This window comes from Lactuca serriola, chromosome 4, assembly GCF_051521515.1.
Source record: "Lactuca serriola cultivar US96UC23 chromosome 4, Lser_US96UC23_V15, whole genome shotgun sequence".
Taxonomy (NCBI): domain Eukaryota; kingdom Viridiplantae; phylum Streptophyta; class Magnoliopsida; order Asterales; family Asteraceae; genus Lactuca; species Lactuca serriola.
The window spans coordinates 905,754-977,842 of NC_136411.1; the positions used below are offsets into that span (position 1 = coordinate 905,754).

General features: G+C 38.0%; 1 protein-coding gene, 1 long non-coding RNA gene and 1 other non-coding gene across 5 annotated transcripts; 2 read left to right on the forward strand and 1 right to left on the reverse strand.

Moving 5' to 3' along the window:
- The first annotated feature begins 20,016 nt into the window (after nt 1-20,016).
- On the forward strand, nt 20,017-21,274 carry LOC145100867 (protein CURLY FLAG LEAF 1-like). 2 transcript variants are annotated; one of them, XM_079037992.1, is made up of 3 exons: nt 20,017-20,183; nt 20,356-20,628; nt 20,808-21,274. In XM_079037992.1, the coding sequence occupies exons 2-3, from the start codon at nt 20,407-20,409 to the stop codon at nt 21,135-21,137; spliced, it is 552 nt and encodes a 183-aa protein (XP_078894118.1). In that variant the 5' UTR covers nt 20,017-20,183; nt 20,356-20,406; the 3' UTR covers nt 21,138-21,274. The 2 variants fall into 2 exon arrangements, with proteins under 2 accessions (XP_078894118.1, XP_078894117.1); XM_079037991.1 differs by lacking the exon at nt 20,017-20,183 and having other exon boundaries at nt 20,261-20,628.
- A 3,553-nt stretch (nt 21,275-24,827) lies between these two features.
- On the forward strand, nt 24,828-45,315 carry LOC145100868 (uncharacterized). Of its 2 annotated transcripts, none has more exons than XR_013705338.1 (3): nt 24,828-24,916; nt 25,003-25,399; nt 44,770-45,315. It is a non-coding gene; the product is annotated as an uncharacterized LOC145100868 (long non-coding RNA). The 2 variants fall into 2 exon arrangements; XR_013705337.1 differs by lacking the exon at nt 44,770-45,315 and adding an exon at nt 42,063-42,320.
- Nucleotides 45,316-46,952: 1,637 nt separating this feature from the next.
- Nucleotides 46,953-47,059, reverse strand: LOC145103383 (small nucleolar RNA R71). Its single transcript, XR_013706477.1, has one exon. It is a non-coding gene; the product is annotated as a small nucleolar RNA R71 (small nucleolar RNA).
- Between the last annotated feature and the right edge of the window lie 25,030 nt (nt 47,060-72,089).

The following is a 72,089-nucleotide window of genomic DNA, read 5'->3' on the forward strand; positions in this document are numbered from 1 at the left end:
TCACTCAGCGTATATAAGTTATATATAAATTGAGTTAAATGAACTGTTGTAGTCTAACAATTCTAGACGAGATGTAGTGTTAATAGAATCTGTTCCAAAGAAAATCCAATATTTTCCTTATAAAAGTTATGTGGTCCTAAATCCCAAGACCGAAAATGAACAAGTATTTTTCCATACTTAAAGATATAAAAGTGATTTTAAATCGGCATAAAACCCTTTTTGATATGAAAGTGTACAAGTATTTTACCATACTTAAAATAATTCATGTAAGTTTAAATCGACATAAACTCGTTTGATTTAGAAGTAAACCCCTTTTTAAGGTAAAAGTTTCCTTGTAAACTTGAAAGATTGTTAACTACCTATGTGAGTCGCTATAACCATACTATGACTAGAAATAACCTGCACAACGTTTTTCAGACGTTAGGATACTATGACTCTTGTCACCCGTAGACCTTCCGGTCCCACTGTAGCTAGCAGCAAGGTGTGGGGTGTCAAACCCAATATAGATCTATACACAATTATCACGCTCTCCCTACAAGAGACTCTGGTTATAACTTACAGGAATTTGGATCCCGCACTCGAACGTACGGGTAGAGAATTGCCTCACAACCTAAGTTAACTAGTTTACACATAGTTTGATATTAAAACGTCTTCCGTGGAGGAAGTAAAATCACATTTTCTGAATAAATTAGTGATACGAATTCCTTCAAATATTACTTATTATAGTTTATCACGTAGGATATGAAAAACCCATTTGTTTTGAGGGTAAAACCTTTTTCATGTAGTAAAATCCATAAACTATGCTTATTGAAGTTTATTATATGTTTTAGAAATGAATGAGTAAACCTTATCATGAATGACTAAATTTCAGTTTATGATGTTAAACTAACAAGATAATACATTCAATATTCAGAACTTATTGTTATACACTTTGCTCAACATAATACAAAGTGTTATGAAAGTTATAAATTGTTAACTAGTTTTTAGCCTTTCAGCTCTGTTTTAGAAAAATCATACAAAGTCGAAAACTGAATCCGTAATTCTGAGAGTTCATAAAATATGTATAGTTTATCCATAATTTTTATTATGATTTTTGGAAGTCTTTAACTTGGGTTAAAATATCCATATTCACAGACTGGTCCGGATTTGTTCTTGAAATGATAGACTGTTTTGTAAAAATCACCATCAATCATAGAAAAATAGTATGGATATGTGCAAGTAGTCATTTTAAAGATATAAACCTGAACTATTTTCATCTAATACAGTTTAAAAAAATAAAATGTTTAAGTTGACCAAAACAGTCTGTGAATGGAGTTAAACTTTCTTGATGAAAGCTGTTGGAAAAGTTTAGTTGTGTTCTTGGTGTTTTAACTTGTATTCCCCCCCCCCCCCCCCCTTAAAACTTAAGAAAACATGAACATATAGGGGTATGAACTCAACTTGTGTGATTTCAGTTGATGAATGTTGAAGAAGAGAAGTGTTCAACTCAAGAACGCTTGGAGGATTGCTTGAAGATTCGAGAATCTAACACTAATGTGATGGAATTTGTGTAAGCAATCTATGATTTTGAGTAGGAAGATGTGTAATAATAATAAGGGAGATAATGATACTTACCAAATGAAGGAGAAAAGCCTTGGATAATGCCTTGGAAATATCGAAATTGAGAGAGAAGAGTTGAGAGAAAAGTGGTTGATCTTTTGGTGGAAATGAGAGAAAATAAGTGAAGTGAGGAGAGAGGGCGAGTTTTCCCAGCTCTTAGAACGTAAGAATGGATGGAAATGATGATAAAGTACATTGACATGACCTAGGTATGGTGGAAGGAGTGTGGTTGGTCATGGAGTGGGTGTGGGTGGTTGCTTGTGTCATAAACTAAAGAAAAGTCAACACTCCACCTCTTGTACTTCACCCACTCTTCTTGGATAAGATTTATCCAAAAAAGATGATTAATTAATAAATATGGGGCCTTATATGTTAAAATAAAGTTTTGGGTGAAAATCCCGCGTTAAAATAATTAAAAACGGGCCTAAAACGCAAAACTAGTCGAAAACCGGGAAGGAAAGCGAAGTCTGCGAAGCTTCTCGCATGGGGGACCGAAGGTGCGAGGGTTCGCTCCTTTAGAGGGTGGGACCGAAGCTCGGTTGAGAGGATAGGACCGAAGGTGAAGTGTCAGAAGCGAACCTGGGCGAGGAGCAAAATAGACCGAGAGGAGGTTCGGTCCGAAAGGACCTTCGGGTTCGGTTCTAAGAGGCTAGTTTCGGTTCTGAGCAGGTTCGATCCCTATAGGGGACTTCGGTTCTTAAGAGGGTTCGCCCCTTCAGAGAGGGTTTCAGGTCCTTAAGCCTATTTTACTCATTTTTACCCCGTTTCAAGCCGTTTTTTACCCGGTTTAGGGTCGGGATGGCCCGAAAGACTATAAAAAGTTTAAGGAACTTTTGAGAGAGATTTGAGAGAGATTTCACATACTTGGAGAGATTTGGGAGAGATTTTATATACTTGGAGAGATTTCTCAGACTTAGAGAGATTTTTAAATAGAGAGAGATAGAGTGAAAGAGGTTGGGAGAGGTTTCGTTTGTGACATTTTTGAGTGTCCGGCTTCGCAACACAAGGTCCGCAAACTCCGTTAAGCCATGTTTAAGGTTCCTACACACTCCCGATGAGTATGCAACATTGTTTTATCGGTTTGGTTCGTTACTTACCACAATTTTAGGTTAATGAAATCTAGATATACGAGCTTTTCAATTGATGATTTCTCCTTAGCATAGCGAGTTGTATAGTAATTACCTAACGTAAGCCCTAGTACACAATGGTTAATTGAGTCGACCGGTTTGACTTGTTGACTTTAGTTGACTTTGACTTGACTGAAAATTGACGGTTGTCACAAAAACATGATAAAAATTAAACTTAATTAATAAAATTAGTCTTAGCTAAATCGACTGGGTCCGATTTACCAAGGAACCCAACGGGTCAAACCTGGTCATCGCCATCAGGTCCAAGTATGGTTTAGGTTCACTATTGAATGCAAATTTTCATATTAGGTAGAAACATGTGTTGTTTATAAGATACAATCCAGAATTCAAGATATGAAATTACATATGGCCTGTCAATGTTATAATATTTTGAGTTGACATATCTCTTTAGAGTGTACTAGTTTGTGTTAGAAACACAATCCATTAGACTATATTAGGGCTTCTAGAATCCAACATCAACCTTATTCTTATAATTTTTATATTAAAATGGTGTAAAGTTTTTTTGTAACTCCCTTTCATTTTTTACACTATTTTGATGTAAAGAAATAATATAACATCATATTTGGTGGTATGCTATTTGTTTACATCAAAACAATGTCAAAAATTTAAGTTTTATTTTTAGACACTGAAGTTTAATTTTTATTAATTTATAGTTTATTAAATATTATTTGGTTACTAATTTGTAATAATATATTTTCTAAAGTTTTTACAACCAAAAGATGTAATAAATATATGAAAACCAAATAAGTTAGAGGGTGTTTTTGACAAACTATACAAGCCTAAAAAAGAAATATCTTCATGATATACTTAAGGAAAATAACATACTTTAGAATATACAAAATCAATTTCAAAGCTTATAAGATTATGAAGAATCATTCATATTTCCCATACAAGTGAAGTGGAAAACGACCAACACAAATAATTCCATATCTTATAAGATTATGAAGAATCATTCATATTACCCATACAAGTGAAGTTGAAAAGGACCAACACAAATCTTGGTATGAAACTCTTTAAATAAACGAAAAGGAAGACTCTTCATAAAGATGCCAGCCAATTGAAGACTGGAAGTGACAAATTTGTTGTGGAGTTTTCCAGAAAAAATAAACTCATGAAAAGTGGTAAGTAATGTCAATGTGTTTAGATCATTTATGGAAAATATAATTTTGAATGAGAGGTAATGTAATTGTGTTATCATCTAGGATACTTGGACAAATAAAAGTCAATACATGTAATTCTTGAAGCATGTGAGTAACGAGAGATCATAAGAAAAAGTCTATTTGACTTACTGAATAATAAGTTTAACAACCTAAAAATGATATTATATTGGCGTGTGAAGAAACTAACTAATTGGGTTGACTGTATAAGAGAGATCAGGTTGCGTTATAGTAAGACACTGAAGTGCCCCAACTAAAGAGAGATACAACATGGGATCTAAAAATAAAATAAAAATAAATACCCTATGTGGTAAAGTAATGCGATGTAGAGAGAGGTGTCTCAACATGCTTGGAATTAAGTAAATGTGCACGAGTAAGTTGAAAGATTTTGCATGCTCAAGAATCATATTAAAGTGATATTGCTAATTAACATATGATACTAATGGGTCATACTAACAACAACTTGATACAATTGATTATTTATTAGAAAAATGGTTTTAATAAATATTCAATAAACTCTTATATTTCATTGGAAATTATTTATTTCTAGGAAATAATAATTTTCATTAGCAAGTAACATTACATAATTCATATGGTATCAACTAATAAGTTTTGCAACATTTTGGATAAGATAATTTCTTTTTTCTTTTACCAAAAAGTTAAAGTTTATATTTTATAAACTTGGTTTATAAAATATAAAAGCTTTTGTCTTCTTTTGCCTTCTTATTTTCGAAATTAAGAGAGACAGAAGATGTGATGGTCTTTTGACTAGTTTATTCAAAAGAAAGACATGACTTGAAGCATCGGGAACACATAGGCTTTATGAGTATGAGTTCTTAAAGTGTTAAGGACTACTTATGGACCAAAGATTGGTTTTATGAAGTGAGGCTTTCATTCCTTTTGGGTTAACCATGCAAAAACCTTAACTTGTGCATATGTATGTTTCTCTCTAGTTTTTGTTGAAGATTTGAAGATCACACTCTTGCTTATGCTCTCTTTATGTTCTTATTTTCGTAAGAACATAAAACATAAGAGTCTTAAGAGTTTTGTATAAAAGAACTAGCATTCTACATCAAGTTGAGTCATTGTTGGTGTTTCTAAAGTTCATCATTTCTCATCAACTTTAAAGCCTCCCAAGAGGGCCCAAAGAACTACAAAGGCTGTTATTTCTTCACCCTTTCTTTTTCTCTGGTTTGTGTTTTAATCTTTCTACAACTTGATAGATGATCCTTTGTGGGTTTAACTTGTTTATATTATTCAAAATTTATAAGTCTTCCGTTGCCTAAATCTTGTATTTTTGAAATAATTTTGAATAAAAACCCAACAATTGGTATCAGATCCACCATGCAAGTTTGGTTAGATTTTTTTTGATTTTTGGAAATCTTAGTTTTTGGAGAATATGGATAACTTGGTTTTGTATTAAAACAAGTTCATACATATTTTCTATGACAACTTTATAATTGTTATTTTTTTTATGTGACAAAAGTTTCATGCATCTTTTGTCGTTTAAAATTGTCTTATAAAAGCAAATGTTGTTTAATGTGTATGTTGACATGCCTGATGTGCATAAACTAGGAAGTGACCTTTATGTTTGTTGTGTTGTTGTGTATGGTGTTTTTATTATAAAAATGGTTGTAATAATTTATTTATTTATATGGTATGTAATAAATTAAATATATTAGTTTTCTTGGTTTATTTTTTGTAAGTAATAGATTAGTTGTTAGAAATATTTATTTTTACAAAAATGTAACAAGAAATGAAGTTAGAGCCATTTTTTGAAGACCAAAGAGCAATTTTCGAGATTAGAAGCATGCTGAAAGTTAGTGACAGTTTTTGAAAAAGTGTCAATAATGCTGTTTCTTAAGGGCTGTTGGACTTTTAGCGATAGTTGTTGAAATATTGCTTGAGGAAGCTTTTCCAATCTTTTTGCAAGCAGTGAGTGTTTTCTCAAGGAGTGAGTGTTTCTTAAGGGCTGTTGGACTTTGAGGAAGCTTCTACAACAACATTCCAAGAAGATTTTTGGTCCCTTAAAATGTCACTTTAGGAATGGACTTGAAATTTTTGTGGTGGCTTACAAAAATGCATTAGTTAGTTATATTTATGCATATTTATTTTTATGCATGTTTGAATTGTTTATTTTATGCAATTATTATCTGTGGTTGATTATGTTTATGCATATTATTTTTATGCATGTTTGTGTTGTCTATTTTATGCAATTACTATGTGTGGTTGATAAATTAGTTTTTCACATGTTAAAATAATTTTGAACAAAATAAACATCACATGGAGTTTAGTTTTTAGAATTTATAATGTGGACATAAGATGTAAAAAGTTATTGTTTTAAAATAAAACCTGGTTTTATAAAAACGTTAATAGCGTCAAATTTTGAAATACTCAATTATAAGTTTTAAAATGGTGATTTTTGTAACTTATACAAACTCCAAATATATAAGTAATAAACGGAAGTTTTATTAACGATATAAAAGGTTCAAATGCACTCAAAATTAATACCGGTGATTAAAATTGAATCGCGTCAAATTATATAAAGACTAGCTTTTTATACAGAACATTTAACAATGATTTTTTTTTTTGAAAATTGGTACCATGGTTTATTATATACATGTAATAACTATGATATCATATGTTTTTAAAACTAGAATTATAAAGCATATAAAATACCATTTTACAAACCTCAAATCTATGGAATCCATTTTGAAGAACACTTGCACATCTATTGTATGCACTAGTAGGATAAATGATACATAACCGCTTAGTGTTATCTTTTGATGGCCGAGATGTATTCACGATTTCTATAACCAAGTTATACGCCGATTACACAAGTTTTTTAAATTGGATGATATGATTGGAAATCTTTTGTTATAAATGATACCTAAGCAAGAGAAATACGAGACATAGATGAGATCAAACACGTCTAATTAAAATTTTTATTAACGATCCCATAAATCTAGGAATTATATTGTAAGAGATAATTGATAATCGATATCTACCAGGTTGAATTCAGATGAATGGGATAAAAGATACCTAACCATTTTTTATTTTTGCAACTTGGATCCTAGACTTTAATAATTAATGTTTTTGGAAATTAAAAGGGTAATAATTATTAAAGAGTTTAAATATTGAAAATACTAATTGAATTTTGTTAAAGTTTTGTAGTTAAATAATCCATTATCATTACCATGAATTGTCATTTTTCTTTAATGACTTAATGAAACAATAACATATACTAGATACAGCTTCAAGAAATGAGTTCATGTATTAAGAGACAATCTCATGAGAGATATGAAATTTTATACACTTACAGGTCCTAGTCCTAAACTATTTGCATTGAGCAATAAACTTGAACATGATACCTAGTAAAGGCATGAATGTGATGCTAAAGATGCTTCTAAAATCAAACTAGGAATAGTTATTCTTGACTTCTAGAAAGTCTTGAATAATTTAAATATATATATCTGATGTTATAAAAGGTTAAGCAATATTCCAATAAATACAATGATATTTTGTTCTAAACTAGTTCAAACATTTAGAATAGTGCAAGGCTAAAAGAGTCACCTTGTGTGATCTAAGAGACTCATGTTTTATATACTGAACACCTTTAAGCCCAAGAAATCCGATAAGTCCCACATATATGGATCTTGTTTCTTTTATGGAGAAACTGGATACTAGAAGACGATCTGCTCCTCTTATTTGGAAATAAAGTATGGAAGAGACTAGTACTTCAGGTATCTACTAGATAAAACTCATACTTCTGATATAACACTTAGGTGGTTGGTACTTAAATGTTAATCTAATATTTGTAAATGGTTGCAGATATTTACAGAAGAGTAACCAACTGAGCACAATCAAGTTGGAACTACACTCTCAGAGTTTAGTTTATTAATTATGCTAGGAACATAATGTACTTGTAATATGAAACAATTTTTGTTTTGGAATAATGTATGTTTTAATTTAACTTGTCTAAATATACGTCTCAGTTTAATTTATGAATGATTGGCTATTTACTTAAATCGTTTTTCATAACGATCACCTTCATATTCAGAAATGATTAAAATTCTGATTATGAGACTAGATCTCTTAATAAGAATTAAAAAGTAAATATCAATGTTTTATAAATAACAAGTTCTATATGTAAAGTACCTTTTACCTTAAACTTGTTTTAAAATCAAACTCATCTTTGACATTGTTATCTTTATTATATAAATGACATTCACATATTCCAACTTCAAGAAATGAATCCTTGAAGGCAAATAATGTAGTTTATTAACATATGTGTTGGGTCAATATTTTGGTTTATACTTTGCTTTTCTAGGAAATTGTGTTTTTATGTAATATCTTATGTGTTTACGGTCAAGTTTACGGCCAAGGGGGTGTTTACGGCCGTAAACCCTGTTTACGGCCCATGTTTACCCGGCCCATATTCTCATGTATATATAGGGGTGAGGGGTGTGAGGAAAAAGATTGATGAACAAAATAGAGAGAAACGGGAGCTTATGTGTGTGTGTGTGTGAATCTCATGTAAAGGAGCATTATTTCAATCAATTCAATACATTGAAGATTCATATTATTCTTCTTCTCCTTCTCTTCTATTTGATCTGACATCATTCGTTTGATTGAGATTCCGCACCATCAAACAGATTTGATTGATACACAGACAATTTTGGGGACTTACAATTGGTATCAGAGCTTGGTTGTATTAATCAATTTTTTCAGATCTGGAGCTTATTTGATCTTATTTTGAAGAGATTTTTGCGTTTTTGGATAGATCTCGCAAAAATAAGGGGGGTTTCTTCTTCGCGTTTTTCCAAAAAACGAGTTTTATGATCGAGTTTTGGAGCAAAAAAGGTAAAAAACGCTGTTTTCGTCAAAAACAACGATTTCTGAAGAGTTTACGGTCTTTGAAGGAGAGTTTATGGCCTTTGAAGGGTTTACTGGCCGGAGTTTACGGCCGGAAACGTGTTACGGCGGTGGCTCGGCAGAACAGCTCGGCTCGGATTGATTGTGTGCGGCTCGGCTCGGCTTAGAAGGCATCTTGATCGTCAGCGCCCTTCTATAAAAAAGGGAATTGCCAATTGAGGGTATCCGGAATCGAACCAAAGACCTCAAAGTATTCAACACCAAGCGTCTTACCAGTTGAACTAACTTGAATCTTGTTTTATTACTCCAAAATTTAATTCTTAAACACTCCTAGTCGCATCCAAACTTTCGCAATTTTGTCAAATTCAGCCCAAAAATCAATTTCTTTATTTTTAGATTTCTTTTTCAACCAAAAATTTTAATTTTTAATTTTTGAATTTTATTTTTGACTTTTTACTTAAAATTTTGACTTTGACTTTAAAGCTTGACCCTTGACTTTGAACTTTGACTTTTTCGTTTAACTTTTAAATTTTCAAATTTAGCTTTTCGGTTTGACTTTTAAGTTTGACTTTTTAAATTTGACTTTTAAGGTTGACTTTTGAAGTTTTTAGTCAAAGGGCATTTTTAAATTTGACTTTTAGTTGTGCTTTTTAATTGATTTGGAAGTTTACGAGGGAATTGAAAACATGAAAGAGAGTCATCAGGAGATGTTTAGACGAAACTTCAACATGTTCGATTATATCCCTGGAGAAACTCTCGAAACTCAGTTGCAGCGATTTACCACACTCTCTACTGAGATGAATATAGCTGGGATCGTCTTGACCAAATCTGAGATAAACAAAAAGCTACTGAATGCACTTCCGAAATCATGGAATATGGACGTGGCTGACATCAAAAAGACAAAAGATCTCAATCGTCTTAGTCTGGCTGATATAATTGAAGAACTTAACACTTTGAATTGTCGAAAAACAATGAGTTCCACAAACCTCCCGGTCAATGAAGTTTCATGTTCTCAATCATGTGAAGTTTCATGTACGCTATCTAGTGAAGATACGATTAAATTTCTTCGGGAACAAATTGATTTATTAAAAAGGGAAGTTGAGGACCTAAGATATAAAGGATATCAACTCAGGAAAGGACAGAAACCCCTGAAGGCTGAATTAGAAGCAAAAACCAAGGACTTTAGGAAGCTTCAGGAAGAGTATAGCAACAAGTGTGAAAATTATAACTATATTAAGAGACAACTTGCTGCTGTAACTGAAGAACTTGACGCTTTAAAAATTAAGTGTGGAAAAACAGATGTTAGTTTTAAAAATTATACCGCGTCAAGTCAAACAGTCGAGTCCTTATATGAAACCCAATTAAAATTCAAAGAAAATCAAAACAAGGGTCCGGGGTATGATAGTGTACCTCCTCCTTATAATCATAACTACACATCTATCCCTATGACACATGACGAAACTGACAGGGAGCCACATCTTCGATATGGAAAACGAGCTGGATTTATGTCAGGAGGAGTTATTAATATTGAGGATACTAATGTTGCTACTTCATGTGCAGGTAAAGTAGCAGAAGATGAGAACAAGGAGAAAACCATTGAACAAACCAACATCTCCTTGAACTCTGAATCTGTTGCTTCGAACTCAACTGCTTCTGATCAACCTGCCGTTGAGAAATACAGGCCACCAATTCCAACGCAACAGAGTTCTTGTGGCAAGTGTGCATGTGGGAACAACAAGAGACAAGACAAGGATACGCCACCAGGGGCAGGAAGAAACAACTTCCCAGTGAAGAAAAAGACATGTTTTCACTATGGAACACCTGGACACATTGCCAAAAACTGTCCAAATCGCGCATACGTTCCCTACTATGCTCAAGGATGGCAAAACGCGCCAAGTGGGAGATACTTCAAAAGAAACCCTTCCAGGTCACGTTCAGACAATGGTGACTGGAACGCGCAGAAGGCCAAGAGTCAAACCCACAAGGCAAAAAATCTGAATCCCAATGGCAAGATCGGAATGCCTGCTAAGAAGCCAAATCCAAGAGATGTTCCAGTGAAACAAAGACCGGCTAAGTCAAAGTCATCTCGAAGATCGGATTCAAGTGCCAAATCAAGTGTTGAGGCACCCATCGGATCGAAAAAGAAATGGGTTAAACCCAACTACCGATGGGTACCAAAGGCTCAATCTCCCAAATCAACTAATGACTCTAATATTTCTTCATCTTCTGTTTGTGATAAACAGGATATGTCATGGGAGAAAGTACCGTGCAAGGATGACAAAGGTCGACCCAGTTTCAAAATGGACTGGGTTCCAAAGACCAATTAATCCCGCTCTGTGTCGGAGCAGCTATGGAGGGATATCATCAGACTTCGGTTTGTTGGTAGTGGCTGTGCCAGTCACATGATAGGAGACAGCTCTCAACTGTACATCACTCAGAACATTATTTGAGAGTATGTGTCCTTGGCGGGAAAGGAAGAGATCACAAACGGGGTTAGTGCTTAATGACATGAAGAATTTTCGGATCTGTTCTGAGATTACGCGTGCTATTCTCAGACCTTCTGGATGCAAATTCAATCGGTGACTTACGGTTTGTGTTTTCTTCTATATACTCCTGAGTTTTTCTTAACCTGATTCACTTTAAAGACTAATTCTTGTTTTAGAATAGTTTAAATTTGTGCATTTACTTTCGTTTCTCTCCTATGCACAAATTTAAGGGGAGAAATAAAAACAAAAAAAACATTAGAAAATCAAAAAATCAAAAAAAATATGTTGGTTATGAAATGTGCTTAAGGGAGATGTTCTGGGAAGTGATATTATCTAGTGATAACAGGCAACCTGAGTCTGCGTAACGTACCCGAAGTTGAAGGGTCTATGCTCTAGTTTGATGCGTCGGTAGGCACGAAAATTTTTAAATGGACATGACTAGGCAGAGTTGAACTTAGGAAATTTATAGACTTGACAAATCTTGACCTAGTTAGATCCATTCAGCCTGATAATACGACGCTCGGATAGGTTGAGCAGGGAGATATATATGGGAATCCACTTGTCACATTAATTGAACTCGTACTTGGAACCGTGGTTTAACTTTTCCTCGATGTGTGGATTCTGTCCTTAATTTCAGTTTGATGGGGCGACTGGTAAATTCCGATAAATTAGGTCTGTAGAATTTCATTTTCTTTCTTTCCGTCTGTTAGTCATATGTTGTCTCCTTTGTGTGACTTCCAATCCGACCTGGTACACAACATATGCAACTCTATTTATTTGCATGTTATATATATGAAATTCCTCTTATATGTTATCCATATGTTGTCTCCTTTGCGTGACTTCTAATCCGACCTGGTACACAGCATATGCAACCTTCTTCTTCTCAACCCCTCTGAAGTAATAAGTAATAAGTAATAGAATTCTGAATCTATCCTCTCTCTGAATGGTTGTCTACTCACCCGGTGTAAGGAGTACTCTGGAAGTTCTTGATGGCTGGGGTATATCAGGAAGCGGGAAACACGTTCTAGTACACTTAAAATTGAACACATACAGATTGTCTATAGAACTCGCTGCTCAATTTAGGTGGACAATAATATCCCTGGTCATCGTCAGATGAATTGTCCTTAAGATATAGTATCTAAGAAATTAGGATCAGATATAAAATTTTGGATTTTAAGTTCACCCTGTCTTGTAACAAATAGTATGTTCTAAATCTGTCACAATTTTTCATGTTTAAGTGGACCACAATACCGACGATCGACCAGACAAATATGTGAATATGGAAGGTACCGACAAGTGGATAAAGGCTGTCTAAAAACTTTGATCTCAACTCACTCTTAATGTTAGATATCATTTTTATTTTTGTTAAATTTGTCATAGTTTCTTCTAATTTAAATATTAGGGGAGAATTAAAAATTAAAAACAATGAAAATAAAAAAAAATAAAAAAAAAAACAGAAAAATTCAAAAATCAAAGAAAAATCAGAAAAATTAAAAATCCAAAAATAGTGTTATTTCTGTTTTATTTCTTGTTCAGAAAAATCAAAAATCCAAAAATAATTTTGTTTCTGTTTTAATTTATGTGCTAAGTTTTCTTTTAGTTTTGTTTTGTCTTGAAAAGTAATTTCAGGTATAGATAAGACTCATGGAGTTTGTGTTGAAGATTTCTGAGCCAAAGCCTCCTCCGTGAGCATCGAAGAATTCGCATTCGAAGGAGCAAGAAATGAAGATTATTCTTTCAACATTCAATCCTTCAACCCCAGAAGCAAGGTGAAGCTGCAATTGAAGATTATGTGACGGATTGCATTAAAGCCTCCTCAATCAGTCTGTTGCTATCTTTGTACCTGCTGAAGTGATCCAAAAGATTTGTTCTCTCTGATGTTCTCTCTGAAGATTCTCAAGCTGAAAGCGCTATCTTTCAAGAATCAGTACATCAAGCCTCCTCACCCGACGTGCGTTCAAGGCCAAACTCTGAACAAATGCCCAACTACTCAAGATGAAGTCATTCATTGAAGATAATGCTGAAGCCAAGCTCTCGATGAAGATTAACAAGAAAAGCTAACTACTTTTTAGGGGGAGCTTGTTGGGTCATTTAAGAAGAGAAAAGAAAGCTATAAACCAAGGGGGAGATTGTTGGGTCGATATTTTGGTTTATACTTTGCTTTTCTAGGAAATTGTGTTTTTATGTAATATCTTATGTGTTTACGGTCAAGTTTACGACCAAGGGGGTGTTTACGGCCCATATTCTCATGTATATATATAGGGGTGAGGGGTGTGAGGAAAAAGATTGATGAACAAAATAAAGAGAAACGGGAGATTATGTGTGTGTATGTGAATCTCATGTAAAGGAGCATCATTCCAATCTATTCAATACATTGAAGATTCATATTATTCTTCTTCTCCTTCTCTTCTATTTGATCTGACATCATCCGTTTGATTGGGATTCCGCACCATCAAACGGATTTGATTGATACACAGGCAATTTTGGGGACTTACAATATGTAAATCTTATTTATATATAAAAGATTCCTAATGATATTTTCACTAAGTAGTAGAGAAAATAATTATTAAGGAACTATACACTATGGTGTATCACTTCTTCTCAGACCAAATACTCCGTCCATCTCGGTTCAGACAAGATATATTTGGACCTCAAGAAACTTTATTGGTGGCCAAACATGAAGGCAAAGATCGCTACCTATGTGGGCAAATGCCTGACTTGTGCCAAGGTCAAGGTAGAATACCAAAAGCCCTCGGGTTTACTCCAGCAACCGGATATACCCAAGTGGAAGTGGGAGTGGATAACCATGGACTTCATACCCAAGTTGCCCAAGACAACGGGTGGACTTGACACCATCTGGGTGATCGTTGACAGGTTAACCAAATCTGCACACTTCCTACCAATAAAAGAGACCGACAAGATGAAGAAACTAACAAGGATGTATATTAAAGAAATCGTATGACTACATGGGGTGCCAATATTATCATCTCTGACAAAGATAGTAGATTCACCTTGCGGTTTTGGCAGTCCCTACAGAAATCCTTAGGTACCAAACTTGACATGAGTACAACTTATCACTCTTAAACTGAAGGCCAAAGTGAGAGAACCATTCAGACGCTGGAAGACCTGTTGAGAGCTTGTGTGATAGACTTTGGTAAAGCCTGGGATACCCATTTACTACTCATCGAGTTCTCATACAATAACAACTATCACACTAGCATCAAAGTTGCACCATTCGAAGCCCACTATGGGCGCAAGTGCATGTCACCTCTGTGTTGGGATGAGGTGGGTGACACGCAACTAGCAAGGGGGCAAGTGCCAAATAGCACACTCACCGGCCCGGAGATCATACAGGAAACCACAAAGAATGTAACATCCCAAGTTCAGAAGTGCAAGTTCAGGGTTCAAAGTGTAAATGTGAAAGGGCAACTCGGCGAGTCCATGGGTGGACTCGGCGAGTAGGGTCGCGATTCTGGTCGCGTGTTAAGTGGCCAACTCGGCGAGTTGGTGCTGTGTGGAGAAAACCCTAATTTCAGAGGATGAGCCCTATATAAAGGACATTATACCCTCTCCCCAGCGTCTTTACCCTCTCTTGAAGTCCAGAAAACCCTAGAATCATGTATAACCTCCATTGATGAAGAATTAGAGCTTGGGAAGAGAACTTGAGAAGAAGAAGGTTGAAGATTAAGAGGCTAGCATCTAGATATTATTGTAGATCAGGAATCTACTCCTCATTTGGATCATTTCTGAGGTAACAATCTGTTACCTTGAGTTTCCTTCTTCTTGATTTGTTCTTAGTTGCTATTTTGCAGATTATGGCTTGAGTGGATTCAATTGCAAGTTTAAAAGCTAGATCTGAAGTTGAAACTTCAGATGCAAGTTGGTAATGATCCTATTTGTTGTAAAGGTGCTGCTCAAGAATGGTTGATGAAGCCCTTTTGTCCTAAACCCAAACCCTAGAGTGTAAAATGCTTAGATCTACTTGGATTCACGTAAAGTTTGCCACTTTACGTGATGGATGGCTTGTATAAGAGTAGATCTATGGATTTGAGACCCTGCATGGCTTGGAAAACCTCTATATGGGTTTTGAGCTAGTGGCACTCGGCGAGTCACATAGGTGTACTCGGCGAGTTGCATGAAGGTGGGCAGAAACTCGACGAGTTGGAAGAACAACTCGGCGAGTTGGTTGAAGATAGCCTTGGACTCGGCGAGTCCGGTTATGAGGTCCTAACCTTCTTCTGGTTGAGCCGTGAATCGGTGAGTCAAGGGAGGGCTCGGTGAGTTGAGTGCGAGGGGACTCAGAGTTGTTGGACTCGGCGAGTCTCGGGGTGACTCGGTGAGTTGAGTCGCGGATTGGGGAAGTTCTGAGCATGGGGACTCGACGATTCATCGGGTTGACTCGGCGAGTAGAGTCAGTCAGGAGGTTGACTTTGACTTTGACTTTGACCAAGGGTTAACCAGTTGACTTCCAGGGGCATTTTGGTAATTGTTGACTTTTGTTTTGAGTTCAGTGTTGGTGTTGGCTAGTGGTGGCGATCGTGTCAGTGGTCGGAGCATCTTGGTCTTATCTTTCAATCGGCAGTTACGAGGTGAGTTATCCTCACTATATCGACAGGGTCTACGACACCAAGGCCGGCCCTTTATCGGATTGTGATCCGGGTATCCTTGTTATGTTTTGCTTTGCTATGTTTGCATCCGGTAGTTAGGATGGTATATGCTAGTGACCAGTTAGGTCGGTATCCTGGTTAGGATGATGTTATGCTATGTGATCTGTTAGATCGGTTTGATTGGATGTGATTTGTTATATAATTGAATGTTTATGTGCACATGGTTGTTGGACTAGGGTTGGGTTGAGGCGTGTCCTGCTTTGTGCTGTAGGCCAACATACCCAGGGCGGACCGGTTATCCCGAAGGCCCAGCGAGCGGTCCGGATAGGCTGTAGGCCCCAAGAGGGCGGACCAGGCGTGCGGAGGCTCGGAGAGTGGACCAGGCCGACTGAAGGCCCAGTGCGGGCGGACCAGTCATACTGTAGACTCAGAGAGTGGACTAGGTGGATTGAAGGCCCGGTGCGGGCGGACCAACCAATCACACTATAGACTCGATGTATGTGGCTAGACTTGGAGGGTGGACCAGGTGGACTGAAGGACGGTGTGGCGGACCAGTCACACAGTAGACCCGAAGTGCATGGCTGTTCTGTGTTTTGTTATGATATGGCATGTTGTGCGTGTATGGTATATGTGGTTGGTATTTTTTGGGGTATCTCACTAAGCTTTCGGGCTTACAGTTGTGGTTTAATGTTTTTCAGGTTCTTCAGGAGACTGTGGCAAGGCAAAGGCGTGATCGTACCGCTCCTCATGATTATGTTTTTGATGTGTTTCTGGGAAGACTCTGATAATAATTGTATTGAAAACCTTTTTGTAATAACTTAATGAAACTGGGTTGTTTTTGAAAAGTTTAAATTGGTTGAAATTTTTAAAGCGTAACAAAGAAGATCCTTCAAATCCGTGAACGATTAAAGGCATCCCGTGATCGGCAAAAGAATTATGCAGATAAGCGACGAAAACCCTTGGAGTTCTAGGTTGGTGACCGTGTGCTGTTAAAGGTCTCACCCTGGAAGGGAATGATCCATTTTGGAAAACGTGAGAAATTAAGTCCAAGGTATATCGGACCATTCGAAATCCTTGCCAGAATTGACCCAGTAGCTTACAAACTTCGACTACCACAAGAACTCAGTAACGTACACCCCACCTTCCACATGTCCAACCTGAAGAAGTGTCTGTCCAACGAGACTCTTGTAAGCAGTCGTCACAAATCTATATCGGGAAATATAATCTTGAATTATGAGATTGATTGTTATCCATGTCTTGAATTCATAAAGATATCATGAAGATCAAAAGAATTTGAAGTCATTAGTCTTAGCACTATTTATAACATTGTTGTGATAAGTAAGTAGTTACATCAGACTGTCACTCATTGATGTTCCTAGTAAGTATTGGACTAGTCAATTATTAATGCCTAAGTGCAAGTGGGAGCTGATGGAGAATAGTGCCCATAGCCATAGCAAGCCCGATAATATTATTATAAATAACAGTGTCCTTTTAGGTTACACATAAGAACATAATAAAATAGAACTGAAAAGATATTTATTTGAGGAACTGGTTTTGTTAATTAATTAATAGTTTATAAAGGAATATGGAATATTCCATAATGATTTGAAGACCATAGATAATTATTATTATATTTGATAATTATCTCTTGGGTTTCTAATCACCTCCCTATATATATATATATATATATATATATATATATATATATATATATATATATATATATATATATATATATATATATATATATATACATATATATATATATATATATATATATATATATATATATATATATATATATATATATATATATATATATATATATATATATATATATATATATATATTAGCTACCAAAATCCGGAACCCTCTCAAAACCCTTAAATCGACGAAACACAATTCCATGACGTGGGCATTGAATTGCCACGACGTGGCGAGGCACATATTCGAGTTTCTTGAATCTATTTTGTTGTTGGAGTTCGAGGTTTGTTCAGATCTGCTAGAGTTTTGCGTCTTGGGTGCGGTTACAAGAGAGGAACTCTTAATCAAGTTCTCTAGGCCAATCAATTGGCTCATCAAAAAAAGAAACCTACTAAGACGACAAATATATATATTTCGTTCTATTGATTTCTCATAAATTGTATAAATTAGTTGAGTTTTGATCCATATGTTTCTAGTGTTAGATCAAATTATTTACTATTTCCGATGCCATTTTGTTTGTTCTAATGAGGCTCGAAAGCCATCAGATGTTGGATCAACGATTATAGGTTGTGAAGCGATGATTGAAGAGGGATTTGTGGAGAGGGGATGGTATGGAGAAAGGCCTGGAAGGTGTCGGAGTTTGCTGAAAATGTGAAAATGACGTGGAAGGCTACCGTCGCTGTAACCAAGAAACGAAACAAAATGTTGAAAGTGAAATGATGATGACTTTAGGCCAATTTAGACATTTTAAAAATAAACAATAAACACTGGTAATAGAAAAAAATGATTAAAGAAATTATATAATGGTATAATTGTTTTTTTTATGTCTAATATAGATCAAGATTAAAATAAAATAAATTTGAAATGATTATCCGAGAAGTAGTTGAACCCAAACCACATAACCTATTCTTATATTTTAATGTAATACCTATGCTAATTTCTTTTTATTCAATTTTGTCCGGATTGCTTGATTTTAATTCATGTTAATTAATATTGCTTGATTTTGAAGTTCATTTATCTTTGAAGAACCGGATGAAAAGTTTATTTGAAGGACAAAACCTAAAATTCAAACCAAACCAAAGAGAGTTATCACTACGTCGATATAAAACTTTTATTATATAATTAAGCGTGAGCCTCATGTATTACATGAGTATTTAAAACAATTAAGTATGTATAAACATTTGAGAAATTTGAATTTATAAGAAAAATAAAAAAAATATTGAATTATTAAAATTAAAGTGTTTTTTTCTCTTTTAAATTTAAACAAATAATTTAGATAGATAACCAAATCAATTTGATGAGATTTTATTTTAGTAATTTTGAAATTATAAGGAAAGTCTATTAATGAAATTTATATGCATTTATTATTAAATTTAAATATCATATGGAATTTAATAAAATAGAAAAACCACAAAATTACATGTGGAATAAAAGTTAATTCAAAATAGCCACAAAATGACATGTGACAAAATGAATAAGAGTGTAACATGTGGCAAAATTATTTTCATTTATTATGGTAGAAAAGTAAAAGTTCAATAAATTAGAGAATTTCCCTCCAAACAAATCAATAATTCATGAATATCGACAAGTCAATTTATGAATAACGACAAGTCAATCTATGATTAATTATTTATAATTATATTTTAATAAAATATAATTTCAACCGATAAAAATAATTAAATAACTAAACAAAATATTTATTTGATAAAATGAGATTATTATTTAGCCGATCCATAAAAAAAATCTTTTATCAAACATATTGTAATTGACGGCCGGGGAGGCATGCTCCCGCTTAAGGATGAGCAAAAGGACCGAACCGGCCGGAACCGGACCGAAATCGGGAACCGGCTTCGGCCAAAATCAAGAACCGAACCGGCCCAACGGTTCTACCGGTTCCGGTTCCACCGGTTCCCGGTTCCTATCGGTTCTTGTCGTGTCTTCAAATGTTGGAACCGGTCCTCGAAAAATAGCATCATACGGTTCCGGTTTTTGCCGGTTCTACCGGTTCCGGTTACATCGGTTCCGGTTCCTACCGGTTCCTGGTTCTAAAAATCCACAAAAATAACGTCCCGGTCCCGGCCCGACAGGTTATATCGGGTTCCGGTTCCGGCCGGTTCCCCGGTCCATATGCTCATCCCTACTCCCGCTCCATCATTCTTCTTGGTTAGTGCATACACGCGACCCCTTTTATATAGTTTTTTATTAAAATAGATCAATAAATTGTAATTAACCCATAACTATTTAATGAAATGAATACTAAAATAGTGATGAAAAGCTAGTCGAGTAAATTAGTGGTGACTAGGCTTAAGCGTAGGGGATGTGGTGGTCGGTCACGTGAGTTGGATGTCAGCTGGTATTGTTTTTATGTCAGACAAAAGTTTGCAACATGCATTTGGACACTCCCTCCCACTCTTTTATTCCCCTGCTTTGCTTTGAGCTTTCCATTCCTTTCCTTTTCTTTTCCATTCAATTCCCCACAAGACCAAGACAGATTCCACAAACACCTCTTTCTCTTCTCCCCATGCCATGCCTGCCTTCACTTCTGCCTATCACTGTTTTCACTAAACCCTCTTCAATTGCTACATAAAATATGAAGGCTATGCATTTGTAATAGTCAAACCTTGTTTATATATATATATATATATATATATATATATATATATATATATATATATATATATATATATATGGCACCAACCGGCATATCAAATCATTTCTGTTTTGTTATTTCTATCATTTCTACGGATTTCGTTTTCTTATTACATATATATAAATATAGATAGATCAGTCTGTCAAAGGAACGAGGAGGAGAAGGAGAGGTGCTGCAAGAATGACACCGCCCAACATGGCAGCAATCACTGCATCGCTTCAAACATCTCTCCAGAACTGCTCCCTGGACACCAACACGGCCGGAGGAGCAGGCTTTGCGACTTCATCTCCCTCTTCCTCTTCCATCAGCAACCATCACTCAAGTTCTTCCTCCGACGCCACCTTGGAACTCAATTCAAGCAGATCACTGCCTTACCATTGGGAACAATGTCTCGATCTCAAGGTTCGCGAGTTCTCTTCCTTGTTAATCACTCAACTCCGTCCTAGATCGGTTAATATATAATTATTTCGTCTAGCTAGCTAGCTTTTTAATTCGACGCAGATCTTGCATCCTTCAATTCCACCCCTCCGTATTTCCTGTCAATAACAAAAAAACTTATGGTCTAATTGATGCCAAGATAGACGGGAGAGGTATTTTACATACACTGGAAAACGAGGATGAAAGCTAAAGAGGACCCGCGGATGGCCGATCATGGGTTTTACAGCGATGATGATGATGATGACGACGAAGAAAACCAGGACGAAGAAGAAGGCTTGTATGACGAAGAAGGATCTTCGTCGGAATCATCTTCGCCTGTTTCATCATCAAATAAACACAATCAGAATAATGTGTTGGTGGTGGCCGGATGCAAGAGCTGTTTCATGTATTTCATGGTAGCCAAACAGGTGGAGGAATGTCCCAAATGTAATGGTAAGCTCCTTCACTTTAACCGATCCATTGATAATGTGTAGCTAGATTTCCTGTTTGTCTATGTACGTTTTGAATCTTCTTTGCTTTCTTCTCCTTTTAATAAAAAAAAGAAGGTAATAAAGATGAATACGGCTGTCATACGTTGACGACATGGATTTATGAGGAATATTGTTGTATACTCTGTTGCAGTGCATGTTTCATTTATTGTAGAGATTTACATACATGATTGGGACCGAAAAACGTACATTGATTAAATCTTGACAATTATTTGATTTCACACAAATTAAGAAAAATATTAATTATTATTAATTTTATTAAATAAAATGACAGTCTTATCCTTTTGTTGTATTTAATTTTATTGTAGTTGTATTTAATTTTATTGTAATTTAATTAATAATGATGAATATTTTGATAAAAAAGATATTTATTTTTAGAAATATGCTATTAATTTTGGAGACATGACAAAAAAAAAAACATGAATTATTAATATGATACGAAACAAATATTAAACTAACAATCAATATGCCATATAAATTATAACAATGCCTATGACATATAATAACCTATTGGAATTAATGAAACAAATATTAAACTAACAATCCATATGCCAAATAAATTATAACAATGCCTATTAATATATGATATATCTTTTGAAAAGTTCTGATATTTTGGGCAAATTTTTAATAAAGTCTTAAAGTTTATTTTTTGAATAAAAAATTTCTGACTTTTTCATCTTTTGAAAAAGCCTAAAAAACCGGCTAATTTTTTCACTTTAGCCCTTTTTGACCTGTTCAGCAGGTCATGGGACCAAATTGTTAATTTTTCGAAAATAACAGGACATTTTTGTAGATTTCGTCAAAATTTTTATATAATGTATAAACATATTTTTTTACATATCTATATCAAATTTTACGTATTTGTGTATTTATTATGTTTTTATATGTATATATTTACTTATTTTTATGTATTTTAAATGTATAAATGTATTTTTTTACTTATTTATATGTATTTTAAACAATTTTACATATTTTTTTTTATGTATTTTTATGTGTAATTTTATTTATTTATTATGTATTTATATGTATTATTTATTTTTACGTATTTATGTATTTTTTAAACTTTTTATATATATGTTTATGTATTTTAAATGTATAAACGTATTTTTTACGTATTTACATCTATTTTTTAGTATTTTACATATTTCTTTATGTATTACGTATTTATGTATTCTTTTAATTGTTTTATATAGATGTTTTTGTATATTTATGTATTTTAAATGTATAGACGTATTGTTTTACGTATTTACATGTATTTTTTTTTTTTTTAACTATTTTACATATTTTTTATGTTTTTTTATGTATTATGTATTTATATGTATTTTTGCGTATTTATGTATTCGTTTAGTTTTCTTATATAAATTTTTAAGTATTTTTATGTATATTAAATGTTTAATTGTATTATTTTTACGTGTTTATATATTTTTTACGTAAAAATAATACACTATAACATTTAATATACATAAAAATACATAAGCATCTATTTAAGAAAACTAGAAAAATACATAAATACGCAAAAATATATATAAATACGTAATACATAAAAAACACATAAAAACACACAAAAAAATATATGTAAACTACTTCAAAAATACATATAAATACGTAAAACAATACGTTGATACATTTAAAATGCATAAATATACAAAAACATCTATATAAAAAAACTTTAAAAAAATATATAAATAAATAATACATAAAAGATATGTAAAATACTTAAAAATAGATATAAATACGTAAAAAATACGTTTATACACTTAAAATACATAAACATCTATATAAAAAGCTTTAAAAAAATACATAAATACGTAAAAATATATAATAATACATATAGATACATAATATATAAAAATAACACATAAAAATATGTAAAATGGTTTAAAATACATATAAATAAGTAAAAAAATACGTTTATACATTTAAAATACATAAAAACATGTAAATATATACTTATAAATATATATATATATATATATATATATATATATATATATATATATGTAAAAAATATGTTTATACATTATATAAAAATTTTGACGAAATCTACAAAAAAGTCTCTTTATTTTTGAAAATTTAACAATTTGGTCTCATGACCTGATGAACAGGTCAAAAAAGACTAAAGTGAATAAATTAGCCGGTTTCTTGGGCTTTTCTATTCAAAAGGTGAAAAAGTCAGGACTTTTTTATTCAAAAAATAAAATTTAGGACTTTATTAAAAATTTGCCCAAAATATTGAGACTTTTCTGGAGATATCCCATTAATATATATATATATATATATATATATATATATATATATATATATATATATATATATAGTTAGGTTCAAATGTTTTCATTATCTATTGTGTGCCTGTATGATTGATTCTGGACCAATCATTTTAGTTATTTTAAGAAAGTAATTAATGCTTATTAAATGCTGAAGATGTAATTAATACCTATTATGTCTTCAACATGTAATATGCATTAATTACTTTCTTAAAATAACTAAAATGATTGGTCCAGAATCAGTCATACATGCACACAATAGATAGTGAAAACAAAATAACCTAACCCTATATATATATATATATATATATATATATATATATATATATATATATATATATATATATATATGAAGTTTAGGAATAGTAAACTTGGTATTTTTTTGGCAGGAATGGTCCCTGCACTTTGATCCTAATTCTTTACCTATTTTGACATTTTTAGTCCTTGCAGTCAATATTTTTACACTTTTTAGGAACCTTTTAATATTTTAAGTTTGGTCACAAAACTTTAACGGTTTGACAACTTTGATCCCATTTCTAGAAATTTGCTAATTCCTACCCCTTTAATTCTTTAACCATTTTGAAACTTCTGATCATTGCAGTCAAACCTTTTACATTTTTTCATAAAAACATGAAAAAACGGTTTGGGGCAAATTCCAGGCTTTTCATCATTGCACTTTCTACGTCTGTCATATTTATTGATTCGGAAACAATATTGAAAGCTTCTGGTCCCCGCGTAGCGAGGGTAACCTTTCTAGTTATAACAATGCCTATGACATATAATACCCTATTGGAATTAATGAAAGAAAGACATCAACCAAAACACTCACTACAAGAACAAATTTATTTTTCAAAATAAAGCACACAAAAACAACTTTATTTTTCAAAAAAGAACTACCAGTCTAATTTTGTATTTTACTTATTTCACAAAACTTCATTTTTTTTTTCTCATACATACTACTGCAATACATCATATAAATTAAGGAAACATACTTAACCTGGAAGTAACTTAAAGATTATGTAAAACTTAAAAGTTAACGTTAAGCGGTTCGATAGACGTGGATGCCGTTGACATCCAAGTTGGCCTACAAATGCCAGTGGCAAACATCTTACCTAAATAACCACAATTTTCGTAGGCATCGTTCGGCTGCATGTTTGTGTAACTCAAGTTTGAAAGTGTATGTTAGCTGTTTTTCAGTGCTACAATGCACCATATCTACCATTCTATATTTCACATGTTTTCAAATAGAATGATACTCTATATTGATATGCTTGCTTCGACTGTGTGACACATTATTATTTTAGAGTAAAATATCATATTTATTATCAACATATATTGTAATCAGATCTTCGTTTGTAAGATGTAATTCACGAAAAACATTCTTAAAGTATATAGCTAACATGTGTATGCTGCAGTTAGCATATATTCTGCTTTACATGTTGATAAAACAACAATTTGTTGCTTCTTTGAAGACCATTAAAACACTGTTGAACCAAGGTGAATTACATACTGATAAGTACTCTTACGGGCTGTTTGGTAACCTTTTAATTGACAATTTAAGAGGCTAACTATTAATTTTTCAGATTAAGAGTGTTTGGTAGCATATGAATAAAAGCCTCTTAAACTTTCAGACTTGAAACTGCATCTAAAAAAGCACACTTCCTTCCCCTTTTTACCCTAATACGCTGATACACGCCTCCAAAACCACACACCTACCTTTAGATCGTCTCTTTCGTCTCCTCCCACCTCCGACCATCTCCAACACTGATCACCTCCTCACGTCGTCGACCTCCCTGAAATCGACTCACACCACAACTTCCAACGCCAAGCTCCGACATCATTGCCCCTTCTCCTCCCTTCCACCCTTCTCCTACCTCTCCGATCTACGATCATTTGCTACCTCCGACATTGATTTCGCCACCGCCTCTGCCTCCGCCAGCCTCCGCTAGCACCGCCAGCGACAATGACCTCATGTTGCAGGTAAGTTTTTTTTTCTTCCGACATTAATTTCTCTGTAAATAGATCGATTATTCTTTCTTTTCCCCTTGAAAACCGATTCTTATAAATACATTGATTCTCTCTTCTTTTTTTGCCCTAGAACTCGATTATCAGTCCTCGATTTTAATTTTCTCTGTATTTCATGCCCGGTCAGGATCGAGATGATAAATTTTGATAAAACATGTTATTACTAGTATCAAGGTTCCATAAAGAAAATATGAATATTGTTTAAAATCTTAAGAAAGAAGATGATATTATTTAAAATCTTAAGATAGAAAATGATCAAGGTTCCACAAAGATACATACGTTTCATATCATATGGAGTTTGATATATAAATGATGGTGCATCATTATCTAGCAATTATGAATAAATTTTATATGAATTGAAAGTAGTTTATACAAGTTATAACAACTGGAGATTTTGATAAATTATCGATTCTAGCAACATAATTTGAAAAGTTGGTGACGAATTTGATATGCATTTTCTATATATATATATATATATATATATATATATATATATATATATATATTGATGGGTTTTAGCCATAAGAACATCCTATGTGCTCATGCAACCCTAATGCTTGGATCTAGGTTCCTCTATTGTACATGCTATTCATCCAAGACTTTAAACCCTAAATCTAGCATATGATAATCAATATTAAGATAAGAATGGGTTTAAGATATTATCTTGATTGTTATGTAGCAATAACAATCTCAAATCCTCCTTGTAATGACTTTAGAAAGCTTAGAGTAACAAATGTCACTCCTCTAATGGCTCACAAACACCAAGAGCAAGAGGATGAAGAATAAGGAGAGAGAGGAGGCTGCCCAAAACGTGTGGAAACCCTAGAGAATAAGTTCATCACGTTTTTGGGGCTTAAGGGTTCCTTAAATAGTGAGGCTATTAGGGTTATCTAACAAGGAAACCCTAATTTGGATGCTTAGGCCCTAAGCAACCCATTGACTCTTTCCTTAAGGCCTTTGGAAGATTTCTAATGGGTTTCCCCATAGAATTCGTCCACCCCCTTAATAAGGAGTCCATTAGCTCAATATTCAACTATCACACAATTGACAGTTCTAGTCCCTTAAGTTTAATTAATGTCTTTTAGCCACAAACTTAATTCTTATTTATTATTGACTAATATTAATTAAACAATATGATTTCTCCTTTAATATATTATTCTCATAATATATTAATAAATCATATTTAATCCTTTCTCTCCATAATTCATCCTATCAAGTTGCTTTGGTGAAGGCAACCCAAAAGGACCATGCACCATCGGGTCAAGTACGTACCAAAAATAGTTATGGACTTAGACACTAATCCAACAGTCTCCCACTTGGATAAGTCTAATAACTATTCTGCTTATGACTTCAGATCCTGATCTGCAATCGTAGCTTTCTAAAGCCGCTGTCAACTCTGATCTTATCAGATACGCGTGTCCTTTAGATAAGGGATCATATATTCCTCCATTCTAGATATCGTATAGACTGAGACATGGATCTAAATCATTCTCTCTGTCTATGTGTTGTTTCCCGAATTCAGATTTATGACGACTGACAACAGACTACAATTGAACACATCAATTTAGTCCCGGCTTGGCCAAGCGCTTAGGTGCCATCACTAAATCATCGAGGGGCCCACAGATATCGCTTTCACCCTACTTTGGATAAAAGGAACGGATAAACTTTGACTCAATGCTCACTTGCACTCACTCACCAAATCACACACAACAATATGTTTTATAACACCAAGTTACTGGTGCATTTACATATTATCAATGTGCAACCGACTTGCAAGATACAACTCACACATCTCGGTTTCAAGAATATAAGATGTTATCGTCTCACTAATCACTCGTGATACAAATCCATGAAGTGATCCAAGTGAGCGTGGGTTTAATCCAATGCTCAAATCATATTCATAAGCACTCATGAACGTTGCAGCAAACATTTGCTTATGTCTAATACTCTTTAGACAATCCACACACCAATTCATGACAGTCTTCATTCACATCTACTTCCAACATATGAACGACTATGGCCCGTTTGAATAATTTGACTGTTCTTAACCAATTAAATTATTCAGGAAGTCAAAACATGCAAAGTGAAACACAAGGATAATACTAATCCCATATGGCCTCAAATCATTGAGTATAAATAAAACACCTTTTATTTATCACCATATCGATTACTCATTATTTGTTGTTTCGGGTATTCAACTTCTTACTTGAATTATTACAATACTTGTCCCATGCTTCTTAGCATGCACACAATGTTTACCTACGGTTCTTACTTTGTGAAATAGATCAAATGAACACATTTCCAATCATACTCATTTCACAACTCCTAATCATTTTCACAAGTGAAAGAATATCAAATTCTTGCCACTTATAGAATATGTTAGATTCCAACATTTTATGCAATGACCCTTTCGTAATGTCACTGCACTAAAGTCACAATGAATATTGCCAATGAAATTACAAAGTCCTCTATCGGGGATTGTTACAAGACAATTCCATAGATGTGATGTCTCAAAGTACATTCCTTTGAACATCCTTTTGCATAAAAGTTTTTTATCTAGACATTGATTCTTAATATCCAACTCCCAATATAGAAACTTTTCCATACTTACCATATGACAACTCATTCTTAATAGAATCTTTTCTATTGATAATAATGTCGATATGGTCCATCCAATACTATACTTCCAACTACTCACAAGCGACCAATCCTCGGCGAACTTTGGATTGTCCTTTGATAGTTGTTTAATTATCTTAGTCAAAACCGATTCTTGTCCTTTTTCCCCCTAAATGCGCTAAACATTTGGAAAATTTTAGAATGGTCAAATATTATAGCATTTGCAATCTATCCTATACCCAAAGCGTATGGGACACGACGCATAACGTCTTACATAAAGATTTGATACTTTATCAATCTTCTGCCATAATATTTTATGTATCACGTTCTTATGAATCGAATTATGAAGAGGAATGCCGTAATCATAATCGAAATTTAAGAACTCACTATGTATCCTTGACTAAGTTTATTAACATTCCATAACCTAAGCCTTTAGTTTTGGAATGAAGTACAATATTCTCTCCCTTAATTATAGCAAAACAACTATTCAATCCTTACGACTTTGTAAAGTATAACTCTTGTTTTCTATAATTAATATTTCTAACTTGCAATACTTGCCTTAATAATCATACAATCATAACATTTATGCTCCCACTATCACGATGATTATTATAAACATAACACTTATGCTCCCACTAGCTTTGACACGTATTCAGAAACAACTTAACTTTTAGGAAAAACAATGCCTATTGAATTTCTTTAAGTTCATATTTCTAATACCCAATGCTTTGATAATCTTTTATCAAGGCTTTATAAACTTATACATCTTTGCCTTAGATAGTTCATGTGTGTGTCTTAAACAATTCAGACTAATTGCCAGATCTCACAATTCGAATCATGGAAAGGGATACCGTAACCATAATCGAATTTGAGAATCCAATTATCACAATCACTATATTCTTAAAATCTCTTTTAGTGAAAGCATTTCCTCACAATCATTTTCATGAAGGAGGGAATCTTAGGACACTTAGATTTTAATGGTGTATGTGTTCCTATCCATGCGAATTTATCAAAACAAAGTTTACGACAAATTCAAACTCATATGGATCGAACTTTCTTAATCATGATTTCTTGCCTTATGGTAACACGGCTGCCCACCATGTCTTCCAAGTAGTTAAGCAGCTCACCCTTTCCCATCAATGTACTTTTCATTGATTAAGGTCCTTGCCTTTTATGCATTCAAATGAGAACTCATAGAACTCACATGCATAATTAACTCGATTGGAACGACACAGAAACAAGATAATGTCAACACGATAGGTTGTAAACCTCTACTCGTGTGCTAGTGATGATCGATAGGGTTTATTCTTGATTAGTTCTTGAAAATTTTCAAGACCATTAAGACTCCCACTAACTCCTTGACATATAAGATTCTTTTGTCAATGAGCATTTCTTGACAAACAAATATTCAAGAGTTAGTGTAGTTTTTATCAAGATAAAACACTTCATAAATTGGTCCTAGTTGGTCTTTGTCTTATCCAAGACATCACAACTTTCCAACTTCAAATGTGCAAGAATAAGAAAACCTTTTTCCAAATTCTACATTTGATGAATGTTTTAAACCTTCTTAAGACTTGTCAATCAAGGTCACAATCTTAACTTTAAGACTTGTTTTGGAACGAATTATGATTGGCTTCTTCTTCAATTCTTGATTCCTTTTCTTAGACATACAATTGCGCTAAGACTCACTTAGAGGATCAATTGAGGTATGGTTCTTAATCATTAAGACCTATCATAATAAAAGGTACTCTCCCTTCCTCTTAGAATAGAGAAACTTTTATCTTTCTGCCTACTTGATTCTTCTTATTCGTTCTGCTATTGATTTAAACCTTTTCAATCAATTCAGAGTTACAATTAATCTTATAAGTGTAATCATATTTACCAAACCTTTAGTAAATCATGACGAATATCCTTTTTACTCTTGCGGTGGACTTGATCAACACACAATTTTGTGTACTCGATCTCCTAGTCCTTCACTTGATACTTTGTCAACGACTTAGTCTAATTTCCAAACATGAAATTTCTCTTTCATCGTGCAACCAAGTTGCATGATTCCAAGTTTCTGTCCAATTGAAACTTGGGCGATGAGAAACTCCCCCTATTTGGTAAATTCTCGACATTTCCACAATTAACATGATTAAGAATCACATCCATTCGTTGTAGACATATGCAAACATCAATTTTTCGTAACGATTTCATTGCAAGGAAATAAATAAATAAATGAATGAGTCAAATCAAAATTTATTTTATTCATTAAAAGCAGCGGAAAACATTTGTCCTTACAATACAAAATCAACTGAAAACTATGTAATTAAATATTCCTAACTACTCTATCATAACTTTCTAAGCTCAAAATCTAATCTTCGAATCCATGCGATCGAGATCCATTTCTTCGCGATTAGACTCATCTTGCTCTTTCCTCAAGCTTCATCTCTTTTTCACTGATCCTGCAAAACATTCAAATGCAATCTTATTACATCATGTATTAAGAATCAACGAATAGGAACTTAATGGAGTTAGATAGTGGAATTTACCTGAAGCACAGCCATACTCTTTGACTCTCCCATCTTCTTGACTCTTCAGGCTTTTAGGACAGACTTGTATCCAACGCCCTTTCTCTTGGCAGCAAACGCAGGTCGGTTCTCGTAGAACGTCCTCTGAAGCATGGTTGGTTGACTTTCCCAACAAATACGCTCCATTGCTTTGCCAAATCATTTCTGATTCAGCAGCAATGAGCATGTAAGTTAGGTCAATGAGGTTTTCGTCATGATCCATCATATAATACTTTCTCTTGAACTCATTATATGATTCGGGAAGTGACTGCAGAACCCAGTTCACAGCCAACTTATCCGGGAATGACGCACCCAACATTATCAACCTATCGATGTGTGATTTCATTCCTAGAACGTGGGCACACACGGGTTTACCATCTTCATATTTCATTTCCAATAGGGCTTTAGTGACATTGAACCTTTCAATTCTTCGATCTTGTGGGTTAGGGAGAATAACGGGAGGAGGAGGAGGAAGTGAAGCATGATCTCTTGTTCCTCGAACGAATCGTGGAATATCATCTTCATGTGGAATGCTTGTTCCACGGGATTTGAGAAGACCATAGTTGTCGTACTTTGACATCTACAAAACGGGAGAAAACAAATTCAAGTTAGTTGATCGATTGAGTCCTTAATAAATCATCCAAATAAGATATTAAGGCTAGGACCCAACACAATATTCCACAACTCGGGAGAGGGATGCCGTAACCCAAATTGCAGAACATTTGAAGGTAAGTGAATGATGATTCACTAATTTTCCATCATGAAAAACGAAAAAGAAATTTAAGTTTTAAATATATGAAAACTCCTAGATCCTTCGAGATTCATTGAACATTTCAACGACATGTTTAAATCTCGATATGTCCCTCTAGTTTGTGACTGGGATACCCAGGATCACAAAGCGGGTGTGAATAACCATGCAAATCTACATGGTGCCCTCACATGTTATAGTCACCTATTCGATGTGCCAGTAAACCACACACGCTCCATCGAACTATGACAAACATTGAGTCACCCTTTGCTACCTTTGCTTAGAACCATTTAGTGTGCCGGTTAACCACACACGCTCCACTAACGCCTTCGCAAGGGCACAAAGTGTAATTTCATGGAATTGCATCAATTCACTTTTGCCTAAAGTAACTAAGATTGGGAATTTTATGAAAACATTTAGTTACTTTTATATTTCATTATACTTATAATGGAAGATTTCTGTCCTATCCTACCCGTTCGGCTAACGACCCTCCACTAGTCAATAGTGTGGTGGGTAAGAGTGTATACCCATTCAATCGCCATTTTATAGGCAATTTCCTTAAACACCCCTTATAGACCACCTTCGTGAATGAGGCCTACTAACGGTAAGACTGACTTTTACTCATACATATATATAATGTTAGACTTTTAATGTTATATATAGTATAGGGTGTATTTTACACTTTTAAAATACTAGGTGGTCAAATTTAATAATTATACTTTTAATTTAATTAAATTGTACACCAAAACTTTATGGATTTAGTAAATCTCTTTTAATTATACACCTTAATTAATTAATAAAACCATAAGGGTGTGATTTGAACTTTTCAAAAACTATACTAGGGTTTTAGAATTTAACATTTCTAAATTAAACTTTTAATCAACTTTTAAATTCGAAAACTTGAGGGCAAGTTTTGAAACATTTCAAAACATTAGGGTTTAACTTATTTAAATTTTAAAACCAAAACTTTTGAGTTCTAATTTAAACTATAAAACCTAAAGGGATTAATTTGAAACTTTTACAAACTTTGTCAAGAATATTCTAGATCACATAATTCAAATAAGGCAATTACCTGTTAATTGGTGGTTATCTAATTAGATCTAGTTCAAATTCTTGCAAGATAATGATCAAATAATTTCCATAATTCAACATTTATCAAATAAGGTAACAATTATCTAATTAGATGACCAAAATCTTTTATTTTGACAAGGATAATCATAAGAAATTAACAAAATTCGAATTTTATTAATTTTAAACAATTATGGCAATTATCCTAAGTCAAAATAGGTAAAAATCCCGAAATGCGCCTGTCTGACAGCTAAACTCGCCGAGTCCCCTTATGGACTCGCCGAGTTCACCCTACTCGACGAGTCCACATTGGAACTTGTCGAGTTCATTAGACAGGGGGGCCAAAAATGATTTTACAGCTTGAACAAACAAACAAGGCATCAATACAATAGAAACCAATCAAGGCTCTGATACCACTGATGAGTTTTAGCCATAAGAACATCCTATGTGCTCATGCAACCCTAATGCTTGGATCTAGGTTTCTCTATTGTACATGCTATTCATCCAAGACTTTAAACCCTAAATCTAGCATATGATAATCAATATTAACATAAGAATGGGTTTAAGATATTACCTTGATTGTTATGTAGCAATAACAATCTCAAATCCTCCTTGTAATGACTTTAGAAAGCTTAGAGTCACAAATGTCACTCCTCTAATGGCTCACAAACACCAAGAGCAAGAGGATGAAGAATAAGGAGAGAGAGGAGGCTGCCCAAAACGTGTGGAAACCCTAGAGAACAAGTTCACCACGTTTTTGGGGCTTAAGGGTTCCTTAAATAGTGAGGCTATTAGGGTTATCTAACAAGGAAACCCTAATTTGGATGCTTAGGCCCTAAGCAACCCATGGACTCTTTCCTTAAGGCCTTTGGATGATTTCTAATGGGTTTCCCCATAGAATTCGTCCACCCCCTTAATAAGGAGTCCATTAGCTCAATATTTAACTATCACACAATTGACAGTTCTAGTCCCTTAAGTTTAATTAATGTCTTTTAGCCACAAACTTAATTCTTATTAATTCTTGACTAATATTATTTAAACAATATGATTTCTCCTTTAATATATTATTCTCATAATATATTAATAAATCATATTTAATCCTTTCTCTCCATAATTCATCCTATCAAGTTGCCTTGGTGAAGGCAACCCAAAAGGACCATGCACCATCGGGTCAAGTACGTACCAAAAATAGTTATGGACTTAGACACTAATCCAATATATATATATATATATATATATATATATATATATATATATATTTATGTTTTGTAACATCCGGATTCCCAAGTATTATATTTTGTTCTTTTATTTTTGGATGTTGTGAGGAGACTCGGCGAGTTGGTGTATAAACTCGCCGAGTATGGTCGCGAAGTCGTATGCGAGTTCACAGCTGGACTCAGCGAGTCCACATTGTTTAATGAAACCCTAATTTCCAAGGTTTGAGACCTATTTAAAGGCCCTTAGGGCCGTCATTTGCGGCCACCAACCCCTAGAGAGAAACCCTAAGAAATCTAGAGCGTTTGTGAGGAAGGAGAGGCCATTGTTGATCCATTTGTGGGTGTTTTTGAAAGAAGGAAGTGATCAAGGCAACAGGAGGCTGAAGGAGGTGCAATTTTGGTGGTTTTTGAGTTCATAGAGACTGTATTGAGGTATTATTCTCGGACCTTCTTCAGTTTTGATGTTGATTCTTAGTGTTAGGGTTTTCTAACCCTATTGGAGGTTGATTAAGTGGAGTATTTGGCCCCTTCTTGAGTTTGAGTTCTGGATCTGGACCCAAAGAGGTCCAGAGGCCTTAACCCTTGGAGCTTTATGAGTCATTTTGGGAGCCATGAGCTTGGGATGTCATTTTTGGGGCTAAATCACCATTTTGGACCATTTAGATGTTATATGAGTGTCAAGGTCCGAACTTTACGTGATTATCATGCTTGGGAAGGCTAGATCTATGATTGTATGGAACAGATCTCACCTTAGGATTTGTATAGAGTTTGTGCATGGCATGAACACAGCGAGTCCGAAGAACAGACTTGGCGAGTAGTATGAAGGTTACCCGTTAATCACTCTGTGAGTGGACTTGCCGAGTTGGGGAATAACTCGGTGAGTCAGGGAGAGTCAGGGGGGACTGAGTTCAAGTTGGAACTCACTGAGTTGTTCTTGAGACTCAGCGAGTTAAGTCGGGGTGGCCCCGCGATTCATGCCAGGTGGAACTCGTCGAGTCAGGGGAAGTACTCGACGTGCCAAGAGAGGGTCTAGAGAGTCAGTGGACGCGTGTAGACTCGCCGAGTCGCCCTAGTGCACTCGACGAGTTGGGTCAAAGTTTGACCGTTGACCTTGTTGACTTTTAGGGTTGAGTACAGTTGTATTTATGAGAGTATTTACATATGTGATTAGGCGGAGGCTAGATCACATTTCTACCGAGTCAGATACTTACCGAGACATCGAGGTGAGTCTTCTCACTATACGTTACCTAGAGTGGTATATTGTGTAGACCAGAGGGTCTTATGTGTTATGAATGAGATTATGTGCTATGTGTTATATATATGTTATATGATGTTATAGACCGGACCGAAGGGTCCAACGATACAGACCGGGCCGGAGGGCCCAACGAGCTATGACCGGACCAGAGGGTCCAACGAGTTACGGGACTTGAGGGTCCCGCTGAGACACATCGACCGGAAGGTCGTATTATAGCCTCGAGTGGCGTATATATTGTATGCGGTATTTTGGGGAACTCACTAAGCATTTATGCTTACAGTGTTGTGTTATGTGTTTCAGGTACTAGTGATGAGCGCAGGAAGGCACCGGCATGATTCGTACACACACGCATTAGAGTTTATGTTTGAGATTCTGGGGAGATGTGTTGTGATGATAACATTTGATACAATGTGTTTTGACATTATTTTATGAGTGAATGAATGTTTTAAAAATGAAAAATTGTTTTGAAAATTTATGTTGTTACAAGTTGGTATCAGAGCCTTGGTTTGAGGGATTCGGATGCATCTTTGGGCGTATCTGCACTCAAACTGAGGATTTGAGGAAAATTTTGATAATGAAGTAAATTTTTTGAAAAGAGTAAAAAGAGTTTTGAGACAAACAGAGCAGAGCCGTGTGTACGATCAGCCAGCGCCCGAACGGTGAATCCTCAAAAGTACCCTTACATTATGTGTTATGAGATATGTTATGTTACATTGTACATGCTAGAGTAGGCTAGGTATACATATTAGGACTAGAGTGGCCTGATTTGTGATGCCTTAGCCTAGGAGATTTCTGCTGCTGAGATGCTTTGAGAGCGAGTAGATAGCAGTTAGGAGCTCATGAGAATAGCCTACTTGTAATCCAAGATCCAAGGAGGAGGACTTGGAGTGAATGCTGATGCGGTGTGGTCAGTAGTATTGGGCCCGTACTACTGAAGACAACGGATCACTGGGCATTCCAAGTAAGAATCTTTTGGACAACAGAGGACAAGTAGGGTTGTGTCATCGAGTATGTGTATGCTCGATCGAGTCTCTGATAATTTTTGTTGTATTTCAGAGGCTTAATGGTTGGGACTCGACACACACCTGAGAGCAGTGGTGTCAGTGACGAGGAGATCCGTCGATTGATTCATGAGGAGGTGGCTACTGCCATCTGGGATGAGATTCCTGAGATGTTTGGGGACATCAAGACCATGTTGATTCAGACTTTTGATGAGTGGTACGCAGCGCTGAATGAGGCTGCTGCAGCTGCAACTACTGCTGCTGTTGCTGCTGCCAGACCTCAGGGTGGTGACTCGTTGTTGTTCCGGGAGTTCAGCAACACGAAGCCACCAGAGTTCGACGGGACGCAGCACCCGATTGCCGCTATGAGGTGGATCTCAGACATTGAGGGATGTTTCTATACGTGCTTTTGCCCAGAGCACTTGAGGGTTCGGTTCGCCTTGAACCAGCTCCGCCCGGGAGCGAAGGATTGGTGGAAGTTTGTGACGGTAAACTTCACTTTGGCTGAGACTTCCGAGGTGACCTGGGAGAGGTTCACCGCTATGTTCAGAGAGGAGTATATTCCCCCGGTGGAGAGGGAACAGTTGATTCAGGAGTTCTTGACCCTCAAGCAGGGTACTGATTCTGTGGCAGTGATCACCAGGAAGTTTCATGAGAGGACGATGTTTTGCCCTGAGCAGGTGTCTTCTGAGCAAGCTCGTATGAGTCGTTATCTGAGTGTTATGAGGAGAGATATTCGGTAGTTCGTGGCGAACTTGACTTACCGGACATTTGCTGAGCTCTAGGAAAATGCCCAGACGAGGGAGATCGAGTTGGAGACTCAGGCCAGGGAGGAGGCTGAGTCGCAGAGGGCGGATCGGCGGCCGGCAGCCAAGCGGGCTAGAGCCACTAATTCGAGATCTGGGGGCGCGAAGGGCCGCACTTGTGGGAAGTGCGGTAAGAGTCACGAGGGGTCGTGCAGGGCTGAGGTATGCTAGAAGTGTGGGAAGGAGGGACATATCGCGAGGGATTGCCCCAAGGGATTTTCGGTTTGCTTTCATTGCAACCAGACCGGCCATCGGAAGGCCGAGTGCCCGCAACTTCTTCAGGGATCTGCGCCTATTTCTAGGGCTACCGAGGTTCGACCGGTGAAGGCCGAGGCCCCGAAGGCTCGTGGGAAAGCATTTCAATTGACCGCGGAGGAGGTCCACGCGACGCCCAATGTTGTGCCTGGTATGTATTCTATTTTCATCTTTTATTTAAGTTGAGTTTTTATGCTTATATGATGATATGTGTAGGTACTTTTCTTGTGAGTTCTGTGCCTGCGTTGGTATTTTTTTGACTCGGGTGTGAGTCAGTCGTTTGTTTCCGTAGCATTTAGTCAGCATATTAGTATCCATCGAGAGGCGTTGGATCGGCCTCTGTGAGTTTCCATAGCTGATGAGCGAGAAGTGTATGCTTCGGATGTGATTCGAGGATGTGTCCTTGAGATCTTCGGTGTGGAGTTCCTGATAGATCTGGTTCCGATCGCGATGGGGGACGTGTGTGTTATAGTAGGTATGGATTGGTTGAACCGGTATGGAGTTGTGATAGACTGCGAGCGTCAATTGGTGAAGATTCGAGACCCTAGTGGGGGAGTTCTTACGGTGTACGGCGAGGGTACACGTATAGGGTCATCATTTTTTTCGGCCGCTAGAGCGAGACAGAGTCTACAGCAGGGCTGTAGGGGATTTGTGGCATATGTGATGGATGCGAGGGTTGATTCAGAGGGACCGAAGTCGGTTGATGAGATTCCGATAGTGCGTGAGTTTCCGGATGTGTTTCCAGAGGATTTGTCGGGTGTGCCTACGGAGAGGCAGGTAGAGTTCAGTATTGAATTGGTTCCGGGAGCTGCGCCTTATCTCCTTGCACCTCCGGAGATGCAGGAGTTATCCTCGCAGCTCCAGGAGCTGCTGGGGAAGGGATTTATCAGGCCGAGTAGTTCGCCATGGGGGGCGCCTATTCCTTTTGTCAAGAAGAAGGATGGTTCGCACCGGATGTGCATTGATTATCGTGAGTTGAATAAGCTAACGGTCAAGAACCGTTACCCATTGAAGAGGATCGATGATTTGTTCGATCAGTTTCAGGGAGCATCTTGGTTCTCCAAGATCGATTTGAGGTCTGGTTATCATCAGGTGAGGGTGCGGGAGGAGGACGTCCAGAAGACAACATTCCGGACTCGTTATGGGCATTATGAGTTCGTGGTGATGCCTTTCGGACTCACCAACGCACCGACGGTGTTCATGGATCTCATGAACAGGGTGTGCAGACCGATGTTGGATAGCTCAGTGATCGTGTTCATCGACGACATATTGGTGTATTCGAGATCCAGAGAGCAGCATGAGGAGCATTTGAGGGAGATCTTTAGAGTTCGGAGATCGGAGAGGCTTTATGCCAAGTTCTCCAAATATGAGTTCTGGCTACGAGAGGTTCAGTTTCTGGGGCACCTCATAAACCAGAATGGGATATTGGTCGATCCGGCCAAGATTGAGGCGGTCATGAGGTGGGAGGTGCCGAGATCACCCACCGAGATCAGGAGTTTTCTGGGTTTGGCCGGCTATTATCGAAGATTTATTAAGGATTTCTCCAAGATCGCCGTGCCACTCACCAAGTTGACCCGGAAGGGTGTTGCGTTTTCTTGGGGTCCGGAGCAGCAGACCTCGTTCGAGACACCTCGCCAGAAATTATGCGAAGCCCTAGTTTTAGCCCTTCCGGAAGGGATGGAAGATTTTATGGTATATTGTGATGCATCGATATCTGGATTGGGAGTGGTGCTTATGCAGAGGGGGCATGTGATAGCATATGCATCGAGGCAGCTTAAGCCTCATGAGTCGAGATATCTAACTCATGATTTGGAGCTGGGAGCGGTAATGTTCGCTCTCAAGATCTGGCGACATTATCTGTATGGGGTTCGGTGTACGATATACATGGACCACAAGAGCTTGAAGTATTTGATGGATCAGCCCAACCTGAATATGCACCAGAGGAGGTGGTTAGACGTGGTCAAGGATTATGATTGTGAGATCCTGTACCACCTGGGCAAGGCTAATGTTGTAGCCGATGTATTGAGCCGTAGGGCGGAGGGCGCCCCAATACGAGATGTTTGTTTGAGATTGACAGTGATGACCCCGGTGTTGGATGCTATTCGTGGGGCCCAGGCTGAGGCTGTGAAGCCAGAGAGCCAGAAGAGAGAGCGAGTTGTCGGACTGGTATCAGAATTAGTTACCGATAGCCGGGGGCTTATGGCATTTCAGGGTCGGATTTAGGTACCGTCCGTGGGCGGCACGCGTACCATTTTGATGGAGGAGGCTCATCAATCGAAATTCTCAATCCATCCCGGGGTCACTAAGATGTATTTGGACTTAAAAAAAGATTATTGGTGGTCCTGTATGAAGAGGGATGTCGCTTGGTTTGTAGAGAGATGCTTGACCTGTCGCAGGGTGAAGGCCGAGCACCAGCGTCCACATGGTAAGCTGCAACCATTAGAGATTCCCGAGTGGAAATGGGAAAAGATTACCATGGATTTCATCACCAAATTGCCAAGGTCCGCGAGGGGTGTCGATGCAATTTGGGTGATTGTGGATAGGCTGACGAAGAGTGCTCACTTCCTGGCCATCAGTGAGAGCTCTTCCGCGGAGAAGTTGGTAGAGATGTACGTGAGAGAGGTGGTATCGCGGCATGGAGTGCCGATCTCGATAGTCTCAGGTCGAGATGTACGTTTCACTTCCAGATTCTGGAAGAAGTTTCATGAGGAATTGGGTACGAAACTGCATTTTAGTACCACATACCACCCACAGACTAATGGGCAGAGTGAACGGACGATTCAGATGCTCGAGAACATGCTCCGGGCATGTGTGTTGGATTTCGGCGGGAGTTGGGACACGTATTTGCCCTTGGCAGAGTTTTCTTATAACAACAGCCTTCATTCGAGCATTGGCATGCCGCCCTTTGAGTTGTTGTATGGGAGGAGGTGTCGAACCCCTATTTGCTGAGGAGAAGTAGGGCAACGTGTGATGGGCAGCACCGAGATTGTGCTTCAGACGACAGAGCAGATCTAGTAGGTCAGACAGAGGTTGTTAACCGCTCAGAGTCGTCAGAAGAGTTATGCGGACAGACGCCGGTCCGAGCTCGAGTTTGAGGTCGGTGACTTCGTACTCTTGAAGGTCTCTCCTTGGAAAGGAGTGATCCGATTCAGGTAGAGGGTCAAGTTGGGGCCTCGATATATTGGTCCTTTCAGGGTGATCGCGAGGGTAGGTAGGGTAGCCTATCGTTTGGAGTTGCCAGCAGAGTTGGGTCAGATTCATGACACTTTCCACGTGTCGCAGATGCGAAAGTGTATAGCCAACGAGTCAGCAGTGGTGCCATTAGAAGATATTCAGGTGGATGCGATCCTGAATTATGCTGAGAGACCGGTGGCGATCAGGGATCGGAAGATCAAGGTTTTGACGAACAAGGAAGTCCCTCTAGTGCAGGTCCAGTGGCAGCATCGGAAAGGGTTAGAGTTGACTTGGGAACCGGAGCGTGAGATGCGGGAGCAGCATCCGGAGTTGTTTGCAAAGTGAGACTTCGAGGGTGAAGTCTGATTCTAGTGGGGGAGAATTGTAACATCCGGATTCCCAGGTATTATATTTTGTTCTTTTATTTTTGGGTGTTGTGAGGAGACTCGGGAGTTGGCGTCTAAACTCGCCGAGTATGGTCGCGAAGTCGTATGCGAGTTCACAGCTGGACTCAGAGAGTTCACGAGTGGACTTGGCGAGTCCACGCTGTTTAATGAAACCCTAATTTCCAAGGTTTGAGACCTATTTAAAGGCCCTTAGGGCCGTCATTTGCGGCCACCAACCCCCAGAGAGAAACCCTAAGAGATCTAGAGCGTTTGTGACGAAGGAGAGGCCATTCTTGATCCATTTGTGGGTGTTTTTGCAAGAAGGAAGTGATCAAGGCAAGAGGAGACCGAAGGAGGTGCAATTTTGGTGGTTTTTGAGTTCATAGAGACTGTATTGAGGTATTATTCTCGGACCTTCTTCAGTTTTGATGTTGATTCTTAGTGTTAGGGTTTTCTAACCCTTTTGGAGGTTGATTAAGTGGAGCATTTGGCCCCTTCTCGAGTTTGAGTTCTGGATCTGGACCCAAAGAGGTCCAGACGCCTTAACCCTTGGAGCTTTATGAGTCATTTTGGGAACCATGAGCTTGGGATGTCATTTTTGGGGCTAAATCACCATTTTGGACCATTTAGATGTTATATGAGTGTCAAGGTCCGAAATTTACATGATTATCATGCTTGGGAAGGCCAGATCTATGATTGTATGGAACAGATCTGACCTCATGAGTTGTATAGAGTTTGTGCATGGCATGAACTCGCCGAGTCCGAAGAACAGACTCGACGAGTAGTATGAAGGTTGCCCGTTAATAACTCTGTGAGTGGACTTGCCGAGTTGGGGAATAACGCAGTGAGTCAGGGAGAGTTAGGGGGGACTGAGTTCAAGTTGGAACTCACCGAGTTGTTCTTGAGACTCGGCGAGTTGAGTCGGGGTGGCCCCACGATTCATGCCAGGTGGAACTCGTCGAGTCAGGGGAAGTACTCGACGTGCCAAGAGAGGGTCTAGAGAGTCAGTGGACGCGTGTAGACTCGCCGAGTCGCCCTAGTGCACTCGACGAGTTGGGTCAAAGTTTGACCGTTGACCTTGTTGACTTTTAGGGTTGAGTACAGTTGTATTTATGAGAGTATTTACATATGTGATTAGGCGGAGGCTAGATCACATTTCTACCGAGTCAGATACTTACCGAGACATCGAGGTGAGTCTTCTCACTATACGTTACCTAGAGTGGTATATTGTGTAGACCAGAGGGTCTTATGTGTTATGAATGAGATTATGTGCTATGTGTTATATATATATATATATATATATATATGTTATATGATGTTATATACCGGACCGAAGGGTCCAACGATACAGACCGGGCCGGAGGGCCCAACGAGCTATGACCGGACCGGAGGGTCCAACGAGTTACGGGACTTGAGGGTCCCGCTGAGACACATCGACCGGAAGGTCGTATTATAGACTCGAGTGGCGTATATATTATATGCGGTATTTTGGGGAACTCACTAAGCATTTATGCTTACAGTGTTGTGTTATGTGTTTTAGGTACTAGTGATGAGCGGGAAGGTGCCGACATGATTCGTACACACACGCATTGGAGTTTATGTTTGAGATTCTGGGGAGATGTTTTGTGATGATAACATTTGATACAATGTATTTTGACATTATTTTATGAGTGAATGAATGTTTTAAAAATGAAAAATTGTTTTGAAAATTTACGTTGTTACATGTTTAAAGTGTTTATTTGTTTCCTTGTTGAACTTGGATTTGCAGGTTGAAATGTTTAAAATAAAAAATTAAGGGGATATCGTGTTTAATGTAATGATGCACAAGGAGTACAAATCGATCATCATCTGTTCGTTTTCAAGTTTGTTGTCATTTATATCTCAATATTCAATGTCAAATATTTTGTTTTTTTATCTTTGAAATGATTAGGATGTAAAAAATGATGTTATTTTTGTAAAAATATCTCAAAAAGATCATTATAAATTATTGAAGATAAATTTTAATTTATGTTAATTTGGATTTTATATGGTGTTATATATATATATATATATATATATATATATATATATATATATATACATATATATATATATATATATATATATATATATATATATATTTTAATTATTCAGCAAAAAATAATAAAAAAGGGTAAAATGACCATTTTGATAATTTAGCACAACAATTCAAAGGTTCCAACCAAACAAGATGTTAAAAATTTAGATCTTAAAAACTCAGACACTCATAGAAATTCAGACCTCTTAAAAATTCAGATCCTGCCAAACAACCCCTTACTATTATCCATATCTCCACCATAATCACTATCTAAATAGCCAACCCACTTTACATCTTAAGAGCACATGTAAAATAAACCATGGTTCAGCGTACCTTTTTATGTATCTCAAAATTGTTTTAGCTGCAACAAAATGATCTTGTTTTTGCTTCTCCATGTATATACTTAGCACTCCAACTACATACATAATGTATGGATGTGTCTTTAACCTCCCACTAAGCTTTTGAACAAAAACACTTAGTTTCATTCATCCACATACTTCTTTTGTGACATAAACATTAAATCATTGATTTGATTTGCTTCAAATCTAAGAAAGTATGACATTTCACCAATATCTGCCATCTTAAACTCTATAGTTATCACTTTTTTAAAGTCATTGAACATACTTGGATTATTTTTGGTAAAGTTCATATCGTCCACATACAAGTACACAAGCATACAATCACAATATCTCCATTTCGATTTTTCTTTGTATAAAGTGCATGTTTGTATGGGTTCATCCTTCTAGAAATGCTCATATATTCTTGTATTCTAGGCTCTCTAAGCTTTCTTTAAACCATATAAGTATTTATTCGATCAATAGAATTTATCATCTTAACCTCCTGAAACATACTTGTAACGCCCTATTCTGAAACGTTTCGTAATTCGGGGTCGTGACCCGAAGATCACTCATCTTAAGGCTTTGGGCCTTGGGGAAAGAGAGATTTAGATCCCTTTGGATGTGGATAATGTAGATTCGGAGATTCGATAGTTTGGTTTGTGCTTTGGAGCCCAAGAGTATAACCATAAAGTGATGATCAGGCCTTTTAAGAATTTTGGATTTAAGTTCGGAAAGTTTTAAGGCAAAAGAGAGTCGATAGGACTGTAGAGCTTCTTGTTACCTTTCCGTGGATATAAGGATCGTTGAAATCGGACTTAGAATGAAGAAGTTATGGCCTTCGGAATTTTGTTGGTTTAAGGCTAAGCCTAGTACACTCGGCGAGCAGGGAGTACGTTGGGTGTACTAGGATGGATGATTGTGGTTGGCCTTTAGAGTATACTGGGCATACCAGGAGTACGCACAGCATACTCCAATCAGGTGCAAACCATAATTTAGGGTCTTGGGCCCTATTTAAAGGCCTTAAATTATGTTCAACCCCTATTCTCTTCAGCCTCCATCAATCTTAACCCTAAGATTGAAATCTTAGCCTCCATTTTAGAATTCTTGGGACTTTTGAGTGATTTGGTGTGTTTTTGGTAAACATTGAAGAGGAAGGAGCTCATTGGAGAAGTGTTGGTTAACTTGGAACTTGTGGATATAGAATTTGTGCATCTTGATCTATCTTCTGGAGGTATAAAGTCTTAACCTTGATGACTTCTCTTGTAGATTTAGTTTTGGGTGGTATTTCTATGCTTTGGTCCCAAGATTATGGATCTTTTGAATAGAAGTTACTCCAGAACCTTTGAGCCTCATATTTGGTCCTTTTCGAGCTCATTAAGTCATAAAGTTTGGATCTTGAGGAGTATTATCCTGTCATGCAAGAATTGGTGACCTTTTTATGAAGTTAGGAAACTTGGATTATGGTTTGGACCCCATTAAGCCATGAAAAGTCATAATGTCAGGAACTTTATGACTTTATGTAACGCCCGGTTCCTGATATGTATTTTAATATAGAATTATTCATTTTTGCAAGGGACTCGAAAAGTTGGAGGCCCTAGACTCGTCGATTAGGAATGAATGATTGGACGCAGGACTTGAAGTCTAGTCGACGAGTCGAGAGGCCTCGACTCGACGAGCAGGGCTGTCAGCGTGAAACCCTAATCTTCAGGCTTTGCACCCTATTTAAACGCCTTAACTGGCCTGATATTGCCGTATTTATACCAATTTTTAGGCAATATTTAAGTACATTTTTATTAATAAGTTGGTAATTTGTTTAGAATAATGGTACTTATGAGCTTAAATGTTATTTGCAGCCAAAAAGAAGACATTTTGAAGTAAAGGGACTAAAAGCTTTAAAGAAAGAAACTTTGGGAATTAAAAGATTAAAAGAAAAGAAAATCAAGAAAAAGCGTTCTCACGTCGTGGGAACTTGAAGATTCACGACGTGACAGTTGGTTCTAGAAGATATGTACGCGGGTGAAGGAATCCTTGACGGGCACGATTATCTGAAACTTACGACGTGAATATCTTATTATTCACGACGTGAATTTGTAAAAATCAGCAACTATATAAACCCTTGAGCATTACGAATAGAGGGACTTTTGGCTGAAGAGAGGAGTTCCAGAAGACGATTTTGAGTAGAAGAAAAGCCCTAGAAAGAAGCTTTCAACACCAAAAGAGTGAAGGTCCACAATTTAGTTTATTTATTTGTTAACTAGAACATGTTTCATATCACTTTGATTTGTGTTGGTGTGTTAGATGCTATTATGAGCAGCTGAATCTAGCTACTCTTGTTTAGCTAGATGAAGCTTCCAACTTATGAATAGATCAATTTTTATGGATTTAATTAGTTGGTAAAATTGCTTGTGTTTGATTTGTATTACCTAGCATGCTTGTGTTAGTTTCTCTAGTTGCTTAATGTCATGTTCTGTGTAGCTTAGTGACCATTAATTGCATGAACTTGTCTACCTAATGATTTAGTGAACATTAAATTGTTAGAGCTAGGATTGACCAATCTTAGTTAGTAATTAGAGTAAATAAACTTAGCTGTGCTAGAGAATGTGTATTGTGACTATAATTGCGTTTACATAATAAATCTTACATAGCATATTTATATTCATAATTGATTTTGTGTTTAATTGTGTGTGACCATACATAGTTTGACATGAATTAATTAATTATTGGTAAAGTTAGAACTAAATTACTAATATAATTAAAACCAACTAGATAATCCATAATCATTAACTAGCCATAAGGATGAAGTGGATTCTAACTAGACAAGAGTGTGTTTTTACTTATTGAATTTGATTTAAGTTCGTCTGATCTTGTAAAATCATATAAAACCCTTTTCTAAACTTGTTAATAACTAGGTTAATTTGATAGCAAATAGATTAATTAGTAACACCGTTCCCTGTGATCAACACCCGACTTACCCAAGCTATACTGTAATCCGACTAGGTACACTGCCTATAAGTGCATAGTTAGTTTAAGTTTGTTAGGTTATAAATATTAAAACTAGTGGGTACTTTTGTGCACATCAAGTTTTTGGGGCCGTTGCCGGGGAGCGGCGCGTTTATTAGTTTATTTAGTTGCATTAGATTAATCGACCCTTTTTGTGGAATAAACTCTGCAAATAGTTAATCAGTTATTTATTGGTTATTTTTGTTTATTAGCTTATTTGATTAGCATATAAAAGAAATTGTTTTTCTGTTTCTGTCATAGAATTCACGACGTGAGTTTTATAAACTCACGACGTGAAAGCTGCGATTTTCAGTTTTTAGTATTTTCTTATTTTAGTTCAGTTTTACGTTTTTAGTTTAGCAAGTTGCAGGAGTTCATGACCAGAGGATCTACCACACCTTTGTTGCCACCAATTGAAGATCCATAAGCTGCACTTCACAAGAAGACTGATAAGAAGACGCCACTGCAAGAATTAAAGTCAACATTTTCAAGGAAGTCGGGAAAGAAGACAGGAGAGTCAAGTACATCCTCAAGGCACGAGAGCAATTTTGAACACTTGGATGAAATACCCGTCCAAACCGAATCCGAATATGATACCGAGTTGGAATTTGAAGAACATACGAGCGGACCCGAGAACGAGCCAAGGAACGAGATGGCAACAATTGAAGAGATGTCCATGGGAGCTTACAAGAAGCGGATCCGAGAAGATGTGGGTCCCGGTTTAGTCTAACCTGCAATACCTGCCACTGCCACATTCGAGCTGAAGGGGCACATCTTGACTGCACTGAAGGATATCCCATTTTTTGGGAAAGATCATGAGGATGCTTTTAAGCATCTAGATGAAGTCAACAACATTGCGGATTACTTCAATGTCCCAAATGTCAACAGAAACACCGTCTTGCATAGGATGCTTCCTATTACTTTCAAGGGAGCTGCTAAAGAGTGGTTAAAATCACTTCCACCGGGCATAATCACCACTTGGGCTCAAATGCGTGAGCAATTTCTAGACCAGTTTTGCCCACCATCCAAGATAGCTAAACTCAAGAAGGCAATAGCTAACTTTGAGCAATAGCCGGGGGAGTCATTATACAAAGCATGGGAGCGGTACAAGGGCTTGCTCAAAAATTGCCCTCAACATGATCTAAATGTGCAACAAGAGATGTCGATTTTCTATGATGGGGTCAACGTTATGACGAGATAACTCCTTGAATCTCAAGGACCTTTGACAAAGAAAAATCCAAGGGAGGTCAAGGAGTTGATTGAAGAATTCGCGAAGCACTCTCGCGAATACCACAACCCTAGGCAAGATGGAATCAAAGGCGGTGGAGGGGCCCAAACTAAAGAAATAGCAGCTGTGATGGCTATGCTGAATAATTTGGATCGAAGGATAACACAAAAGGACCAGTCGATACATGCCATAAGAGCGAGTTGCGAGAGATGTAGTGGTCCACACTTGACTAAGGACTACAATTTAGATGAGTTTGGGAATAGAAAAGCTCAAGTGTGCTACTTGAGTGGGGATAAGTTTGATGAGGACTGGAGGAAACCAAAGAAGGAGTGGCTGCCATATGAAGAGTATAAGAAGCAAAAAGAAGAAAAGTATAGGCAGACAGGTCGAGGCTTCTATCAAAAGGAGCAGCCACCAGCCGAGAAGAAACCCGATCTATAGACCATGTTGATGAAGTTTATGGAAGCTTCGGAAAAGAGACACGATGCCATTGATTCTGCTATTATTGAACAACAAACTTTAATAAAGAATCAGCAAGCCTCCATCCATAACCTTGAAGTACAAGTTGGTCAACTAGCCACTCAAGTTCATGAGAAGTTATCCCCAAAAAATCCCGAAACGAAGACCCAATCTCATGTAATGGCCATAGACACTAAAGAAGAAGCCATCTCTGACTTCTTGGAGACATTGGGAGAAGAACCACAGCAGCCCGATCCAAAGTTGAAGAAGCCCAAGCTCGAAAATCATGAAGCTGCTGAATTCTAGAATTCACGATGTGAACCATATAAGTTCACGACATGGGCGCATCATGAACAGAACAATTCTGTAGCTGGTTCGGTTTATCAGCCACCTTTGCCTTTTCCTTCCCAAGCTACCCTTAGTCCATTAGAAATAGAGCATAGAGAGTTTGTCAAGCATGTGAAGGGGATCCCGATTAATACTCCTTTTATCGAGTCCTTATCCAAAATTCCCGAGCATCAAAAATTACTGCAAGATTTGATAGACACTCGCAAGCAATTAAAGAAGCATTCTAAGGTGATTCTAAGTGAACAAAGCTCAAAAGCTGTGTTGGGAGAGACACTGAAGAAGATGGGAGATCCTGGATGCCTCACTCTTCTGTGTGAATTTGGCAACAAAATGAAGGTTAATGCTTTAGCCGATTATGGGGCTAGCATTAATTTGATGCCTTATTCATTTTATCAGAAGTTAGAAATTCAGAAGATGAAGGCTACAAGAATGACTATTCACATGGCGAACCGTTCAGTGACATAACCCCGGGGCATCGTGGAGGATATTTTGGTGAAAATTGGGAAATTTTTTTTCCAATAGATTTTTTGTAGTTTTGGATATGAAGGAAGATCCCGATGTTCCAATTATCCTTGGTCGTCCATTGCTTAACACTGCTGGAGGTTTGGTTGATATTCGCGAGTCTAAGCTCACCTTGAGGGTTGGTGATGAAAAAGAAGTTTTTGGGATAGAAGATGGCTTTCCAAAGGAACATGTTCAAGAAGAGGTGTTCACAATCAATGAAGATAATGAACTAGAAGAACTGGAAAAGCTTATGGAAGAAGAGATCAAGGCAGTTCATCAAGTCAAAAGAACAAAACCTAGAGCATCTATACCATATTTGGTTGAAGTCATAGCTTACAAGAGTCCACCTTCTTGGGTGAGCAAAGAAGATGATGAGATGACAAGTGATGAAGAGGAGATTACTTCAAGGATGACAAAGCCGGTGGTAAAAGAGGAGGAGGATGCTATGGAGTGCAAGGAAGAAACTAAAGGGACCAAACGCAAGCTTGAAGAAGAGGTCAAAGCTAAAAAAGAGAATTCAAAAAAAGCATACAAAAGGCGAGTTCAAGCTTACAAGAGGCAATTCAAAGAACAAAAGATCCTAGTGGTGGATTCTTCCGAGGACTCAACATAGGAGGCACGAAGTCCAGCTCAAGACTCCAAGAAAAAGAAGCGCTTCTCAGGAGGCAACCCGAGTTTGGTTTGCAAATTTTTTTTCTCTTTCTTTTCTTTTCTTTTTGCATTTTAGTCTTTAAAAAACATAGATCATGTCATCCAACTCTATTAGAACATAATTAAACACTGAATGTAAGAACCCTAAAATGGAAGTAGTAATAATTGAGAATTTAGTTTAAAGTCAAAATTGAATTAGTATAAATTTTCTCTTCCAGACTTTATTCACGACGTGAAGTTTAGAAATTCACGACGTGAATCGTTAATGAACCGGATAAATTTTCAATGATATAGTTTAGCCCATTAGACTAAGAGGCGCAAGATGAATCCATGAGTGTATGGCCCAGTTTTAGTCCAGATGACATTCACGACGTGAATCTTTACGAATTCATGACGTGAGTTTTCAATTACACGGGACCATAGAATAAAGCCATAAACAAACCAGTTGACCCTATTTGTTTATACCGCACAAAGTAGAAGCGAAATTTGGTCCCCCCTTGGTCCCCATTGCTGCGATTTTAGCCGACAAATCTACACGTTTTCTTTATGCTTACATACTACTTCCATCAAAGGTAACGATTTCTAATTATTAATCTTCATTTTTCTTTAATAGTTGAAATTAGGGATAGGGTTTGTTCATATGTTAAATTGTATGAAATAGCTCTAAGATTCATAAATTACCCTTGGAGTGTAGTTGATTAATGGTTGAAAATGCTATAGGAGTAAACCCCAAGCACTATCATGGCCGATTCATACAGAAACCAGAACGAATTTTCGAACCTGTTTACGAACTCATGACGTGAATTCTTAGGAATTCACGACGTGAATTCTGAACTGTGAAGTTTCTTTGTTTTTTTTTTCTAAATTGTTGGGTTGTTTTTTTGGCTGTGTTGGTTTCCTGTTTTGCAGAAATGGCACCTAGAATAGACTTACCTCTAGGAATTGCAAGCTTACACCCATTTTACGAGTTTCCAACCACTACACCCCGTGAAATTTACACGCGATGGAATACTCAGTTGGGATGGCTCTACAATCGAGAGTTTGCTGTGGCTCCCACTATTCAGTGGGCGAGGTTGAGGGAGGTTGGCTTGGTTGATAGGATGTCCTAATATCTCACAAAAATCTTTTTGGGGGACGGATTCCAATTCATATGCAAAGGGTGGTTCAACCTTTTTAACATCCAGGAGCGTGTGTACAAGGAGATATGCGTGGAGTTCTTTTCCACGATCACATTTCATGACAATGTCAGAGATCCCACTTTTCCCCGTGCTTTGGTGTTTCGGTTAGGCGGGGAGTATCGGGAGTGCAGTCTAGTGGAGTTTTCTCGCCGTATGGGGCTCTATGAAGCTCATGAGACCATCACTCATGAGTTTATTTTTTTTAGGGATGCCACACGGGTCTATGCTGATGGAGTTTCGGGGCCAGAGTTTTGGAGTAACATTGCCACTGGAGTGTTTAATTCCGGTGTATCGCCTGAGAGTAGCATCAAAAGCCCGATACACCGCCTCATCCATCATTTAATCACTTTCTCCATTCATCACAAACGCCACGGTGATAAAGTTACTAAAAGTATCCCATATTTCTTGGCCCGGTATTTGGCGGATTATGCGACAAGTGCTCGTCCTGGAAGCCCTATTTGTGGAGGGCATTTTGTTACCCGATTCGCCCGCTCTTATGGCCTCCTTGTTCCTGCAATTACTCGTTCCCTAACATGTATTGAGGGGAATGAGTTTAGCATGGGGTATCTGGAAACAATGAGGGTGGTGAAAAATTATGGCACACATTGGGGAATCCTTGGCGATGATGATGATGATGATGACGAGGAGCCGGCCGACCAACCTGCGCCAGAACCGAGACCGAGGCGCAGGAACGTGAGAGGAAGGGGAGACCACGGGCAGCCAATACACCCACCTCCTTCTATGATCGGTACGCCTTTTGGAAGTGACATGGCTGGTTATTTTGACCAATTATCGTTAAGTGTAAACTGGATCGGCGGTACTATGGAGAATGTTGTCCGACATCTTAGAGTGGAGCAGCCGCCTCATTTGGGGTATCATTACCCGATTTGCCCAAGATGGACGGAGTATGGTGGACGTGGAGGTGATGGAGCTGGCACTAGTGGAGCACATAATGATGAGGAGGATGATTGATTGTTTTTTTTATTTTTATTGGTTTTAGTTTGTTTTTATTATGCTTTATTTGTTGGGATTGTAAGAACTATTTGAATATTATGTTACTTTTACTCTTCTTTGGTGGTTGTTTCTCAGAAATTGCTAGGAGCGCCTAGAAAGGATAGCGAGGTATAAGTGCGTACGTCTTTAGCCGGGAGTGTGTAAAGCCGAGAGTCGAGACCCATATTTTCAAAATAAGTGTGGGGTGAGTCAAGAGAGTGGAAAGTCAGCGAAAGAGTCAAAAAAACTGGTGAATTTAGAAGAGTCTTAAAACATTAAGACATTGGGTTGTATCGTATTTGGCAATGTATTTCTGTCTGCCCAGTTTTCACGACGTGAACCCTAATTATTCACGTCGTGAGTCAGTTTTCAGGAGGTTTCCAGAATACGCGTTAACACGACTTCACGACGTGACTTTTTCTGATCTCACGACGTGAATCGATGTTCTTCATAAGTTCAAGGCTCTTGACATATTATTATTCCATGGGTTGATACTATTCTTCTTGTCATTATTCTGGAGATTATTTTGGCTCATTTTACTACCATACAATGTGGCATATGCTTTCCCACATTGTTCGTTCTATTTTGGAGATTTACACCACATTTGAAGACGATTGAAGGCTCAATTTCATGTTTTGCCGATACATTCCTTATTTCGCGAGTTCAAGATCCAAGTTTCTTTTTTCGGAGTCCATATTCAAGATGCACGTTTTCCACACTTTTGGAGATGTTTACGCCACTATCCCAGGGGAGTCTGTTCCTTTTTCTCCTTTTTTTTCTTTAGTTTTGATTTATTCTATGCGTACAATGAGGGCATTGTATGAAATAAGTGTGGGGTAGGGGTAGAAAAAGTAAATTACTAGAAAATTTGAAAATTGAATTTTTAATAATTGAATCTAGTAATAATAATTTGAACTGTAGTTGCTGGTGTTATATGGGATGATCCGATAAAAGTTCAAATGTTTAGTTGAGCCAATACACGTTAAAGTGCATTTGTGGCCTCCCTTATTTTAGTGAAATCATGGAACAAAAACATAACCCCACTTGGTTTGAGGGATGCAATATGTTTAGCAGCCTAAACCTGAAATGTATCCAAGAAAATTATTATCATTAACCAATAAAGGTTGAGGTTGAGCGCCTCTGCTTAAGCATGTAGGTTTTGAGTGAAAAAAGTGAGGTACATGTAACTAAAAAAAAAGAGAATTGCAAGAAAAGTTTGAAGAATTTTGGAGCAATTAAAGTGAAGATAAAAAGATCAAAATTCCAAGAAATTCAAAAAGTTGAAGATACCAAAAATCAAACAACAAGGTGGTGAATTCAAAGAAATCAAAGATCAAATTCTCAAGGAAGTAAAGAATTCCAAAAGAGCTCCATAGTGGTATCATAGATTGTAATTCTAGATTATGTATGCTTAGGTTGCTCAACTAAAAATACCTTGAGGATAGGAGGTTTTCTGCGGATGGATTCGGAGGGTTGCATAAAATGAGCATTGTTCGGAAAAAATGGGCAAGTGTTTATGAAGATTGTGAGTATTTGAAGTATGGGGGGGGGGGGGGGTACTTTTGGAAAATTTTAGACACAAATGCATGCGTTGAGGTCTTGGCATAATGGCTGAGCTGGAGTGGGATTGTTCTATGTGATGTTAGTAATCAAGGTTTAAGTTTAAATTTGCTTGAGGGCAATCAAAGTTTAAGTGTGGGGTATTTTGATATTGCCATATTTATACCTATTTTTAGGCAATATTTAAGTACATTTTTATTAATAAGTTGGCAATTTGTTTAGAATAATGGTACTTATGAGCTTAAATATTATTTGCAGCCAAAAAGAAGACATTTTGAAGAAAAGGGACTAAAAGCGTTAAAGAAAGAAACTTTGGGAATTAAAAGATTAAAAGAAAAGAAAATCTGGAAAAAGTGTTCTCACGTCGTGGGAACTTGAAGATTCACGACGTGAGAGTTGGTTCTAGAAGATATGTACGCGGGTGAAGGAATCCTTGACGGACACGGTTATCGGAAACTCACGACATGAATATCTTATTATTCACGACGTGAATTTGTAAAAATCAGCAACTATATAAACCCTTGACCATTAGGAATAGAGGGACTTTTAGCTAAAGAGAGGAGTTCCAGAAGGCGATTTTGAGCAGAAGAAAAGTCCTGGAAAGAAGCTTTCAACACCAAAAGAGTGAAGGTCCACAATTTAGTTTATTTATTTGTTAACTAGAACATGTTTCATATCACTTTGATTTGTGTTGGTGTGCTAGTTGCTATTATGAGCAACTGAATCTAGCTACTCTTTTTTAGCTAGATGAAGCTTCCAACTTATGAATAGCTCAATTTTTATGGATTTAATTAGTTGGTAAAATTGCTTTTGTTTGATTTGTATTACCTAGCATGCTTGTGTTAGTTTCTCTAGTTGCTTAATGTCAGTTCTGTGTAGCTTAGTGACCATTAACTGCATGAACTTGTCTACCTAATGATTTAGTGAACATTAAATTATTAGAGCTGGGATTGACCAATCTTAGTTAGTAATTAGAGTAAATAAATTTAGCTGTGCTAGAGAACGTGTATTGTGACTATAATTGCATTTACATAATAAATCTTACATAACATATTTATATTCATAATTGATTTTGTGTTTAATTGTGTGTGACCATACATAGTTTGACATGAATTAATTAATTATTGGTAAAGTTAGAACTAAATTACTAATATAATTAAAACCAATTAGATAATCCATAATCATTAACTAGCCATAAGGAAGAAGTGGATTCGAACTAGACAAGAGTGTGTTTTTACTTATTGAATTTGATTTAAGTTCGTATGATCTTGTAAAATCAGATAAAACCCTTTTCTAAACTTGTTAATAACTAGGTTAATTTGATAGCAAATAGATTAATTAGTAACACCGTTCCCTGTGATCGACACCCGACTTACCCAAGCTATACTGTAATCCGACTAGGTACACTGCCTATAAGTGCATACTTAGTTTAAGTTTGTTAGGTTATAAATATTAAAATTAGTGGGTACTTTTGTGCACATCATGGCCCAACTATAGCCTCCATCACCTCCAAGACTTATTCACGAAACCCTAATCCATTTAGAGTGTTTTTGAGCCTTTGTTGTGTGTTCTTGGTGATTTGAAGCTTGAGAAGGAAGAGGAAAGCTTGGGGATTCAAGAGGAGGCAAGTAGATCTAGAGCCTTTGTTGTGTGTTGCATTTCCAGCTCATTTGAGGTATAAAGTATATACCTTTTCTATTCCTCTATTAGATCCCTTCATGAAGTAGTTTAGGGCTTTAAGGAACCATTTTTGGAACCATTCATGGATGCAAGCATGTTTGGGGTCAAGCCTTCAGATCCAGAGTCTTTGAGGGACTCCATGGCATAAAGGTGCCAACTTTATGGCCATAGAAGTCCCATGCATCATAAGAACCACTTTTTAGGGCTATTTGAGCTAAATAGCCCATGCATAAACGTAAAGTTTGTAACTTTACGTGTTATATCGACCTTAAGAGGCCAGATTTATGTATTGGATGCATTAAGCCGGACTAAAATCGGCTATATTGAATTAGACTTTGGTGGAATCAACGAGTCGTTCTTAGGACTCGTCGATTTGGGTCGTGGTTCCCCAAACATTTCTGTTACTGAACAAACTTGTTGAGTCTAGAAGAGGACTCAACTAGTTGGATGTGTTTATGGACTTAAGGATTAAAGAACTCGACAAGTCCAAGGATGAACTCAACAAGTTGAGAGCAAAATATCCCAACTGATATGAAGAGGAAATCGACAAGTTCATGGATGAACTCGGCGAGTTATGAGTGAAATACCCTGACTCTGTATGAAGGAGAACTCAATGAGTCCAAGGAAGGACTCGACGAGTTCAAATGGAAAGTCCCGATTCTGTCATGTGGAGAAACTCGACGAGTTAGATCACGAGTTTGAGATTCTTTGAATCATAGAATTCGACGAGTTGACGGACTAACTCGGTGAGTTGAGTCAACCATAATGTTGACTTGGACCAGAAGGTTGAATTTGACCAGAGTATTGACCTTTGACTTGACCATTGACTAGAGTTGGCCCTTAAAGGGTTATAGGTTTGAAAGATTAATTAAAGAGATGTTATGTGTAGGAGTTTGAGGAAAGTTGATCCCAGCATCGAGGACAGTTCAACTACTTCACGACATTGAAGTGAGTTACCTTCTAGTAGAAGTGGGTCTAAGGCACCAAGGCCGACCCACTAGTAAGAGTTATAGTAGAGATGATTGTCTTTGTGATAATTATCTGGTGTGTCGTTATCTCTTATGTTTATGTGCTAGTATGCTTTGATGTTATGTGATATGTGATAGGAGGGGTAGGATAGACCCCAATACCAGTCGATAGGGACGAAGAGGTATGCCAATACCTAGATAAGCTATGCAGTATATGATTATATGGTTATGCACTAGGATGATATGTGGTAGAGTATGGGTGAAATATTCGTTAGTACCGGTCGAAAGGACCGAAGAGGTAGGCCAACACCTTGATATGCTAGGCAAGGTACCAGTCGAAAGGATCGAAGGGGTATGCCAACACCCTGGTGTGCTAGGCTAGGTATTGGTGGATAGGACACCTTGATATGCTAGGCAGATACCGGCTGAAAGAGACCGAAGGGGTAGTCCAGTACCCGGATATGTTAGACAATATGTGTATTATATGGTATGTGGTATGACGGTGGAACTCACTAAGCTTTGTGCTTACAGTTTTCAGTTTTTTTTCGAGTCCTTCTTCTTTGAAGGGAAAGGAGCCGGTACGATAGCAACGAATCACACACATGATTTCCGCACGCGTGATTCTTGGGATTTGTACTATGACATTATTACTATTTCATGATATGGTATTGAGACATGTGATCTATGGTTTTAATGAAATGAATTAACTTGATGATGTTTTCTTATAAATTGTTTTATGAATCGTTATATCAAAAATGAAATTTTTGGTCTTGAATTTTGGGATGTTTCAAGTTGGTATCAGAGCCTTGGTTTGAGGGATTCGGACACACATTCGTGGGTGTCTAGGCTCAAATCGAGGGTTTGAAAGATTTTTTTTCAAGAAAATAGTTTTTTCTAAAATTTAAAATAAAGAGTTTTGAGAACGAACAAGGTTTGTGATGCGTGCAATTGGCTGAGCTCAAGTAAGTTTTCCCCAAGATACCCATACATGCTTATTATGATATATGATATGATTTTGAGAATTGCATGCTAGATTAGGGCTAATGATCTAGGAAGATGCCTAATATGCCTGCTATATTTGCTTATTGAATTTCATGCTAGAACTGATTAGTCAAGGTAACATGAATTTCTTATGCAGCTGATGGCGAAGAGTAGGTCGGAGAGTTACCCTAGGGTAAGCCTAGGATGAGATTAAAATAGTGAGCAGTAGTAGTAGAAGGGACTTGGTGAAGTCAAGGGAATCCTTGAGGAAAGTACGGATACATGTGGAAGGTAGTATGAGCTCGTACTACTGAAAGCAGAGGATTCATACTCGAGTCAAGGAGAGATAAGATAGAACCAGGGAACTTTTAGAGAGTGTGAGACCTCTCGAGATTATGTATGACCCTGAAAATTATGTGTTTTGTTTTAGAATGGTGGTGACACGTCACAAAGTAGGAGGTTTCAGGGTTTGGGTCAGGATCAGGTTCAGGTTTGGGTGCAGGTTCTGAGCCATTTGATGACGGACTACACGAGTTCATCGTGTTTGAGATCACTAGAGACATCCTTGAGGCGACCCCGATGATTTTCGAGTCGATCAAAGAAGGGATCATCGAGCTAATAGAGGAGCGTCTCAGGGCGTTCAGGAGCGACATGACATCTGGCCAGTCAGGGATACACACTCTCCTTCAAGGACTTTAAGGGAAGTGGTGCACCAGACTTCCATGGGGTGAAGGACCCCATTGTTGCCAGGAGATGGATTGCAGATATTGAGTCTGCTCAGTTGACGAGCTTCTGCCCTGAGGGGTCGAACGTCCGATATGCTGCAGGTTGTTTGAGAGACCGAGCTCGAGATTGGTGGGAGGCGGTCAGTGATTCTTTGGGAGCCCCAACCATTGAGGCTATGAACTGGTCGGACTTTGTGACCAAGTTTAGGGCTGAGTTCACGCCAGCTGTGGAGATTTAGCAGCTAGCCAGGGAGTTTCTTGACATGAGGCAGACGATTGAGTCGGTGGCGGAGATTACTGCCAAGTTCAGGTAGAAGGCCTTGCTGGTACCTCAGTACGCGGGGGACGAGGAGATGAGGAAGACTCGGTACTATGACATGATGAGAGCTGACATCCAAGAACATGTCAAATACTCAGCATGCTCGAACTTGGAGGACATGATAGACAGGGCAAGAGAGAGGGAGATTGACATTGAGCACATCCGGAAGAGGAAGGCGGAGGCTTGCCAGGTTACTCGCGTTTCGAGGAAGAAACCAAAGGGATCCGAAACCAGGTCGAAGGGCCAGCAGGGTCGGATCTGCTATGGGAAATGCGACAAGACTCATGTGGGAGTTTGTAGACTGGGATCATCGGGCTGCTATGATTGCGGCAAGCTTGGTCACTTTGGGAGGGATTGTACTGCGCCTACCCCCACCCTTCAGAAGTCAGACCCGATTTGCTTCCATTGCAATCAGAAGGGCCATAAAAAGGCCAAATGTCCGAGGTTGACATCAGGAGCGCCAGCTCCCGTGACCTTGTGGATCACGGATGGCCGACACGGCAAGACAAATGCTCCAGTGGTGAGGAGCCGAGCTTTCCAGCTGACCAAGGAGGAGGCGCGTGCCACACCGGATGTGGTGATGGGTATGTTTTCTTCTCCCTAACTCTTGTTATATGTTGTTTATGATATTTATGTGATATATTTTATGTGTTGTTTAGGATCGTTCCATGTGAACGATATCATAGTTCAAGTGTTATTCGATTCGGGTGCTACCCAATCATTTGTCTCCCTTGCAATTAGCAAGAGGTTTTCTGAGTCTTCGGGGATGTTGGGTTGTCCTCTAGAGGTCGAGATTGCTGACGACTGATATGTTTGGGCATCAGAGGTTTTCAGAGATTGCGTCTTGAGGTTGTACGATGAGTAATACCTAGTGGATTTGGTTCCCATTCCGGTGCGTGGGAACAAAGTGTGACATCCCCAAAATCTCGGCCAGAAAAGACCGATTTTCATTTATGCTTTTAAAATAATTTCAGAGTAAATCCTTTTGATTTGAAAGAGTTGCAGAATTTGTTCCCAAAAACAAAACATGATAAAACAATGTTTACCAAAGCATTTCATAAAAGAAATGTATTTTCATTATATAATCAAAACTCGGGGTGTCATGTTCCGATACAGACCAATAAGCATAAACGATAACATTACAAGTCATTCAACAAATATATACATATACAGAATTGTAAACAAAACAACTTGATGGTTCATCCATCTTATGCCCTCGCGCCACTTCCTGTAATACAAATAAAACTGAGTGGGTCAGGCTTGGGAGCCTGGTGAGCATATAGGGTTTTCAACCCACAGTAAATAATCATATTTAATTTCCACCAACCAACAATAACCTAATTACACATTCCCGTTATTCTCACTTTATGTCCCTAAAACAACTAACATAAGGGACCTAGTCTAAGAATATTTCATCGGGGCGACAACACATGCTTCGGGGGTTCCTCAGCAATATAAGTCAAATAAGGCAACCATGAGGGGGATGGAGTACAGCGAATGAACACCCAAGTTCATTAACACCTACAGGTGGCGAACCTGCTAATGTTTCCACAAGACTATCTAGAAAAGTCTGTAGTCGTCATCTAAACTCCGCTAGATGACTAAATCAAACAACAACGAGGCCTCTCATCTGTTTTATTACACACCAACTATCTACCCATGTTCTACCCAATATATTAGTAGATAAAATATACATTTTTATACATAGTTTTGAAAACCTGTATAGCATGCTTTAATCAATACATATTCCACATAACAGATGAGGCACACACACACATAACACGTATTTCATAGAGAATAAATCATATCTATGAGATAGAAGAAAGTGAATACACATTCACACATATAAACAACAATTTACTTAATACACTCAAACCATACTTGTATTATTATCGTGTTTATGAAAGGTAGTATACACTCACTTGATCAGAAGATGATCGGACAGCACTACGACTTGCAGAAGTAGTAATCCTCAGCAGATCTGGAAGATCTTCACAAAAATCAAACTTCTCGCGGGCAGAGCTTCGGCTCGGGAACCGCACTTCTCGGGATCTTCGGGATCTCAGGATTTGTCTCGGGGCTCGAGAATAATACCGAGGCTTCGGGGTATTTCTGGCACGCAAATCGATGCAAAACGGGAGAGAGAAGAGAGAAAATAGCAAAACAACTCGGCTGCCCTCGCATCCTATTTATAGGAGGCTAGAGCCTCAGAGTACGCAGGGCGTACGCCAGTACGCGGGGCGTATTGGTCCGAATTCGTCACTGCGTTCGTCATCCGAAGCCACTTGCTGCGAGTGTCGACATCTTCGGTGTACGCGGGGCGTACTTCGGATCGGATCGCTGACTCCCCTTCGGATAATGCCGGATTTTCCAATTAAAATTAAATACAAATTATTTAATAAACTTCGGAATTTCATATCTTCTTCATACGAACTCCGTTTTCGACGTTCTTTATATCCACGCGAAGGTGAGACTACGCTCTACAACTTTTGTTTAGAATCCGTCGGCTAATTTTAACTTTATTTTTATTATTTATTTTTAACAGGCCGGGACAGAAAAACTTCGTTATAAATTCATAACTTCTTCGTTTGACGTCCGTTCTCGCCTAACTTTTCATCGCTTCGATACCAACAGCGAGACCTTCGATCCTCGTTTAGATTGTTTCAACTAAAAACCGCTCGATCTCAAATCGAGTATTCCGGGCTGCACACCGCTACGTCGAAACTTCAATAAATCATAACTTCCTCATACAAAGTCAGATTTGGGCGTTCTATATATATTCGGAAACCTCGTTTCAACTACTACAACATTAACCAAAGATATCAAGTTTATTTTACACTTAAATTTTGACGCTTATTTTTATTCTTAATTAATCAAACCACATAATTAAGCAATTAAGCACAAAACACATAATACTCAAATAATACACTTCTATTATTTCAAAACGGGTTACAAAGGTTAACCTAGACTATTACATTGCTAAAAATGGCAAGCCCGGAAACACAGGCGTTACAATTCTCTCCACCTTAGAATGATTCCGTCCCCGGAATCACACATCCACAAACAAATGCGGATAGCGACTCAACATGTCACTCTCCGTCTCCCAGGTGAGATTCAGCCCATTCGTGTGTTTCCATCGGACAAGCACTAACCCAACCATTTTGCGTCGCAACTTCTTAGTCTTTCGGTCAACAATTGCCTTTGGTTCTTCAATCAACCTTTTGTTCTCATCAATTCTCAATTCAGAAATTGGAATTATGTCGGGAACTTCTCCCGTGAACTTCCTCAAATAACACACATGTAAAGTGTTGTGAATTCCATTCAGTTCTTCGGGTAATTCGAGCTTGTAAGCTTGGTTCCCAATTCTCTGAAGAACTTTAAACGGTCCAATAAACCTTGGACTCAACTTTCCCCTTTTACCAAATCTTATAAGTCCCTTCCACGGCGAGACTTTAAGCAAAACCGAATCTCCAATTTCAAAAGTCATCGGTCTTCGCTTCTTGTCAGCATAGCTCTTTTGACGATCTTGAGCTGCTAACATTTTTTCTCTAATTATTTTCAACTTTTCAGCAGTTTGATGACCCATTTCCAGTCCTATAAACTGCTTTTCCCCAGCTTCAAGACAACAAGACGGCGTACGACACTTCTGTCCGTACAAAGCTTGATAAGGTGCCATCTTAATGCTTGAGTGAAAACTATTATTATAGGAAAATTCTACCAAAGGTAAATGTTCATCCCAATTACCTAGGAATTCCAGAGTACATTCTCTCAGCATATCTTCAAGTGTTTGTATTGTTCTTTCACTCTGGCCATCAGTCTGCGGATGGTAAGCTGTACTTAAACACAACTTAGTACCCAATTCCTCTTATAGACTTTTCCAAAACCTCGAGGTGAAACGACTATCACGATCCGACACAATCGTTAACGGAACACCGTGAAGCCTCACCTTCGCGTGGATATAAAGAACGTCGAAAACGGAGTTCGTATGAAGAAGATATGAAATTCCGAAGTTTATTAAATAATTTGTATTTAATTTTAATTGGAAAATCCGGCATTATCCGAAGGGGAGTCAGCGATCCGATCCGAAGTACGCCCCACATACACCGAAGATGTCGACACTCGCAGGAAGTGGCTTCGGATGATGAACGCAGTGACGAATTTGGACCAGTACGCCCCGCGTACTGGCGTACGCCCCGCGTACTCCGAGGTTCCAGCCTCCTATAAATAGGATGCGAGGGCATTTGAGTTCTTTTGCTATTTTCTCTCTTCTCTCTCCCGTTTTGCATCGATTTGAGTGCCAGAAATACCCCGAAGCCCCGGTAGTATTCTCGAGCCCCGAGGCAAGTCCCGAGATCCCGAAGATCCCGAGAAGTGCGGTTCCCGAGCCGAAGCTCTGCCCGCGAGAAGTTCGATTTTTGTGAAGATCTTCCAGATCTGCTGAGGATTACTACTTCTGCAAGTCGTAGTGCTGTCCGATCATCTTCTGATCAAGTGAGTGTATACTACCTTTCATAAACACGATAATAATACAAGTATGATTTGAGTGTATTAAGTATATTTTTGTTTATATGTGTGAATGTGTATTCGCTTTCTTCTATCTCATAGATATGATTTATTCTCTATGAAATACGTGTTATGTGTGTGTGTGCCTCATCTGTTATGTGGAATATGTATTGATTAAAGCATGCTATACAGGTTTTCAAAACTATGTATAAAAATGTATATTTTATCTACTAATATGTTGGGTAGAACATGGGTAGATAGTTGGTGTGTAATAAAACAGATGAGAGGCCTCGTTGTTGTTTGATTTAGCCATCTAGCAGAGTTTAGATGACGACCATGGACTTTTCTAGATAGTCTTGTGGAAACATTTGCAGGTTCGCCACCTGTAGGTGTTAATGAACTTGGGTGTTCATTCCCTGTACTCCATCCCCTCATGGTTTCCTTATTTGACTTATATTGCTAAGGAACCCCCGAAGCATGTGTTGTCGCCCCGATGAAATATTCTTAGACTAGGTCCCTTTTGTTAGTTGTTTTAGGGACATAAAGTGAGAATAACGGGAATGGGTAATTGGGTTATTGTTGGTTGGTGGAAATTAAATATGATTATTTATTGTGGGTTGAAAACCCTATATGCTCACCAGGCTCCCAAGCCTGACCCACTCAGTTTTATTTGTATTACAGGAAGTGGCGCGAGGGCATAAGATGGATGAACCATCAAGTTGTTTTGTTTACAAGTCTGTATATGTATATATTTGTTGAATGACTTGTAATGTTATCGTTTATGCTTATTGGTCTGTATCGGAACATGACACCTCGAGTTTTGATTAAATAATGAAAATACATTTCTTTTTTGAAATGATTTGGTAAACATTGTTTTATCATGTTTTGTTTTTGGGAAAAAATTCCACAACTCTTTCAAATCAAAAGGATTTACTCTGAAATTATTTTAAAAGCATAAATGAAAATCGGTCTTTTCTGGCCGAGATTTTGGGGATGTCACATCTTGTGAGCTTGTTCCATCAGAAGATCTCTGACTCCTCCTGTCTTAGGTATCCAAATCCGATCTTGGAACACCTTCAGTCCATGACTGTTTACACCGAACACCAACGTTTTGCCTAAACGTTCCTCCTTTCGGTCATTCTTCTCAGAAGCTTCGCTTTGAGCTTTCTTTATACTTTCCAAAATAGTCGAGACAACTTCAATTCTCAACGCTCTTGGCCTTTTCCTTTCAGGATTGACTTTCCGACTGAGAGCATCAGCAACAACATTAGCTTTACCGGGGTGGTAAAGTATCTCGCAGTCATAGTCTTTAAGTAATTCTAGCCAGCGTCGTTGCCTCATATTCAATTCCTTCTGATTAAAGAGATATTGGAGACTCTTATGATCAGTAAAAAGTTTGCACTTCGTGCCATAGAGGTAATGCCTCCATATTTTCAGAGCGAAAACTACCGCTGCCAACTCCAAATCATGAGTCGGGTAATTCTTTTCATGCTCCTTCAGTTGTCGAGACGCATATGCTATCACCTTTTCTCTTTGGGTCAAAACACAACCCAATCCAACCCCAGACGCATCGCTATAAACAGCGAAGTCTTCACTTCTTGGTTGACCACGTGACCCAAGAATTGGACTTCATGAATCCAAAAATCACACTTAGAGAACTTTGCATACAGCTTCTCCTGCTTCAAAACTTCTAACACTTCTCACAAGTGTCTGCCATGCTCCTCCTGGCTTTTCGAGTAAATCAGAATGTCGTCTATGAACACTATCACGGATTTATCAAGGAACGGATTACAAACCCTATTCATTAAATCCATAAATGCTGCCGGAGCATTGGTTAGTCCAAACGACATAACCAAGAACTCGTAGTGTCCATATCGCGTTCTGAATGCAGTCTTCTCTATATCTTTCCCTCTTACTTTTAGCTGATGATATCCTGACCATAGATCGATCTTCGAGAAATAGCTCGAACCTTGTAATTGATCAAATAGGTCATCAATCCTCGGAAACGGATATCTATTCTTTATTGTTGCCTTGTTCAACTCTCTGTAATCGATGCACATTCTCATACTTCCATCTTTCTTCTTCACAAATAACATCGGAGCTCCCCAGGGCGATGAACTAGGTCTAATGAAACCTTTGTCCAATAACTCCTGAAGTTGCATCATCAGCTCCTTCATCTCCGTCGGTGCTAATCGATAAGGTGCTTTTGCTATTGGCATGGTTGCTGGTAGCAACTCTATTCTGAACTCCACATGTCTATCAGGTGGTAATCTAGGAAGATCTTCGGGAAATACTTCCGGATAATCACACACCACTGGAATACTCTGCATCACCTTCTTTTCCTTCTTAGCATCGATCATGAATGCTAAATATGATGTACATCCCTTGGTCAAACACTTTCTGGCTTTCATTAGAGAAATGATTCCAGAATTCCCTCTGCATTTGTCCCCATACACCATAAACGAATCTTTCCCAGGTGGGTTTACTTTAACTATCTTCTTCTTGCATAAAATTTCGGCATCATTGGTGCTAAGCCAATCCATTCCCAACACGATGTCGAAACCATTAAGTTCGATAGGCAATAATTCCTCGTGAAACTTATTCCCATTAAGGTCGATTAAGATGTTTTTCATACGATGACTAACAGGTACAAACTTGCCACTAGCAACTTCGACTAGTAAAGCATTATCTAGTCTATCAACAGGCAAAGCTAGTTTTCTACCAAACTCATGCGAAATAAAGGAGTAGTTGGCTCCAGAATCAAACAAAATTTGAGCAGGTAATTCGTTAACAAGAAAGGTACCTGAAGCGACATCAGCTTCATCTTTCGCAGCCTCAAGTGTCATCTGGAAGACTCTCACCTTCGGCTTTGGTGGAATGTTGGGCCTAGCTGCCTCCTTCTTCGGACAAGCTTTCAAAATATGCCCCTCTTCATTACAAACAAAACAAATCCTTTTGTTGTTCGGACACTCATTGGAAAAATGTCCAACCTTTCCACACTTGTAGCAGGTTACATCCTCGCTACATTTCCCAAAGTGCTTCTTCTTACACTTATCACACCACTTCGCTTCGCCTCCTTTTCCTCCAAACTTTTTCGAATCAAATTTCAAAAATTTGCTTTTCTTACCGGAACCAGATGTTCCCTCAAACTTTCTCTTCTCACCAACCTCAACCTTGTCGGTGGTTCTCCCCTTAATCATGTTCTCAATAGACTTGGCAGCCCAGATAGCTGCCTCCAGAGTATGTGCCTGACGTACTGGCACCTCATACTCCCATGGGAGTCCCTTCGCATACCGGTCCACCTTTGTCAGCTCATCTGGAACGATACGCAAGGCAAACTCCATCTTATCGGTGAAGTTATTGGTGTATTCATCAACTGACATGCTGCCCTTCGTCAATGTCAGAAACTTGTTCTCCAATTCCAATAAATTTTGAGCCGAACAGAACTTGCGCTTGAACTGCACCAAGAACTCTGCCCATGTCAATTGTAGTGGCTCATTAGGGCTTAACGTCTTCCCTAGAGTGTTCCACCAACGAACGGCTCCACCTCGAAACTGACGCACTGCATAGATAGTCTGCAACTTGCCTCTGCAGCCACATGTCATGAAGGCTAACTCCATTTCGGAGATCCAATCCATAACTCCAATCGGATCCTCCTTTCCATTGAAGGTCGATGGTTTTCAAGTTAGAAAGTCCTTGTACTTGCATCCCATTCCATCATTCCTTCCATCACGGTTATTTTGCCTAACTATCGGTGGGTTGGCTTGACCAACAGACCCACTGAAGTTTCCACCTTTCGAGTGCCCTTCATTTAATTCAGGCTCCTCCACACGAATTGACAGTTCTTCACGATTCTGTTGAAGCAACCGTCTAGTTTCATCCATCTGACGATCCAACATCGTCTGAATCATCATTTGCACACCAACCATGGTTATTGGCTCAGGTGCTGCTGCTACGACAGGTACTTGTTCAATCACTGGTGGTTGATTCCTGTTTTTGTCAACATTTCCAACTCCACTTCTTGTTCTCACCATTTTGATCTACACACCGAATAAGGTGAAATTAGATCCTCAATCACGATAGATATTCAAATCATCCTTATTACTCCGAAACGTTTACATGCTAGTTCTAATATCGTAGACGTACGCTTAGAATCCTACACACATAAGGTTTCTAGATCCGGTCGGCAACAGACCATAGATCCGAACAAATAATATCATATATGGCAACATATAACATTTAGCACATAAAGCATTTTAGGCAACTTTCCTAAAATAAACTAGTGCTCGTGTCTAAAACATAACAGACACACATCTCAAAATTTCACTTAGCATTTTAAGTTTAAGTCTAGAAATCCTACAAATTCCTAATTCGCTTAAACTAATGCTCTAATACCAACTGTGACCTCCCCAAAATCTCGGCCAGAAAAGACCGATTTTCATTTATGCTTTTAAAATAATTTCAGAGTAAATCCTTTTGATTTGAAAGAGTTGCGGAATTTGTTCCCAAAAACAAAACATGATAAAACAATGTTTACCAAAGCATTTCATAAAAGAAATGTATTTTCATTATATAATCAAAACTCGGGGTGTCATGTTCCGATACAGACCAATAAGCATAAACGATAACATTACAAGTCATTCAACAAATATATACATATACAGACTTGTAAACAAAACAACTTGATGGTTCATCCATCTTATGCCCTCGCGCCACTTCATGTAATACAAATAAAACTGAGTGGGTCAGGCTTGGGAGCCTGGTGAGCATATAGGGTTTTCAACCCACAATAAATAATCATATTTAATTTCCACCAACCAACAATAACTCAATTACCCATTCCCGTTATTCTCACTTTATGTCCCTAAAACAACTAACATAAGAGACCTAGTCTAAGAATATTTCATCGGGGCGACAACACATGCTTCGGGGGTTCCTCAGCAATATAAGTCAAATAAGGCAACCATGAGGGGGATGGAGTACAGCGAATGAACACCCAAGTTCATTAACACCTACAGGTGGCGAACCTGCTAATGTTTCCACAAGACTATCTAGAAAAGTCCATGGTCGTCATCTAAACTCCGCTAGATGGCTAAATCAAACAACAACGAGGCCTCTCATCTGTTTTATTACACACCAACTATCTACCCATGTTCTACCCAACATATTAGTAGATAAAATATACATTTTTATACATAGTTTTGAAAACCTGTATAGCATGCTTTAATCAATACATATTCCACATAACAGATGAGGCACACACACATAACACGTATTTCATAGAGAATAAATCATATGTATGAGATACAAGAAAGTGAATACACATTCACACATATAAACAACAATATACTTAATACACTCAAACCATACTTGTATTATTATCGTGTTTATGAAAGGTAGTATACACTCACTTGATCAGAAGATGATCGGACAACACTACGACTTGAAGAAGTAGTAATCCTCAGCAGATCTGGAAGATCTTCACAAAAATCGAACTTCACGCGGGCAGAGCTTCGGCTCGGGAACCGCACTTCTCGGGATCTCGGGACTTGCCTCGGGGCTCGAGAATAATACCGGGGCTTCAGGGTATTTCTGGCACGCAAATCGATGCAAAACGGGAGAGAGAAGAGAGAAAATAGCAAAAGAACTTGGCTGCCGTCGCATCCTATTTATAGGAGGCTGGAGCCTCGGAGTACGCGGGGCGTACTGGTCCGAATTCGTCACTGCGTTCGTCATCCGAAGCCTCTTGCTGCGAGTGTCGACATCTTCGGTGTACGTGGGGCGTACACGAGTACGCGGGGCATACTTCGGATCGGATCGCTGACTCCCCTTCAGATAATGTCGGATTTTCCAATTAAAATTAAATACAAATTATTTAATAAATTCGGAAATTCATATCTTCTTCATACGAACTCCGTTTTCGACGTTCTTTATATCCACGCGAAGGTGAGACTACGCTCTACAACTTTCGTTTAGACTCCGTCGGCTAATTTTAACTTTATTTTTATTATTTATTTTTAATAGGCCGGGACAGAAAAACTTCGTTATAAATTCATAACTTCTTCGTTTGACGTCCGTTCTCGCCTAACTTTTCATCGCTTCGATACCAACAGCGAGACCTTCGATCCTCGTTTAGATTGTTTCAACTAAAAACCGCTCGATCTCAAATCGAGTATTTCGGGCTGCACACTGCTACGTCGAAACTTCAATAAATCATAACTTCCTCATACAAAGTCAGATTTGGGCGTTCTATATATATTCGGAAACCTCGTTTCAACTACTACAACATTAACCAAAGATATCAAGTTTATTTTACACTTAAATTTTGACGCTTATTTTTATTCTTAATTAATCAAACCACATAGTTAAGCAATTAACCACAAAACACATAATACTCAAATAATACACTTCTATTATTTCAAAACGGGTTACAAAGGTTAACCTAGACTATTACATTGCTAAAAATGGCAAGCCCGGAAACACAGGCGTTACACAAGGTTATCATAGGCATGGATTGGATGAGCCCTAGTGGGGTGGTGATCGACTGTGCTCAATAGTTGGTACGTGTCAGGACCTCGAGTTGGGGGGGGAGCTGGTGATTCAGGGCGAGAGGCTACAACGTGGACTAGCTATGTCTTCGATGGCGAGGGCTAGGCACTACCTTCAGCAGGGTTACGTAGGGTATGTCGCCTACGTTATGTATACCCGAGAGGTAGGAAAGGCGATTGTGAGTGAGGTGCCAGTGGTGCGAGAGTATCCGGACGTATTTCTAGAGGAGCTACCTGGGATACCTCCGGAGAGGCAGGTGGAGTTCAGGATCGACTTAGTCCCCGGTGCGGCTCTGATAGCCAAGGTACTATATCGGTTGGCTCCTTCTGAGATGTAGGAGTTGTATACATAGCTACATGAGCTGTTAGACAAGGGATTCATTAGGTCGAGCAGTTCACCTTGGGGAGCCCCGATTTTGTTCGTGAAGAAGAAGGATGGGTCGCATCGGATGTGTATAGATTACCGGGAGCTGAACAAGGTGATGGTGAAGAACTGTTACCCACTTTCGAGGATTGACGACCTCTTCGACCAGTTACAAGGATCATCTTGGTTCGCCAAGATAGATTTGCGATCAGGCTACCATCAGATGAGGGTCAGAGATGAGGATGTGTAGAAGACTGCTTTCCGGACTCGCTATTAGGGATGAGATTTAGAACCGGAAAATCGAACCGGAACCGGAACCGTTAGAACCGGAATATATAGAACCGGTTCCGGTTTCGGGTTTAAAAATTGGCTTTATCCGGGTTCCGGGTAATCCGGGTTTGGGTCCATCGGGTTCGGGTAAAACGGATCTAAAAGATGCATATCTCATTCGTTTCAACTCCGTTTCACATACGGTTTTTGGAACCGGAACCACTTTTAGTGCCAGAACCTGTTTTTTGTGAAACGTTTAAAAGATGCATATCTCATTCGTTTCAACTCCGATTCACATACGGTTTTTCCAACATGTAATTTAGAGTTTGTACATGATTTTAGACTATAAAGTTGCCATTTTTAGTTTTATATTCATTGACTTACAATCCCCCAAAGTCGATATATCAAAGCTAGAAGTTTTTAATTTTTCAGTTTTTTTGTATTCGGTGAAAGTTTTAAAACATGCATATCTAATTCGTTTGAAGTCGGATTGACGTGTGGTTTTTTCCAACTTGTAGTTTACAGTTTGTACATGATTTTAGACTATAATTTTGTCATTTTTGATTTAACATGCAATGATTTACAGTCCTCCGAAGTCGGGATATCAAAACTGAAAATTTTCAACTTTTCAGCTATTTGTTTTTGTACTTTGTATTATGTGAAAATGTTAACACATGCATATCACATTCGTTTAAAGTCGGATTGACATGCGGTTTTTTCTAGAGTTTATTTTAGAGTTTGTACATGATTTTAGACTATAATTTGTTAATTTTGGTTTCATATTCAATGAGTTATGATCCCCCAAAGTCGGGATATCAATATGAAAATTTTCAAAGTTCAACACACTAAGTAGTAAGTAATTACCAAAAAATTCTGGTTTTTTTGGGTTTTCCGGTTCTAAACTCACTTTATCCGGTTCCAACCTACCCACTTTGATGTTTTCGGGTTTTCCGGTTCTAGACCCACTTTACCCGGAACCATACCCGAAACCGAACCGGTTCCAACCTATATACCGGTCCGGGTTCCGGTTCTACAAAATCCCGTTAACCGGTTCCGGGTTTTCTGGGTCCGGGTCCATCCGGTCCGGGTTTGGACCCACTTTCATCCCTACTCGCTATGGCCACTATGAGTTCATGGTGATGCCCTTTGGGCTCACCAATGCTCCTGACACATTCATGGACCTCATGAACCGCGTGTGCAGACAGATGCTGGATCGTTCTGTGGTTGTCTTCATTGATGACATCTTGGTTTATTCCAAGACGCAAGAACAACATGAGGAGCACTTGCGAGAGGTTTTGGATACTCCGAGGCGGGAGAGCTTGTACGCCAATTTCTCCAAGTGCGAGTTTTGGTTGCACGAGGTGCAGTTTCTGGGGCACCTTGTCAATGGGAATGAGATTTTGGTTGACCCGACCAAAGTAGAGGCCATGATGAGGTGGGAGGTTCCGAAGTCTCCATCTGATATTCTGAGTTTCCTTAGGTTAGAAGGCTATTACCGGAGGTTCATTCAGGACTTCTCCAAGATAGCAGTACCCTTGACTCGACTGAAGAAGAAGGCTGTCGTATTTCGCTGGGGGCCTGAGCAGCATGCAACGTTCGAGACACTAAGAGGGAGGTTGTGTGAGGCGCCTATTTTAGCCCTGCCAGAGCACGTGGAATAATTTGTAGTATACTATGACGCGTCCATCTCGGGCTTGCGCACAATATTGATGTAGAAGGGGCACGTCATCACTTATGCCTCGAGATTTGGCGGCATTACCTCTATGGGGTCCGTTGTACCATATACACTGATCACAAGAGTTTGAGGTACCTCATGGATCAGCCGAATATGAACATGAGGAAACTCCAGTGGCTAGTTGTGGTGAAGGATTACGACTGTGAGATCCTCTACCACCCAGGGGAAGGCCAACATTGTGACCAATGCGCTCAGCCGCAAGGCAGAACCGATCAGAGACATTTGCTTGAGGATGACGGTGGTGACTCCACTTTTGGAGCGGATCCGAGAGACGCAGGTTGAGGGTATGAGGAAGGAGTGCCAGAAGTGCGAGCGGATCATAGGCCAGGTGCCCTCATTTGACTATGACAATTGTGGGCTGTTGTAACGCCCGCAGATCCGGGCTAGTCAATTTAGAGGCAATAGGGGTCGAAAACGACTTTTCGACAAAACGATTATTTAGGGTAAATAATCTTAACCAAGTTGTAGAATATGTCACAAGGTTTCCGTACATATAAAGAACGCCGAAATCCGAGTTATAACGAAGAAGTTATGACCCGTCGAAGTTTCGCGTCGGAACCGGCACGGCACCGGGAAGCGTAAATAGTAAATTTATGATAGAGCGAGATTTAGCCTTAGTGCTCTAAAAGAAAGTCGTAGAATATGTTAAACTAAGAACATCGATAAAAAGAACGCCCAAATATGACTTCGTATGAAGAAGTTATGATTTTTCGAAGTTTCGGATTAGCGGTGTACAACCCGAAATTCGAATTTTAGATCGATTGATTTTTAGCCGACACAACCTAAACGAGAATCGAAGATCTCGTTATTAGTAGCGTAACGATAAAAAGACAGACAAAAATGGACATCGGATGAAGAAGTTATGAGATTTTAACGGACCAATCCTGTCACGGCCTGTTAAAAATATAACTTTAAAAATAAATTCAAAATTAGCCGACGGAGTCTAAACGAAAGTTGTAGGGTACGTTCCCGCCTACGCGTGGATATAAAGAACGTCAAAAAGGGAGTTCGTATGAACGAGTTATAAAATATAATAGCATATTTACGTATTAAAATAAAATATAAATCATATATACGTATACATATATATATATATATATATATATATATATATATATATATATATATATACATATGTATATATCATTAGAAAGGTATC

Bases quoted from the DNA above. Each gene is read 5' to 3' on its own strand.
- LOC145100867 (XM_079037992.1), top strand. From the start codon at position 20,407: ATGACACCGCCCAACATGGCAGCAATCACTGCATCGCTTCAAACATCT. The intron at 20,629-20,807 runs GTTCGCGAGTTC...ATGCCAAGATAG, and splicing joins AACAATGTCTCGATCTCAAG to ACGGGAGAGGTATTTTACAT.